This window comes from Photinus pyralis, unplaced genomic scaffold, assembly GCF_008802855.1.
Source record: "Photinus pyralis isolate 1611_PpyrPB1 unplaced genomic scaffold, Ppyr1.3 Ppyr1.4_unclustered_Scaffold8078, whole genome shotgun sequence".
In the NCBI taxonomy this organism is placed as follows: Eukaryota; Metazoa; Arthropoda; class Insecta; order Coleoptera; family Lampyridae; genus Photinus; species Photinus pyralis.
In genome coordinates, this window is record NW_022172306.1 from 57,936 (window position 1) to 130,024 (window position 72,089).

Here is a 72,089-nt window from a genome sequence, read left to right on the forward strand (position 1 = left end):
AATTGGATATCGCTGTCGATTCTAAGCGATTATACAAAAATACCGCTGCATCACCCCAAATGGATTTATCAAGATGTGCATCAAAATCGTTCAGAAACTCCATTCTGCTCAGGATTTCTTGGAGCTGTGTATTCTATTTGTATTCCTTGAATTTTACAAAAGTTTTTAAATTCATTCGAGGTATATTCTCCTACGTTATCGCATCTCAATCTGCTTATTTTAATTGCAAATTTTGAATGAACTACTGCTACAAATTCTTTGAATTTTTCCAAAACTTCTGACTTATTTTTCATTAAATATACGTGCGCAAAGTGTGTATAATTATCTATGAAACTGACATAATACCTCATATTGTCTCTCGTTGATGGATTTATTGGTCCTGCCACATCAGAAGATATAACTTCCAACACCCTCTTTGCTTTTTGTACATCCGGAAGATGTTTAAATGGTGTCCTCGTCTGTTTGCCCTTGAGACATATTTCACAAATACTGTGTACTGAATATCGACAGGAATGTCCCATTCGCCTATGCATTGTCATTTGATTATCTGAAATATTTGCACTATAATGTCTAGGTTTAAATACAACAACATAAAGATTTGCTTTCAAGACACCTTCCATGCAAACATTGTTACTATTTTTATGACAAATTTTAACCTTACCACCTTCAAAAATTATTTTGAACCCTTCCTTCTCAATTTTTTTTACCGACAATAAATTGTACTGAAAATCGTCACTTTGTAACACGTCTTTTAATTTGAATTTCTTTCCCTGCATATTTTCCACACGTAAAGTTCCACTTCTATAAACTTTCACTACCGAACCTCTTTTTGCGACATTTACTTGATAATTAACAGTTTTTACTTCACTTAAGTACTTACTGGTTGCTTTACTTATTAGATGATTAGTAGCACCTGAGTCCACAATAAAAGTAATTAACTCACTAATGTTAGAATCAGCTGAGAGCATTACAGAATTGCAGCCATTCATAACATCATTATCCTCATGTTCTTTACTATCCTCTGCTTCTGTAACAAATGCAGTTTCTTCTGTTTCCTGTTGTACCTGCATTTCTCCTCTGTCGTCAGCTATGTTCACACTCTTGCAGTCACTCCGTTTATGCCCTGACTTTCCGCATTTGTAACATCTAAATCTAAATGCTGGTGTCTGGTTGCCTTTTCCTCTACGTCTCTTATAATGATAATGAGAACTATTCGATGACCTTCCTCGAAATTTACTGGAAAATGCAACTGAACCTTCCGATTTATTTCCGTTACCTTCTTGTCTTAATTCTTCCTGCAGGAGCTTACTCTTCACAAAGTCTATGTTTATATCCTTCGGACTGGTACTAAATATCACATCTATGGAAGTTGTTATTGCTTGATAACTGTCCGGCATAGCTGCCAAGAGTTGAGACACTATTTCCTCATCATTCATGCTTCCTCCACTTTCCTTCAATTCTGCAACAGTTTTTTCAAATTCTTTGATGAAATCACTCAAAGTGCCACCATTAAACTTCAAATTACGTAACTTCCTTTGTAGATCAACTTGTATGGATAATCCTCTCTTTGTGTATGTTGCCTTTAGAGCTTGGAACATTTCTTTTGCCGTTCTCTTATGCTTTACAGTTTCCAACACATTATCTGCCAACCACTGTACAATAATATTTCGCGCTTTCACATCCTTTTTCTTGAACATCACCAGGTCATTTTCATTGGTTGGGAAATCTTCTTCAAGAACTTCTAGCACTTCATTTTTTTCCAATACCAATTTTACTCTAAATTCCCAGTTTGAGAATCCGGTGCCATCAAATTGCTTCACTCCATTACTTCCAACTTGCAAAGGCATGGCCGTCATTTTTCCGTGTTTGCAACAACTTTTATTTCACTTCCAAAAACTCTTCCCGACTTCCCAGTTACGACACAGTCTTCTTTTTCATAAAGCTGGGCGCATAACCTTTTGTTGTATCAGTTTTAATTATGAAATAAAGTAATAATACTTGAGCAAAACACTAAATTTATTTTATTAGAATAATTGATGATTGACATTTAGTAACTACAACAACTTACATAGATACGTAGAGTTCCCTAACAACAAATCTTACTATGTATTCCCCTTCCGAGAAAAGGGAGGTAAAAATTTATCCAAAAGGCAATGGAATATCTTTAAAATTGCCTTTGGATTGTCTTGTAGGTCTACTGAAGTCCTTTTGATAATACATAGTCTTTCTCCTTGGTAAAAAGGATGGGGGAATCCCAGTTTAATTTACGGGTCGTCCGGCATTAATAATTTTTGTGCTAAACAGACAATCCCTTAAATTAGGTCAATGAAATTAATACTTACATTCTTATGGAACGCCGTTTTAACATTTAATGTGCAACAATACTATAATCTTAAAGTTTTGCCTGAATTTTTATTATCTTAATGATAAAATGAATTTAAATAATTAATTTTATCTCAATGATAATTTCAAATCATTTTTTTTATCTTGTTGATAATTTTAATTCCATTCCGCCATTTAAAATTACTTATCTGAGATAATTGTAAATGGCTATTTCAGACATTTAATATTATCTGAGATAAAATTAAATGGCGTCATGCGCTACCTTTCTCTCTTTTTCCCTATAAAACAGCGTATTTCCATTTCGTTATGACTTGCAAAGGTGGCCATTTAAAATTATCTAAGATAATCGTAAATGGCGGAAGAATTAATTTATCTTGTTGATAATTTCAATTTTGCTATTTAAAATTATCAACAAGATAAAAGAAATGATTTAAAATTATTATTATGATAAAAATAATTATTTTATTTTATCAAATATGAATTATTTTTATCAACAAGAAAATGGATATGATTACTTTTTGCTAAACATGGGTAATTCTTTCTTCCCGCATCTCTTATTTTCCATTTCGTAAAAATGTTTTCAGTAACTGCAGATTTTGACCAGTATGTAGCTGTTACAGAAATTTTATGAGTTTGTGAAGATAATTCATGATAAGTTGAGCAGGAAACGAAATTGCTTTTGGCACGTGCCAGGAAGCAATAATTACACTCCGTTTATCTATTTATAATACGCCTAGATTTCGGCAGTACGCATTTTCAAATCCTTCTCGAACGTAATAAAATATCCCTAACACATATTAAATTTGTGCTCATTGATTTGTAAACATCAACGGGTCCATAATATCAAAAGGTTTCTTCCGAGGCTTTTAATCACGGCATCTATTAAGCTTAGTTACTAAAGATGCCGCTTTCTCTCTAAAAATGATGGTCGAATAAACGTAAGCAGAAACCCTGTCTGTCTTTAAAGAAATTTCTGAGTTCTTAATTAAATATTTTAATTATGTGGAATTAAAGCGAACTTTGCGAAGCTTCTTTGAGAGATCAGGAAGCGCTAATGAAATTCTTTGTTAATTCACATTTTGTTAGTATTCTATGTATTTATTTTTAAGATTTTAATTAAAGAATATTGTATTATTTAAAGACAAAGGATGCTTTTTCTTAGACAGTTTCGTTTAATGTAGCAAAAAAAAGATCGTTTCTCATATTTCATTTGCAGTGTAGCGCAGTATTTTATACATTTTCTCAGTATTGGCGTAAGTGCAATTAGTTAAATTCAAACCATAATTTTGGCTTTCAGTCTTTTTGAAGTGCTGTATGTCTCGATTTAGGTTTGATTGTCCCATTTTTTCGTAAAGGTTGGCCTTGTCAAAATTGGCAATACATAAATTAGGTCTGCCATCGTCAGATTAAAGTAAAATATTAATATTTTCCATTTTAATAACTTTTTGGGATCAAAAACTCAAAACGACTATTTAATCTCAGTTTTTGGGGACAGCTGCAGAGCTTTATTTGCTTCTAAGGGATTAAATTTTTATTTATTCCCTTGGGATTTAAATATAGTCAAAGAGTATGTGGATTTATATACATTTATATTTCTACACATGGAAAGTAGTGATCAAGTTGTCCATCTACGAAAAAGGCAGAAATCAAGTCATAAATCAATCAATCAATCAAAAATATATTTATACTTAGGAGCTACTATCAAGGCCGAACCGATGTAAAATATTTACAAAATGGTGGCACTTTCGGAAATACCGGAAGTACATTCGAATCACCTGTGATTCTGTCTTTGACTTCGAAACTTCTGAAATTTGAATCTCCATAATTCCGTCCAATTGGTTCGTCGAATGCACCTTTGCTTTGGGTGACTGAGTGCGCTCTTAGTGTGTTAGGAGTAGTTGGTATCATTGGGATTAGAGAAATATGACTTTCGCTTTCGTCGTGAAATGAGAGGTTCTGGTGTTTGCGAGAGATGTTGGAAAATTCCAGACCCATCACACTAAAATTGTTTAAATTAATTATCTAAGCGTATTTACGCAAATAGAGATGGGCTGTATCCTATTGAGGTATATTTATTTTCTAGGCTTTCTTTTTTGTTTCTTTTTTAATTATGCCATGTTTTAATTTAATTACCTATCTGTGTTTTCCCTATACCGCAATCGGAAACCCATTTATTAATGGGTTTGAATTAATTGAATTTGGGTCTGATTTTGAACGAGCATCAATCAGTCCTATCAATGCTAAAAATAATTACACCAAAACTCTCCACTTCGAGTACTTCTTGTGCCTGATTTGACTAAACTATTATTTTTATTTACTAATACCATTGTATTTATAAACGAAAGATACAATGCTAATACGTGACACAAAATCGAGCTCAAGATGAAGCTTTTGCATCTAGAAAATGTAATCTTTAACCATGGCGAAATAAGCTCACCGTTTCCCACATTTTCCACATTTCCCGAAAACAGGTCCTGTATTATCAGTTGAAATAAATCCTTGCGACGGTATAATTGTTGAGATTAGACATTTTTCCCACGCACTTTAAGGAACGTATTTTCGAGGAAAAATTTAGAAAATTATTTCACAACAATAAGCATTTTTTCATTATTCCACCCAGCTAATGTTGTTTTTCACGGTTGACGAAGTTGGTTTAAACTCAAACTTTGTAAAGCACATCATCCATTTTGAACGTACGAAGGTCTTGTCATTAACTTATACTAAGTTTGGCAGAAAATGTGTTTATACCAGGTGACAGTTCACAAAAACTTGATGTATGATTGTCTGCTAGGGACTAAATACGTACACGCGCTGCCGCTTTCAGTCAATTATGAGGCATCCCCTGAGATGGGGGTTGTTTAACAGTCCTTGTGCCTCATTTCCATATCCATTCATCTTATTTTCATGTTTTTGCCATCAACTAAAGACGAGTGGCATGCCAAACCGCGCTTTCGCTTTTTTGCTTTATGTATATTTTTCAAATGAACGCAATTCTCTCATCTTCTGGAGGTCAGGATTCTCCCTTTTGACATTTCATGCCTAAACGAATGACTGATTACTTGTCATACTTTTACTGGCATTTATTTCGTTCTTTCGTTAAAAGCTGGCGCGGTCGATTTTTAACATTTATCCGATTTATACTTCCTCTTCTTCTATCCTCGGGTGGTTATTTCTCGCTCTGTCGCTCATATGGAATACATAAAATGAATTCCCTTTTGTGAAATTTCTCGCACCGAATAGACATCAATAATGTCACTTAAGCGTTTGTGCGACTCGGTAATGAACTGTAGGATGTTTGGAATTTGCATTTACAAAGTTATATTCGTGTTTAGACACATTCTTAAAATATTCGCTTAAATGACAACGTTTCCAGTCACGAATGCAATACTAACTCGTTACAAAAATCCAGATTCGCAAAGTTAAGCAACCTCGCCGATCTCTTTAAATGGAAATCAACGATTCTACGATATCTGAATACGAAATCGGATAGGCCGACTCTTAGGGCTACTTATCTAAATCAGTTCGAAATTGATGTATCCGCCTTTAATCGAATTTATTTTAAATCGTTGTTCGAAGTGAGTCGAGTGGAAACTTGCGCGATTTGCACCAAATTAAATTATTCTTCTCTTTTCAAATTTCCTATAAATAAATTTACTAGAGTCGAAGGTTTCGTCTCTTAAAAGTATAGACGCCGAATCCTTTTACGTTTAAAAAGCTGAATTAGCATTTTGTACTAAGCCGATTTTAGTCAACCATCGATATTTTTGAAACGAATACTTGAAACAAACTAGAGGACACAACAGTCCTTAATTCGGTCTTACAGGCTTTAGTTGGATTAAAGTCGATAAAATTAGACATTTCATTTTTATGGAAGCTTTTGAACATTTAACTCAAAATTTGTTGATGGATGCAAATTAGGTCCAACGGTTCTTATATCTTCAACAACAAAATGTACGAGACGAGGCAAATATTTCGAGGGAACTTTAAAGATCGTAAAAAAAATTGAAGAGACGAAAGTGACGAAAGCTACATTACACAAACCTTAGAAAGATCATGGAGATACTCCGAAAAAAAAAACTTAACAGAGCACAAAAAAATACTGTGTAAGCAATGCTAACGTCTGGCACTAACCAATATCGCATTTCTGAAGGTGAAAGACAAACATACTGTATGTTACTTGCCAGCAGAGCTGGACAGAATACTTTCAAAAAGTATTTGAATACTAAATAGTAAATACTTTACACAAATCAAAGGTATTTGAATACTAAATACTTTTACGTTCAGCACAAGCGAATACTAGATACAGATACATTGAAAAGTATTCAAATACTTAAAAAAATAAGTATTCAAATACTTTAGAATCTATTCGAATACTTTCAAAAGTATTCTAATACTTGTCACTCAAATACATTAAAAATTTAAAATAGTATACTAGATAAAAGTCTTAATACTACTTAAAAAATCAAGTTATACTTTGTATGGGGTTAGCTTTTTTTATATTTCTATTGTTATATACAAATTTAAGGGGAATAAAAGCGTATTATTATTATTATATTATTATATAGGAGGTACCTACCAGGACCTTTCTTATACCAGTTATATCCTTAAGAATACGTGTACCAGTTTTCAAAGCGATCGTACGTCGTGCACATGATACGTACGCCTTTCTGAAATTAATCCTAGCGATTTTGGAACAGATCCATTTTTGACCATCCGTTTGTCCGTGTGCATGATAGTTTGTTTAGAAACGTGCGATCGCTTTGAAAATTGGTACACATGGTCTTAAGGATATAAGAAAGGTCCCTATTGTTTTTAAGTTACGTAGACTCTCGAGTCAAAAAGTTTCACTCCAGGATCGTTCGGTATTCAGTTGTATCGGATTTTTATATTTGATTTTGTGACAATGGAAACTTTCCCTAAACATTTCTAAATTGTTCTCAAATATTTGAATAACTTAAAAGTACTGCCTTTTTTTGAGGCCGGAAAAAAAATGTCTGTGATCGACCCGGAAAAAACATTTTCTTATAGAATTTGGCCCGTAGAATCCATAATTTAAAACAGTTTGAAGATTGGGCTACTAGAAGTTACAGCCCTTTGAATTTTTTTTCGAAATTTGTTTTTTGTCCATAACTTTATATTGAGAGGTCTAATCGAAAAAGTACGAATTGTTTTGGATTCTACGCACCAAAATTAATAAGAAAAAGTGTTTTCCCGAGAAATTTTGGATGCAGTCGATTTTTGGTAAAAAAGGAAGGTTATACACTGCCTTTTTTTGAGCCCCGAAAAAAAAATTGTCTCGGATCGACCCGGAAAAAAATTTTTCTTATAGAATGTGGCCTGTAGAATCCATAATTTCAAACAGTTCCAAGATTGGGCTACTAGTTCAAAAGTTACATCCCTTTGAATTTTCTTTCGAAATTGGTTTCTAGTCTATACCGTGCAAGAAATGCAATAACACTCCCTTAAGTGGACTAAAATGTGTATCATGCGCTTCATTAATACATCCAGGATGTGCGAAGTACTTAAAGAATTTAGTGGTTTTGAGTGAAACGACAGTAAACTGTTGTGCAAATAACGTAAACGTTGATAAGGTGGTATGCAAAGACAAGGGCGTCGACGCCATTTACGATAATCCACAGGTATGTGAAGGAAATCTTACGGAAGTTGAATACTTAAAAGCGATAATTAAACAAAAAGACTTTTCAATCAAGTGCTTAAACGACACGGTTGCTTCCCTAAAGGAACAACTAAAATTAATACAATTTTTTCAAAATAACACATTACCCGTAACAAGACGGGACTCAAACGACATTTCAAATTCCTGTGAACTCTCATTGCAACGTCGTATCTAATCAAACGGACGCAACTAATCAAATAAGTATTCAACAACCAAAAACCAAATCTCAAAGCTTGTTGCATTTTCATGTATGTCGATTGCATCCCAGTACCACGGAGGAAAACCTCACTCAATTCCTAAGCAAAAACGACATTAACGGAGTAACCATTACAAAATTAAATTCGAAGTTCCCGGACATATATTCCTCATTTAGATTGTCGGTGAATGAGAATCTAAAGGACGTGATATTGAACTCAAACCTATGGCCGTCGGGAGTCCTTATAAATCGTTTTTTCTGGAGTATCCCAAAGGTAACGGATCAGGGTTAAAGCACTCTTTCTTTCATCAAAATGTTCGTTGTGTAACAAAAAAGCTGCTACAATTACAAGTAATTCTAGATGAGCTTGCTCCAACTTTCCTTATTTTGACTGAACACTGGGTGTCACAGCAACAGATCAGTAGTGTTCATTTGGATAATTACAAATTGATAACGACTTACTGCCGTGCGGAAGGAGGTCATGGGGGTGTTTGCATCTTTGCCTCCCACAATGCTCCAACTTTACCAAGTGCTCGACCGGATTTGGAAAGGTACTCAGTCACGAAGTGTATTGAAGTTTGCGCTCTGGAATACAAATGTGAGGGGAACTGTTGTGTTCTACTTGGTCTGTATCGTCCTCCTAAGGCATGCATCAGAACTGTATTACAACAACTAACTGCAATTTTGGAAATAATTACTACCGAAAATAAATTTATCATCTTTGCCAGAGATCTGAATATTAATCTGTTGGGCGACAGTCATGAAAAGTACCTGTTTATTGACGTTTTGTCAAGTTTTCAAATTGATAGCATTTTGCTAGAACCGACAAGGGTAACTGTCAATACTGCCACTTGCCTTGATAATATTTACCTTAGTAAGGGATTGTACAAAAATGTAGTCAGTGCCGTTATTAAAAATTATGCAATATCCGATCACGCGTCACAGTTTGTTAAAATTAAAGTAAAATTGGAGAGCATTACTAACAACTACTTTTATAAGAGATTACTATCGTCAAATAACATTACTGGGCTTAATAATTCTCTATCCGAAGTGGACTGGAGCTTCATTTCCAACAAACATTGTGTAAATGAAGCGGTAGAAAGCTTTTACGACGTATTCACACCACTTTTTGAATACCATTTTCCAATTAAGAAAATCCACAGTAAAAATCATCCTAAGAGCCAGTGGCTCACCCCCGATTTAATCACATTAAAATCAAGAGTGTCTTTATATTACGAATTAAGTCAGAGGAATTTGGATTTTAAGGACACTTAGAAATTTGAACAAAACATATCAACAAAAGTTAATCGAAGCTAAAAGACAAATGAATGATTCACTTGTCTCAAACTCATTAAACAAAGGTAGGTCAATATGGAACATACTGAACAACCTTCAGAACAAAGATAACGTAAAAAAGTTTCCAAATAACAACAACGTGAAAAATTTATGTAATAATTTCAACGAGTACTTTGTCAATGTTTGTTCCAATACAGAGATGGCAAATAATGCCACTGATACAAGTTAGAATCGGTCACGCAATCTTTCTTCATCAGTGAAGTAACTGAAAGGGAAATTGTTAGAACTGTTGGGAACCTAAAAAACAGCACTTCTACCTCTGATGACAATATGTCAAATTTCCTTCTAAAAAATTGTATAAACTCTATTATTATACCTATCACGTATATTTGCAAGCTATCACTAACGTCAGGGGTATTTCCCAACAAGTTAAAGTTGGCTACCATAGTGCCGCTTTACAAAAATGGTGATGTGAATGCATTATCTAACTATAGACCGATAAGCCTACTCTCAGCCTTGGCAAAACTAATAGAACAGTTAATGTGCTCTCGCTTAATTAAATACCTGGACAAATTTAACATCATAAGCCCGTCGCAACACGGTTTTAGGAAAGGACGCTCCGTTGACACAGCTCTCAGTATATTTACACAAGATGTGTTGGATGCCTTGGACAGGAGGGAAGTAGCTCTAGGGTTGTTTGTGGACCTGTCCAAGGCTTTTGACAGCGTAAACCATATACTGTTGCTTAGAAAACTATACTTATACGGTGTAAGGGGCGTAGCTCACGAATGGTTTTCGTCATACTTGCGAGGGAGGCGCCAAAAAATTGTTCATTGCGAGTCGGGACCCACTCAGATGAATTACATATTCTCAACGGAGTACCACAGGGTTCAATTTAGGACCCTGTGTTATTCCTAGTCTTTGCCAACGATTTACCACAGCACGTACACAGCATTGGAGCAGTGAATACAACAATCGTTTCATACGCTGACGATATGAAGTTTTTAATCAGTGGCCCCTGCCTGCACGAGGTTGTTGAAAACACCAAAGCTGTGTATAACACTGTGCTACACTGGGCGAATCTTAACCTTCTTTCAGTAAACAAGGACAAAACCGCGTGCATAATCTTTAGAACTAACAAGTCTAGAATAAATGGGTCGTCCCATTTAAACATCAATATAAATGAGACCACAAAGTTGTCAGAATCAGACACAATGAAATTACTAGGAGTGCACATAGATCAGAACTTCAAGTGGAACAATCATTGCGACCAACTCTGTACACGCTTATCAAAATTATGCTACGCATTGCGTATCACGTCAATGCACTGTAGTAAGGATATTCTCCTAAGCATGTATTACGGTAACTTTTACTCCGTAATGTAATACGGTATCATGTTCTGGGGGGCTGCTTCAGCCAACATGCTTCTTAGGATTTTTGTCATACAAAAAAGAGCAATACGCATCATATTTAAATGTAATTTACCTAAAAACGAAATTGAGTTGTAAAGATATTTTTAAAGAAAACAAATTACTAACTCTGTATGCAGTATACATATATACGTTGCTATGTTTTGTCTTCCAAAATTCAAATTTTGACATGAGTCGTGGTGGTGTCCGTGACCACGAACATAACACTCGTCATAAAAACTTGCTACTGCTAACGCACCACAATTTAACTCTTTATGAACGAGGCGTGTTCTACTCGGGTGGCAAATTATTTAATTCTTTGCCTTCCCAAATAAAAAATCTTAGCTTCCCAGTTTTTAAACAAAGAGTTAAAAACTTACTAATAGATATAACCCCCTACAACGTAAAGGAGTACTATCAATACTGTCGCTCATATTCACAGTAAGTCTATAATACATTGTTACGGTTTTCGTCCTTACTTTTTTCTTTGTGTTTGTTTCTTTAGACGTGAGTAATAGTGAGCAATAGTCATATTTACATACGATTGTATTGTATTGCATGTATTTATTTCTACTCCTCGAATAAATATCTTATCTTATCTTATCTTTGAATTTTCTTTTGAAATTGGTTTCTAGTCTATAAATTTTGATTGAGAAGTCTGATCGAAAAAGTACGAATTGTTTTGGATTCTACTCACCAAAATGAATTAGAAAAAGTGTTTTCGCGAGAAATTTTGGTGTAGTCGATTTTTGGTAAAAAAGAAAGGTTATACACAATAAGACTTTTACAACTCCCGATTCTTTCAACATGGTAACCTCTCTCAATGTTGATCCCATAATCTCTAGTGCAGCCGCAATTTCCTGACGATGCTGATATCATTTCTTCTCACCTAGATGAAAGTATAGAAGTCGGACAACGGTTTTGGATGCCTAACGCAGTTAACAGAATAATAAAAGGAAATTGAAGTGGCGCCTGTCGCCTTACGTAAAAAAATTTACATGAAAAATAACTGAACCAACCAAAGAATTCCTGTTGGGAGCTCACATCCTGGTCTGACTAATTTTTCTTGGTGCTCAGATAAGGGATTTCGTAACGCCAAATTAAACGGACTATGTTTCAAAAAATCTAATGTAATGAACAATCGATGACTTATTCAAATCTACACCGCAAACGGTGTTTTTAATAAAACGAATTAGATTAAAAGCATCTTTCTGGGAATTTTATTCCGAATTCTTGTTTGCGAAAGAAATACCTGTAATTACTAATCCCATATGAATAATTAATACGTTTAATTCGCGGCCGGTAGCTATTTTGACAACCTGAATTGGTTAATGGATTTGCTTATGATCCAGTTCTGAATTATACACACCTCATTATATTCTTCACTTCGCAACCGAACCAATGGTTTGCGTTTTTTTAGTCATTTTCATAAATGTAGTATCTTGTAGCGAGGAAATCTGTTTTTTTTTACTATAACTGAAGCAAGTAATTACAAAACATTTATTTTGGTAGACAGTCAGCTAAATCCAATCATAGATTGAGCTCTCAAGAACGTAGCCTATAGGGTAGGATGAGGTGAGCACATACTCATAATAAACTTTTTGGGCCCTCTCCTGCGTTTATTTAAAAAACCATATGACACTGTATCTTTATTTGTAACGGTTTACTTACAGGCTCGTTTACAGGGGTTGAAAGTTTAATCTCTACGACACTGGTAAAAATTTTACTATAACAAATATTGTTTTTGTATTGAAATAATTATACCTATTAATAAACTTTATAGCTCAACAGCAAAGCCAATTATGGAGCAACATCACTTTTAATCTGACCTAGTAGGTATGTGCTAGTTAACGCATGTACACTAAACTTAAGAACATCAATAACATAAAAAAATCCATTCATAACCGAAAGTTAACAACATATAATTATGTAATGGCACGATTACAACAAAATCACTATTTTAAGTGAGTAGAAAGAAATTAATTAAATCAACAACTAGCAAAATCATCTCCAGCAGTTTGAGTAACCAACATTTTACGATCCAAGATCCATAAGTACCTTTGAAATAGGAATTGTTTTATAACGCCTATTCTATCATTAAATATAGTCTGGGAAATAAAGACTGATGAAAATGGACCATTTCCTGCATAGCAAGGAGTAGTTCAAATTTTGCATATCATGGAGGATCATCTGGTGGTTAAGAATCCATGTTTTCGACCTCTCACCCCTTGTGTTTCCTTCGTACCACCCCTAAAACGCCCGAAATTGGTTGGTATTTCTTTTTCAATCATATCTTTTTAAAGGTTCACTTTAGAAAAAAATATTGTGATTAGAAATTGTAGACCATGAAATATTACACAAATTTGATATTCTTTTTTGTTAAATATTTATTTAAAAATATATTTTGAAAAATACTATAATTCCTATTGATGTATTTTATACTTGATCTCTATAATTATAAGGGTCGTACGAGAAAATACATCGAATATAATGTTATGGTGCTATTAATTTCCGTACCCTGCACTCCTACGACAGGGGATGATAGGGATTCCAACCCCTAAGTGATGGTAGGTACTTGATGAATCACTGTGTGATTATGGCGCTTTCGACGACAATTATCAGATATTAAAACTGGTCTTACTCCCTTACCTATCTCGAGAAGAACATTCTGTTCAGACGGCAGGCTTACAAAAGCCAATCTTGGCAGCAGCTCAGAGGAGACAGGATAGCTGGGCAGAAACTATTATCGAGAGATTAACTGGTGTGTGTTTAGTAGCAGCCGACGCAATATACATACCATGCCGCATGCCAAAATCAGTTTTATGCAACCACAGAAAGAAGTGCTAGTAGTCAGCGCATAAATCCAGTAGACAAAGCGTTGGACTTTCCCGTTATCTCAGTTTTTCTTTCAAGAATTGTTAGAGCGGCTTTCGTCCAGACACCAGAACGGTGAAAAATCGTCTATGAAGAAAATATGAGAATAGTTTGTAATCGCAGAAACATCTAAAAACAATTCAATTATTTGTCTAAAGAACACCTTTAGGTCTTGGTGATAACTGGTATGAAAAAAGATCCTGTGTAAGAACGCTTGCGAGTGGTTAAAGAAGCTGCATCGAGATCTCGTTTTTTTTTCTCGTGCTTACTTACAAGAGTAAGTGTGTATTTATATAAAAAATTCGAATCAAGAGCATTAATAGACGTTCTTCCTCATCCAGCTCATGAAGTAGTACTACTTGAAATGTCGACTGCACTACAACCCAATCCCGTGGTGATTGATGCGTCGAAAGAAGGTGAATTTAATCAATTTATATTCGATAAGGCAAATTTTGATGGGCGGAAGAATGTATGACCCCCACTGAACTATAATATAATTATGACACCATAAGTTTAAGATATTTTTTCATACGACGCGACGTTTAATTATAGAGATAAAGTACAAAATTTTGTTAAAATACATAGAAATTTCAGAGTTCCCCAAAATATAAGCAACTTTGAGAATTACACAAAAAAGAAGTGTATATCAAAATTTGGATTCTTATCCACTAGATGACTGTCAATGACATTCATCGGAACTACTTCTCAATTTGCAACTTCAAAGTGTCAATTCCCTGGACTACAATATCTATATTATCGATATTCAAGAAATTGTACAGCCTAAATATTCTGATGAGGGGAAAGTTCATAATATGATAGTTAGTATTATGTCTTATACGTACTTCTTTAAACTAGTCTAGGTACATTGAATTGCAACAAAGACAGAAAATATTGATCATCAAGCTGATAATTTACAAGTTTGCTCAAGAAAAGTATAGATATGCATTTAAAAAGTGTCATGAGAGTTTTAATTTAAGTAGTCTACCAGTCAATATTATAAATCCCATCATTTTCGAGCACTCAGAGGACAGCTGCTGTAATACAATGCGATCAAAAATGAGTTGCTGTCGGGCACCTTTGGAATTTTTAATTACATGGGAAAACTTCCAAAGGCCACTGGACAGCAACTTATTTTCGATCGCCCGTTACTAAGTTTGTGTTGGTAACACGGGATTGTAACACTAAGGAGATTGGGGTTGAGGATCATCAATAAGAGCGACTTTTTATGTTCGGGAGTACCCCTGCTCTATTTAAAATAATTCCACAGTTATTGTACATGGGTTAATATATCGCTAAAGAATTACGCAAGGATGGCCGGAGTAAACCGCAGGGGAGTGTTATGGACAATTTAAAAGATGTTCTTTAAACCAAAAATATAAACAATAGTGAAGCTAATAAAATCGGGACTTACCCTTCCTTTTCAGCTACTCATCGTTTAATTCACTAATCAATATTTCCCTAGCTTAAGGAGTGCTTTGGCTAATTCTATTTGTACAACATTCAATTTTGCATTTTTTCACTTGTTGACTTTTATTGATTTTGTTTGGGCCTATAAAGCCCTGTGTTATACTCCTTCCCCCTTTAAGAAACAAAAGCTTGCTTCAGTAAGCTTTTGTTTAAGTTAAAATCAAATGATCGTCTACAGGGTGTAGCACCCTAGGATCATAAACGATACCGACAAAAGTCTTAGAGCAAAAGTTTACGCAATTATCGCCGGCATGTGTCTAAAATATCTATGAACACCAGGGGCGTGCTGTATTCCAGTGGCTTATTAAACTTGCATTTTTTTTAAATGGGACACCCCATATTTTATTACTGATTTGGAGAGTACTTGAAAAGTACTTATTTTTTATGTTATACCCCAAGTTTAACGATTTTTGAAATTTAATTTGAGAGATACTAAATTGTGCAGGCGGCTAATTTTTGGAAAGAGGCACTTTATCGAAAAAATAAAATTTTGGATTCGCCAAATGTCATATTTTTTCAAAATTTCAAAACGATCCTCCAGATCTTCACGCGTCCATCATTTGTATAATAATTTTTTGGTCCAATATAGTATAGGTACGTCGCTGAAAAATAATAGCAACATTTCATATATTTTTAAGAACGTGTTTACCAATTTTCAAAGCGATCGAGCGTTTCTAATATAATATAATATATAATAATATAAACAATTATTGTCATTGCTCACATGGACAGACAGACAAACGGACAGATAAGCAGACAGCAATGTAAAATTATAAACGATCTCGAGGATCGTTAGTTCGTAACTAATTTAGCAGAGTGCATTCTTTTGATCTCGATATTTCCTCCCAACATGCGCCCTGGCTTTTTGTGTGTACAAATTATGTAACGTTCCCGTTTATTATACATTTAAATTAAAATTCCCGCTAGATATTGATATATAAACTCAAGGTAACCAACAACAAGAATTTTGATAAAGGTAACTGGTAAGATCAAGGGGTTATCGAATGGAGAGAGAATTGACGAAAATGAGCGTATACGTAAGAAAAATGGCTGTTATAAATGAATGAATCCCAGAATATTCCTGTAATCCTGTAAAGAAATTCAAAATTAATTAAATTAATTGTTACATTTACTGCATACATAAACTAAGTACATAAGTAATTATATCATGGTCATTCTTTTATAATTCTCAAAATTCCGTTTCAGATTTTAGATTCATGCCATATGTGATATTTCAAATTATATGAAATACCTTTTAATTAAAAAAATAAACCCAATTACATTTGGTAAGAAGAAATGTATAAGCAAACTCTTAATGACACCTAGTTTATTTTAGGGTTTATTTCCTATCTATTAAGTTGTTAAAACACCAATTTGGATCATAAGATATAATCTACCCCTAAATTTACCAAGATTAAGAGTTTGACCCATACCTATTTACCTCTGGAGCCGGAATCCACAGAATCTCATCCAACACCTTCGTTTGATAACCATCGGTGAGTCCTAAAAACAACAAAATAGAAATCAAGTTGGATTAAGGTCAGAGAGACTGTTCATCATTTAAACTCACCTCATTAACCATCCAACAACACCAATCATATTGTGAAGTAATCACTAAATGCGTAATCTGTAAGAGATCTCCGGTAAAACCCCACAACATCTACTCAAACATTCACCTTAAAATTTCTAATTTCCTTAAAAAGAAGTTTATACTTAAATAAGAAAAATCATACTGATTAACTAGTGATTATCTTAATGAGCATTAAAGAACTAATTATTTGTATCAGTGGTTTATTTCATGTAGTTCTAGGACTGGGTTTTTAGTAATCGTACCCTAATTTATCCAACGCAACCCTGGCGCCCTAGTAATCCTTATATGCTCTCCGGTTTTGAGCCGAGCCAAGGGGTATCGGTCCAACATTGTATGAACCATTCCCAAATTATGTTTAGGTATCCATATCACGACCGTATTTGCGTTACCTCTTCATGAACCTATCGAATTAGTATTTTCGCCAATACGAAAAGGTTATAATTAGTCCTTAGTTTATACGTTGCATTTCTTTTTACTAATTTCGAGAATTGTTCTTTTTTTAGAAAGAAATTGTTTTCAATAATGACTTGGGTACAATTTACTCTTTAATTTATACGTTCCATTTCTTTTTATTAATTCTGAGAATTGCCCTTTTTTAGTTAAAAATTGTTTAAACAAGGAAAATTAAGTTGGGTACAAATTAGTCTTTAATTCATAGTTTTTGATGCAACTAATAAAATTTCAATCCGGAAAAGTGGGGGTGCTAACTTGAAAATCGGTTTTCCGGCGGAACTAAGCGGATACAAATTCTAATTTTGTGGGTACAAAATTATAGGCATTTGGCAAAGTGGGGGTGCCAATTTTCTCGACCTCGATTGTAGTTGAGTAGACTATTGCCTTTTTTGTGAGGTTTTTTAAAATTATGTTGTTGATTAAATCGTATCCAGGGGATTTTTTTTATTGCTATAGCGTTTATATGTGTGTTGTTAATTCGTTTGGTGTCATCGAAGTCGTTTGGTATTGGTTGATGGGTTTCATTGTAACTGCACGTGGAAAATTTCGGTTATCTGAAATGATTGGAGTAAATGTTTGCTTCATTGATCAGTCTAACAGGCAACGATTAATGTGGTTTAAAATGATTTTTTTATGTTGGCATTACAATATTCCCCAAAAACCGAATTGACGACGTGCGACGTACTAAGGAAAATTCTACTTTATCATCACCATTTCTGGGCGTACCTTAGCCGACTTCGACACTTTATGATCAAATGCCCTACCCTTAAGTATCGATAATATTACCCCTTTTTAGCGCATTTCCACAAAAATAAAAATAAAAATGCGCTATTGTGGCCACTTTGTCCGTCCGTCCGTCCGTCCGTCCGTCCGCTAACTTTGCGACGCTACTAGTTTTTTATCTTAAGAACTATTGTTCTACTTTTTTCGCTATTTGGTTCGTTATGGTGTCGAGTCTTGTACCAAGGAAGGAATTTTTTCTGTACCGCTTACAAAAAAGTTATTGTAAAAAAAACAAAAAACCGTTTTTTACATGTTCCATAATTTTACACTTTTGCCGTTTATTAACGATCCTAGAGATCGTTTATAATTTTGCATTGCTATCTGTCGCCTGTCGGTTGGTCTCTCCGTCTGTTCCTTTGTCTGTCTGTCCATCTATCTGTCCGTGTGAACGATAACTTTGTTTAGAAATGTTCGATCGCTTTTACATCTCCGTTAGTAATGAACTGAATTGCATGAAATTCAATATGGGCATAGCTTTAGCCATATAATACGCAATGCCAAAAGTTGAATCGAATCGATTCAAAATTCACAGTGCCCTTTTCGCATCTCGCCCATTTATAAGCCGAATTGCAAACTTTTTTACTTATAAAAGTATTTGAATGAAATTTGATACATAGGCACTTGGAATAAAGGAAAATCAAACGCCAATTTAAAAATTTGGTTTTGCGCATGCGCAGTGCCAACTTTTTTATTTATGGAAGAATTTAAACGAAATTTGATACATAGGCACTTGGGATAAAGGTAAATCAAACGCCAATTTCAAAATTTGGTTTTGCGCATGCGCAGTGCCAACTTTTTTATTTATGGAAGAATTTAAACGAAATTTGATACATAAGCACTTCGAATAAAGGAAAATCAAACGCCAAATTCAAAATTTGGTTTTGCGCATGCGCAGTGCCAACTTTTTTATTTATGGAAGAATTTAAACGAAATTTGATACATAGGCACTTGGGATAAAGGAAAATCAAACGCCAATTTCAAATTTTGGTTTTGCGCATGCGCAGTGCCAACTTTTTTATTTATGGAAGAATTTAAACGAAATTTGATACATAGGCACTTGGGATAAAGGAAAATTAAACGCCAGTTTCAAAATTTGGCTTTGCGCATGCGCAGTGCCAACTTTTTTATTTATGGAAGAATTTAAATGAAATGTGATACATAGGCACTTAGAATAAAGGAAAATCTAGCGCTAGTTTCAAAATTTTATTTTGCGAATGCGCAGTGCCAACTTTTTTATCTATGGAACTATTTAAGTGAAATTTGATACTTAGGCGCTTGGAACAAAGGAAAATCTAACATTAGTTTTAAAATTTAGGTATGCGCATGTGCAGTTCCAACTTTCTTATTTAGAAAAGCATTGAAATGAAATTCTTCGCATAAACTGAAATTGAAGTAGCACGTCAACAATGGATTGCCCATGTGCAACGCTATCTTTTCATTTTTACGATTTTAACAGAAGTTGCATCTTACAAATGGGAAATGAATGCAAGTGGAAATGCGCTTTATGTAAATCGTTTACGATTACTTTTTAACTTGTTTACTGTTGCATCCTACAGTTTTTAGTTTTAAAACAGTTTCTTCTGCAATTACTTTCATGTTTACTTTTGGTTTCGGTCTTTCTACTTCCTTGAGTGAAATTGAGAGGATCCATGTTGGGGAAAGCTTTCTGCGACACTAGGTTTGTGTCCTGGCAACATAAAGAAACCCTTGTTTCCTTCTTTGCAAATACATTCGATTACTACGCCTACACAAATACCAATCGCAACACAAGAATCTATCTTGCTACAGGATTTCTTGCGTGTTTTCTTGTTGACATATGCATATATACGTTGGCCTGTCTTGCAATACTTGCCTTAGTCTTGTTTTACTTTCGCATACATTAATCATATAGGTAATGAAAATGTAAGGGTACAATAAACGCGATTTTTCCTTTTTTAAAGATCCTCCAAACGATTTTGTTACCCTAATCCCACATCGAGATGATATTAATCATGCGAAATGCAAACGATTTACGCAAACAAATAGAAAAAGTTTGTAACCGGAATCTTGGGAAAAAATGAGTTCCTATTTCGGATCTAGACAATCGTGTGATTTCTTGTATTTTCCAGCAGCGGATGTAAACGATGACTAAGTGCGAAGGTGTAGAATTTGTTATATAGGATGAAAAAGTCTCGATTCGTAGGCATCCGAAAACAATCACGCCAGTCCGTAATTAGTGTTTGTTAGTGATGGTCGGTGACGATTGACTCAAAATGGAGCGCCAGCTCTTGATGGTACGTACAGCATAGGCCATAGGCCTTTTGGTAAAATACATTTCCGGAGGCACCAGTAGATCATTGCTTATAAATAGTCGATTACCTTCTACGGGTATAATTAGCATTGTTTGAATTTGAAATATGTGTTTGTTTACATTTACGTAATGTTCTACATTTTATTCAGTTTTTAAGCGCATTTTGTTCTACTAATCCAAGGCTGATACTTGAACTGTCATTTTTCGAAAAACCTCAGCCGATTAATTAGCGACGCCGTCACCTTTTACGCCAAATTATTACCAACACAATAGCTGACCATAAACTTAAAAATGTCAAGATCACTTTAGCGGTTCAAAGGTCGCGTTGTAGTCGACTTTTGTCTACCTGTAACCTTAAATTAATTAGTGTCGCCTTGCAGCGGCCAAGGGACCGAAACGGAGTGCGGAAATTGAATTATTTATAATCCCTGCTTTGGTCCGACGACTTTCTCTTCATGGCGAAGAAAACGCGAAACTGATGGATTTATCACGATACAACCTGAGCGACACCGCATGAATATATTGACAGGTCTGTGTTGCAAATTGGCTTATTTTATTACACGTTTGGAATACATATTAATGTATAACATTATTCATAACAACTGGTCATTAGCAGTTTAATTGCCAATCAACTGTAAGGTCTAATTTTGGCCCGAAACCTTTTCACTGAAAAACTTTGCACGCTAAGCCCGTCATTTAAATCTTCCTCCACGGTCCGATGATCTTCTCTTATACGAATGAAGTTTTGCCACTGTCCTTCCAGCCATACTGCTATGGGTGCAGAAGAACGAAGATCTGTTGGTCTAGCACCGTGTTGTTTCTTCATCCATTCTGCTAGTGGATCATTGCAATCAATCTTCAATATTACCATGCGTTTTGAATTACCAGTTTGATCATTTTGCATACATGTCGGACTCCCATAGTTGTTCTATCGACAGCAGATAATCTAAAGCCTAACTAAACCGAAAGTTGCAAATAAATACAGTCTTTGCTATTATTAAATTGGCATTTAAGAGAACTATGCATCTCATCCAAGACTTCATATTCTGCATGGGCGTTGTCGACTGATCTTAATTGAATGAGAGCACACCTTTCTAGTGTATCTACGTTTCTGATTCTAGCGGCTTATTATTTCTGTGCATAATCAAATCTAAATTGCGCACGTCAATTAGTGCGTTTTTTTAAATTTTTTTATTTGTATAAAGTAGTGGTCGATTAATTTTAGGATTTAAGTAATTTTAATATTCCTAAAGGAATCGGCCCGTGACAATTATTTGCATGAAGCAGATTTCGTATTGTACTTGTTGATAAGAATCGAACCCCAACAAAGGATTTTGGTTATTTTGCTTCATTGATTGGGAATTTTGCATTTAATTTCAGTGATACCATTCTTTTGTTTGGATTAAAATTTTGTTTAGTATTCAGAGGTGTCTGTATATTTGGAACAGGAGAATGCAGTAGTAATTTATTCCGTGGTAAAGATGAATTTTATATACCTAAGGGTGAAATTTAGCATTGACACGGGTTCACGAGATAGGTATTGCATTTTTTAATTTCTTTTTATAAGCCAAACCGATATTTTAATCAACTAACTTGGAAAGGCACATGGAATTTGATCGCTTTCAGTCAAACCAGCGCATTAGATTTTGAATCTCAGTTTTTCAGGGGAGATAAAGGGCCAAACTTCCGCAAGGTAACGGATGTAACAACATTGAGCTAGCCGTGGTTCAAATAAAGATTAATTCTCATTAACGTATCACCGGGGGATCTGTGGGTCACGTTTAACGGAAATCAGATGACCCTTTCTCTACAATGGGGATATGGAATACTCCCCATTAAACGGAAATCGAATCAGCCTTTATCTAAAATCATTCAATCTTACACACGGTTATCTCGTACACTCGGACCTTTTAAGTTTAGGACGTGGGACACAATTTGAAAGGATATTTTATAGCCTTGTTATTCAAATTTCCACGCAAAAGTGAGACGCAGACGAGTTCGGCACAAACCTAGGAATAGTAATGGTTTGATGGAGTAAGTCAGACCTTTAATCGGCCTAGGATTGTGCCGAACTCATCATCAGCGCGCTCGGCTCATTCGGTATTCAACGTGATAGTTTTAAAACATAGGCAGAGTAAAGGTCTGATTTACCCCTTCAGACCTTTTACTCTGCCTATGTTTTAAAACTATCACTTTTGCGGGCTAAATCAGACCTTTACTCTGTCTAGATTTAAAAACTGTCATTTTTACATACGTTCAGCGCCTTCGGGATTAAAATAGTAGTGTCATTACGTTTCCCACGCAAAAGTGATAGTTTTGAAACCAGCTTTGGCTTGCTCGGCACAAACCTAGGCAGTGTAAAGGTCTTATGGGGTAATTCAGAGCTCTACTCTGCCTAGGTGTGTTTGTTGGTTTCCAAACTGCAACTTTTGCCTATGTTCAGATCATTGGGGGTTAAAATAGCTGTGTTATTACATTTCCACGCAAAAGTGATAGTTTATAACCAGTGCCGAGCGAGTCTAATGGTGTAATCAGACCTTTATTCTGCCTAGGTTTGAAAACTGTCAGTTTTGCATACGTTCAGCCCATTCGAGATTAAAATAGCTGTGTTATTACATTTCCCACGTAAAAGTGATAGTTTTAAAACATAGGCAGAGTAAAGGTCTGAAGGGGTGTCAGACTTTTACTCTGCCTAGGTTTCACAATTTCCACTTTTGCATACGTTCGGCTCATTCGAGTCGCAGGCGAGTTCGGTCCAAAAGGCAGAGTAAAGGTGTGATTGGGGTAAATCAGACCTTTACTCTGCCTAGGCTTCAAAACTGTCACTTTTGCATATGTTCAGCTCATTCGGGATCAAAATAGATGTTTAGTTATTTATTACATTTCCACGCATAAGTGATAGTTACAAATCCAGACAGAGGAAAGGTCTGATGAGGTATTCCAGACCTCTACTCTGCCTAGGTTTGTATAAAACTGAGTTTTGTGCGTAAGAAAAGGCAAAAACGAAAGAAATATATTACGCACACAACAGGCGCCAGGAACAACTCTTCTTTGGACCAAAAAAAAACGGCATAACAACAGAATTCAAGAGAAATACACATATCAGTACCGACTGAGTCAACTTCAGCAGATGTGTCTTAGGTTCCGGAACTTACCTAAATTAAACAATTTAAAAGCGGTAAAATTAAAACGAAAACTACGCTACAAACAATTTTATAGGAAAAACAAACACTGAAATACAAATTCAAACGAAACAAACCTTCAGATTTACTTAATAAATTGAAATATTCTCATATACAGGGTGTCCCGTCATTATTTTTGGTTTTTAGACCGATGGAAAAATAGTTGCCCAATATTCTCTAAGGATAAAAAAGACTTTCGAACGCCCTATTAAATCTGGTAACATTGAACTTACTTGAATTGTTATAGATAATTTCCATATATGTACCACTTAAAAATCTTCCTGAAGGTCTTTAAAATTTCTGATACGTACTCCAGAAAAGTTGATGAAAAATCTCTGAAAGAGATTCTTTAAATAATCAATTTTTCATCGTTTTATAAACATTTTGAAAACCTTTGAAAAAAAGGGCTTACAGTTTTAAATCTTTAAAATGTGTATAAAAATCTGCTCCTGAATAATGTTAGAATTGCTATAATTAAGATCTTTTTGTTGTATAAGCTGTACACTAAGAAACCTTTTATATTTTAATCTGGCTAAGAACAACAGCCAAACGGAATATTCGCATAAATTGATTTAATGAAATAATTGACTTTCAAATAAAGTAAATAGGTGCACATTGCGATTGATGTGTCATATGTAGGTGAATAACTTTCTCCATGCCCACCAATCTTCTGGATTTGATTGAACTGGGAGTGTCCTCTTCTCCTTTATTTTTCGATTTTGATTTCATAACATTGATTTTACCGGGATGTAGATTATAGTTGTAGCGACGTGTAACTGGTCCAGATCTTGGTTTTTGAACGATCTTGTCGCTGCGGGGGGTAGAAAAAACATTTCTTCATTCAAATTAGTTTGCGGCGTATTACGTTGCAAACGCGTGTTCCAACATCCTGCTCTAATTCCCACACTTTGTGATTATAACGAGCTGAAAAGTTTTTCAATAGCATCCAAAAAAAAACAAATCGGTATAAATGGAAATTAAGTTACTGTATTTGAAATTGCCATTTATCATTATTAATGTCCATTTGATTAGGTTAACTCTAAAAAAAGGTTTAATTATAGCAGCGAATGGGGCACCTACGTATTATTATGTAAAGCATGTAGTGACCGGAAGCGTTACCCGGAACCTATAGGTTTGGGCGTGTCAAGGTTTCGATCGTTAACAATAAAACGTAAACATATTGTCAATTTGGTGCACGAGTACGTCACTAGACTGGGGTTGCGCAAGGGTCAGTCTTCGGGCCCAATCTATTCCGTCAAAGGGCATTTCAAACCGTGAGAATGATAGATCAAGATAGCGCACGTACGTAATGTAAAAAGGAGTGGAAGCTGTACGTTAATATTTAGAGTAGATGATGCTCTTCACTTTCATGCTGTTATTGCGTGCGTAAAAAGACCTTGAAACCATTTCATTTCTGTACCAGGCACTTCTCACTATTGCCATTCTTGTTACAGATTCTCTGGACGGCATTATCGGTGGCCTTAGGTTTAGAACTACGTGGAGAATACATCCGAGGAGTGCCATGCATAAAGAAACACGAGCAGTTGTTCTGTCCGACGGCCGGAAGTTCCTATCCATTGTAAACATGCGGGATCCTAACTTTCCCCGTACTGACCGCTGCATTTTTCAGGGGACGAATCGAGCTATTTATAGACGAAAATAAAGCGCTAATGCGACGCATGTACGGCGATTTCACGCTAAGTCCAGAATTCGAAGGTCCCGGCCCCGGTGGAGGTAGAAAGGCGAAAAGGTCTGCTAAACCCGGCGTGCCCGATTTGCATTCGACCCCCGGAGTCGATCCCGCTAAGGACGGGGACAGTGTCCACTTCCAAAATCTAGCGCGAGCTACTAGGCAAAATTTTAGAAATAACCAAAGTTCAGAGAATGGAAGGTGAGTTGGGTCCCCCTTCGAGCGCTTGGCGAACATTAATTTTGTTGCAGAATGGATGCCTGTGAGAGCAAGGTCGAGATCGTGACCCCGTACTGGGCATCGAATTCTGCCGGAAAAATTCGTGCAATCGTCAACACCCAGCACTTTGAACAGGCCATCCATCAAGAGGTTTGTTCGTAAGTCGCTACCCCGTTAGGTATGCAAATTTGCGTTTCTAATTGGTCGTTTTGCAGAAAAGTGAGAACGAAGAGGTGCACGAACGACTGTGGATGCGAGCAAAAGTATAAATGGCACCGACTATTAGCGTACGATCCAGATAACGACTGCAAGGGCATCTTTATGGATTGGTTCCTATTTCCATCGTGTTGCGTTTGCCGATGTAGTCCACTGTAACAGAAATGTGGTGCTGTATGTGATCTTATCATCAATAAGTTACCAAAACTGGAACTGTGCCAAAACTTATTCTCATTTCCATATACCTACTCATTGTTAATCATTAAGTTTTCTTTCGTATCTTCTAGAGCTGACGCCGCCCTTTAATTGTGCTATGTTACCCTCAGATTAGAGTTGATTATGACTGACGAGGAAAATTATGTAAAGTATTCTTATTAAAATATGTTTTTTTTTTTTATTTAGGAATGTGTGTATATTATAGGTTCATGTAATTTATCTGCCATTACTTGTACGTAATTTGGTAGTTTTGCAATAAAATCAATTTAATATATTACTTTTGATGTAAGGTGTGGACAGTTAAGACCAATTCTTAGTGAGAATCCGGTAATTTTTCACCTCGAACAAAAATATCTGTTCGACTCCAGGTCTGCTCCTGTGTAAAATTACACCCTTACCGTTTACGTGCGATGAGGACGCCTGGATGTTGATATTCCAGACAATGGTCTGCTTGACCTGGCCTTAGGGTCGCATTGTGGTGTTTTACAGTACTATGTCTTGAAGGAGTTATTTGTGCCTGACGTTCAACGAATTCATTTTTTTTTAAAGAATAATAGTACCCATGTATGCCAGTTTCCGGCTTTTGACTAATAGTTTTTACCCAAAATCGTCATGAAACCATGAAACCTTCATTTTCATGCCTACATTATGTGAGGAAAATTTAGTTTCCATGACAGCGGCAGGTCAGATTACTTTTCCTGCCACCTGTCACTTTACCGGCCGCACCTGTCACATTTCTAAATGTCTATAATGACTCAAAAGTTCTACAGGGTGTAAACGGAACAAGGGAACGCGATTTTTTCGGAAAATTGTTAGTGTCTTTCTAGTAAGCTACATAAATTAAATAATTAATGTAAATCAGAAAAACAATATTTTAATTTTCGGAGATATACATATTTTTGTCTTTTTTTAAATAGTACACCCTGTATATTTTCATACTATTTGGTAGGAAAAAATTTTTGCTTTAAAAAAGTTTCATAAGTTATACCTTCTTAAAATAAGTTTACTGCAAATTAAAGCTGGCTATGAAAACAAAATTTAATATTTGTATTAGTTTATTATTGTAACTTTGTGAAAAAGTATATTGAATTGATAACTTAGATTAGTATTTGTTGTAAAAACAAGGTTTTAAAAAAGCATTAAAAGCTTACAAAAACTTACACAAAATCCATAGTCTCCATCCTGGCGATTTTGCAAGAAGAGTTCACTTTTGCAATAATTTAATTCAGGAATATCGCACAAATCCACATTTTCTAAATAAAATTTTATGGACAGATGAAAGTCATTTATTTCTAATTTTCAAGTACGTTTTTCAACTAATGTGTGGCGTGGAATTGTTAATAACATTCTTCTGAGTCCATATTTTTATGAGAACTTCCCAAAGGTATTTGATTGATGAAAGTGAACTAAGGAATCTTGATGATATACCGTTAGCAGATCGGCGCGAAATTATATTTCAACAAGATGGTGCACCTGCGCACAAGTCAATAGATGTAACCAAGGCCGTAGCCAGGGGGGGGGGGATCACAGGGGATCAAACCCCACCCGAAATATCGACGTTGCCCGTAGTCTAGAGTCGAGTAGATAAGCCGATAAGCGGATAACTAGGCGATTAAATTTAGTATTATAATAAAATATTCTTTAACCCCCCCCCCCAAATTTTTTTTCTAGCTACGGCCTTGGATGTAACAAACTATTTAAATCAAGAATTTCCAAATGTGTGGATTGGAACGAGAGGACCTATAATGTCGCCTGCAAAATGCAAGGTCTTCCTATCTATCGCCTTTAGATTTCTTTCGGTGGGGTGCCATCAAAAACAAAGTTTATGTTACGCACACTACTACACTTGAAAAATTAAAACATAGAATAAGACAAACTGTGAACGAGGTAAATAACAAAATTAATAATACTGTAAATCAACATTTGTTAAAAAGGCTCAAGTTTTGTGTACGAGAACACGGTGAAAATTTTTAACAATTTTTTTATAGTGTTATCAATTACATTTGTAAATTAAAATGTTACATAACTCAATAATGTTGTTTTCATATCAAGCTTTAATTTCGAGTAAAACTATTTTAATATTTTCTTTAATATCTCGAATTCTATTAAGTTTAGAATGTATAATGTGTATGTTGGACTGTTGAAAGGAATGAAGCTATCAAAAGGCTCCAACCAATTTAAAAGAAGATTCCGAAGAAGCATAGGAACTCGACGCATTCGAGAAAGTTTGAAAAAGGATCCTCTGGAAAAAAAGATCCAAAAGCATTGAATAAAAAATTGATGATATTAACACTATTAATGATGACTAGGCTGTCGAAGAATTGAAGAAATCGTAGCATGTAAAGAACTTGAGTCGTTAGTAGGTCGGTGGCCCTACTTGAAACTCCCAGGTGACCCTTTCATTGCTCTAGCCATGTTATATCATAAAGAACTTCCTGGATCAAAAGACCTCTCAAAGATTAACCGAAACTAAAGGTTTTTGAGTTATTTTCTCTTCAAAATTTCGTTACTGAAAAATAAATAATTGCCCGACATCAATGCAAGAATTGCTTTTTGCAACAATTTTCATTATTATGCTCATTTGTAGGTATAATAACAGATCTTGAAATTGAAGCTCATTTTTTATTGGACTATGCACAAATTTGGAAACCAGCAAGATTTAAATAAAAATCACGCCATTTGCAATTTCCTCTATTTAATTTAATAAAACGTTTTTATTTTCTCGACGTCATCGTGACCAAGATAAAGAATGCGAATGTTCAGTATAAAAGTCGTCTGGAACATTAGATAAGCCCGCTAGGTAAGTACGTCAGAAGTGGACAGCTGTACCTGTTATCTTCGGCGACGAAGTTGCAATAGGTTTAAATATGATCAGTTTAAATGCAGCTGTAGAAGTAATAGTGTGTGTCGTATTCAGTTTGTGATTTTATCCCAAAACGAAGAAGAAGCAGAGGTAGGTAATTTTCTTGTTACTCACATAATATGGTAACCCTTACGGCTTACACCATTGAATATCGTTAATTCAATGCATAGACCCAAAGTACGACAACTACTAATTAAAACGTTCGTTAGATACAGAATAATTCGATTTATTTCCGTATAAATTTGACAATTTTCGGCCTTTTTCAATACACAAATTGTTGGAAATCATATTTGCCAGTCTTAACACCTATTTATTACTCTTATTGTTAATTCCTTTGTACAAAATTGATGATCGGGTTCGTGAAATGAAATATTATATTTGCCCAAAGTTTAGTTTTATTGTGTAACTAACAGAACATTTCCTTTTCAAGTTTAAAATATTAATCAAGGACATAGTCATTAGGATAAGCAGGCTTTTAACAAATCTCTTAGGTCGGAATGGAGAAATACTAGGGGAAAGGTCTATCGGGAGAGGTATTCGGGACACTCCCGAGTCAAGAGTTCAAATTTTGGGTAAACCTAGACAATAATAGTATAAAGCTAATTTTTGGTACACATCATAATTGAGGGCTAAATAGTTATATACCTATTAACGGTCGTGGAAAGTCCTCATTCCGCAACCACCTTTTTTGGCCCCCCAAACCCTCTGTCCTTAATATTTTGGTGATTTTTTGGAACTTAACGGAAAACTGAAGCTGATAAAATTCCCCTTCTAATGACGTATTGCGAGCCCACATAGTACCACGTGGTACACACCAGTGGCGTATCTTTTGTGCCCCAAATTTAATTGAAATTTCTTGAAGGACACGTCGAATTTACTGATTTATTTACCAAGAACTATAAGCTTGGCGAAAAATATCGTTACAAATTTTTTTTGGTAGGTGATAAACTTGCAAATCTATTGATGTATAGAACGACTCCCCATAACCAGAGACCAGAAACCTGGTAATTTATTTTTATTTAGTTGCAAAACAACATCTTCAACCTCTTCCTCAAGAGTAGAATGTCCTAGGAGGAACCCATAATATTGTGCGAAATTAAAAAGATGGTTTATTATAAGACCAAAACGCTTCTAAACAATATTCTGTATTATGCTTTTACAATTTAAAAGTGCAGTATCTATAAAGAGCAATTGTTTTAAACGTGTTAGTCTTAAAATAACCTCCATTTTAATTACCCTGAATACTAAGTTTTTCCTAGAACACTTCCTGTACTGAAGTAAATATTCGCATTATTAGTGTAGGTGTATATTTCAAATGAATGTGGTTTTTAGCTAGACATACAGACAACAAAACTACATGGCATTTGAACAGATTTAAACAATTAAATATATGTAGACAATCAAAGGTGAAACTTACTGATAAAAGATTTATTTTGGAGCTCGTCCATTGATTTTTCCTCATGGCTGTACAAACCAGTTGTAGAGTATGCTAAAAAATAAGAACTATATCAAAAACAGTTTTAACGGGATGTGTGTATAGGTACCAGCTGACAACTTACACAGTGCCTCAAAAGGATTCCAATGCAAAAACTTTATGAACAATTAATTGGTTCCCCAAATTATTTTGTGCAATATTAGTATTCTCTTAATTTTCCATTTTTGCTCTTGGACTGGAATAAAATTGAAAACTCACACCTTTGATTGGTGGACAACAATTTTCTGTAAATTAAAACTATTACAGTTATTGCTTTAAAGTAATTAGCTGTTCAGAATTTTGCATTGAAATCAGTACGATGGGTTGTCTAAGTCATCAACTGATATCCAGTATACGCATAAAGGCATTTTGAAATTGTGACTCACCATATAACAAAAAAAATTATTATTGAATGCTTCTTTCTCTTCATGGACCATGCTCCATTCTGTTGAAACCAGTCTTTTGATTGAGAAGTGTGATCGAAAAAGTACGAATTGTTTTGGATTCTACGCACCAAAATTAATAAGAAAAAGTATTTTCCCGAGAAATTTTGGTGCAGTCGATTTTTGGTAAAAAAGGAAGGTTATACACTGCCTTTTTCTGAGCCCCGAAAAAAAAAATTGTCTCAGATCGACCCGGAAAAAAATTTTCTTATAGAATGTGGCCTGTAGAATCCATAATTTCAAACAGTTCCAAGATTGGGCTACTAGTTTAAAAGTTACAGCCCTTTGAATTTTTTTTCGAAATTGGTTTCTAGTCTATAACTTTTGATTGAGAAGTCTGATCGAAAAAGTACGAATTGTTTTGGATTCTACGCACCCAAATTAATAAGAAAAAGTGTTTTCCCGAGAAAATTTGGTGTAGTCGATTTTTGGTAAAAAAGGAAGGTTATACACTGCCTTTTTTTGAGGCCCGCAAAAAAAATTGTCTCAGCTCGACCCGGAAAAAGAATTTTCTTATAGAATGTGGCCTGTAGGATCCATAATTTCAAACAGTTCCAAGATTGGGCTACTAGTTCAAAAGTTACAGCCCTTTGAATTTTTTTTCGAAATTGGTTTCTAGTCTATAACTTTTGATTGGGAAGTCTGATCGAAAAAGTACGAATTGTTTTGGATTCTACGCACCATAATTAATAAGAAAAAGTGTTTTCCCGAAAAATTTTGGTGCAGTCGATTTTTGGTAAAAAAGGAAGGTTATACACTGCCTTTTTTTGAACCCCGAAAAAAAAATGAAGTAACTGAACTAATATTAGACACATTAATACTCTTTACCAAATTAAATTGTTGAACGCTCGGTTGGACGTTATTAATTCGAAATTTTAGAACGAAAAATATCTTTATTCTTAGAGCGCAATTGAAGGGTTGCTTATGGATCATTTGTACATAATCGATTAACGAAATACAAATATTTGATGTTCTATAATAATTACAACCCTCGCAATCGAGGATTACTATGCATACAATTCTGAATTTTCTAATAAAATTCGTAATTTTAAAAAGAAAAGGGACATTAACGTTAGAGCGCAGTTGGAGGGTTGGTTATGGGTCATTTATACATAATTGACTAGGGAAATACAAATATTTGATGTTCTACAAAAATTACAACCCCCGCAATCGAGGAATACTATACATATAATTCTGAATTTTCTTATAAAATTCGTAATTTTAAAGGGAAAAGGGACTTTATCCTTAGATCGCAATTGGAGGGTTTCTCAGGAATCATTTATATATAATCGATTAGCGAAATACAAATATTTGATGTACATCAAAAATTACAACCCCCGCAATCGAGGAATACTATACATATAAGTGAATTTCCTTATAAAATTCGTAATTTTAAAACGAAAAGGAACTTTATCCTTAGATCGCAATTGGAGGGTTGTTTATGGACCACTTATACATAATCCATTAACGAAACAGACATATTTGATTTTCTACAAAAACTACAACCCCCGAAATCGAGGATTACTATACATATAAGTCTGGATTTTCTTATAAAATTCGTAATTTTAAAGGGAAAAGGAACTTTATCCTTAGATCGCAATTGGAGGGTTGTTTATGGACCACTTATACATAATCCATTAACGAAACAGACATATTTGATTTTCTACAAAAACTACAACCCCCGAAATCGAGGATTACTATACATATAAGTCTGGATTTTCTTATAAAATTCGTAATTTTAAAGGGAAAAGGAACTTTATCCTTAGATCGCAATTGGAGGGTTGTTTATGGACCACTTATACATAATCCATTAACGAAACAGACATATTTGATTTTCTACAAAAACTACAACCCCCGAAATCGAGGATTACTATACATATAAGTCTGGATTTTCTTATAAAATTCGTAATTTTAAAGGGAAAAGGAACTTTATCCTTAGATCGCAATTGGAGGGTTGTTTATGAACCATTTATACATAATCGATTAGCGAAATACAAATATTTGATGTACTACAAAAATTACAACCCCCGCAATCGAGGATTACTATACATATAGGTAAGTCTGACTTTTCTTATAAAATTCGTAATTTTTTAAGGGAAAAGGAACTTGTTGTTTATGGGTCATTTATACATAATCGATTAGCGAAATACAAATATTTGTTTTACTACAAAAATTACAACCCTCGCAATCGAGGATTAGGTACTATTCATATAAGTCTGAATTTTCTAATAAAATTGGTAATTTTAAAACGAATGGAGCTTTATCCTTAGAGTGTAATTAGAGGGTTGTTTATGGATCATTTATACATAATCGATTAACCAAACAGAAATATTTAATGTACTATCAAAATTACAACCCCCGCAATCGAGGATTACTATACATATGTCTGAATTTTCTTATAAAATTCGTAATTTTAAAGGGAAAAGGAACTTTAGCCTTAGAGCGCAATTGAAGGGTTGTTTATGGATCATTTATACATAATCGATTAACGAAATAAAAATATTTGATGTACTACAAAAATTACAACCCTCGCAATCGAGGGTTACTATACATATAAGTCTGAATTTGCTTTTAAAATTCGTAATTTTAAAACGAAAAGGAACTTTATCCTCAGAGCACAGTTGGAGGATTACTTATGGATCATTTATAGTTTACACTATGCCTATACTTATTGTCCCGTTACAGGACACCCCTACATAGAATGAGGTATTTCATCTATTAATGTAATCTTACATAAAAAATTTTCCTACTTTAAGTCAGATGTAACTATAGCACTTGTATTGTTTCAGGGTTTCCTTCTTGCAACTCATGGGAGCATCGCAGTGTGACATTCGGCGGTACTTTTGTTTGCCCTCCTGCTACGTTGATGTACACAGAGGTAGGTGGTAGATCTTAAGTTTACAAGTGCTTTTCTTACCTCTCCAAATCTTTGTGTAAGTTTACTAAAGTCATATCAAATCCATGTAAATTGATAATGTCGCAAATGAGTTCAGTTGCTAAGGGTTGAAAAAGAGCGTTCTCCATACTGGCAGTCGTCGCCATAATGAACAACAAAGTATTCGCATTGGAGATGTTAAAAATCAAACTGGTTTTTATATACGTTGGTTCTTTGGTCACTGTTGTATATTTTTAATATCATTTTGTATTTGCCGTTTTGGTACAGCCTCTAAAGTATAAAGGTATCTATACCTTCTAGTAATGGAAAACGCGTTGTATGTGGAAGCAAACTATGCTTCGGTTAATAATGTTTTACCACACGTCAACAAGACACACAAGTTTTTGAAAATGGTCTGACAATATAATAACTACTAAACTAAACTAAATAAAAAGGTAGCGCGAATGTGAGTAAACAAAACTGTTGTCTGCTTAGTGAAACCTTTGTCTTATCATTAAAAATTTCTACCGTCCGATCAACCACCGAGAAAATTTCTCATCTTATTTATCAAGATTCAATTTAATAAGAAAAGTGCAGTTTCCTGAAATTGTCAGCGAGTGTTCACAACCAGGTTACTAGTGGATTCTTAAAAAAAACTGTAAGTAAAATTTTTATTTTATTTATCGAACGTCTACGTGCGGGGTACTATGTCTAAACAATAAGTGTCTTTCTTGCAGAGATTCTGTTTTAATTGTCATTGACAATCAATTAATAATGCATTTATTCGAATCCTTTGTGCGACCCGGATAGTTTTCATGTCAAATTTGTTGTATTTATCTCAGATGAAAATTTGCAGGTAGATGCAAAACCGGTAGAATAAAACCTTCTTTCGAAACTTGATAGACCAATAAGTACAATATAAAAAACGGAATAAAGCTGTTTATTTACAAATATGTATTATTTGGCACTGCTAGTAAAAAAACAATTAATTAGACTAATTGCAAAATTATTATACATACATACACATATGAATCTAATTAATAAAATAAGGCATATTTTTACAAATTGAACCTCAAATTAGGGCAGTATACACATTTTGCAAGCGCAACTCTATATTTACTCATAGGTACCTACATTAATCAGCAAAATCGCTCTATTACAGTATAATAGCTCAGTCAGTACACTTAGTAAAGTAGAATAAATAAAGTCAACGGCTTAAATTACTTATAATTATTTCTAACTTCAATGACGACCGGTCCGGATGAATTGTTTAACCTCCGATCGTAAGAGTAAATTTGTTTGACGCCCGGATCACGATATCGGCTCTTGGTAATCGACTTGGTCTCTGTCGACTCGATGGTTTGGAAGCTACTCCCGTCTCTTGACGGTACCGTTTTCTTGCTGAAGCTCTGGACGGTATTTGTAATTGTGGGTCTTAGTGGGTCGTCATTACGCGTACTGGTGTGGTACGTCTCGGAGTAGTCATTGCTCGAGTTACTGCCCCGTCTTATAATAGCCCTGGTTGTCGGCGTGAGTGACGGTGCGAAGCTCTCCTTGAAATTCTTAACTACGTGCGTGTCTCGAAGTCGCGTGGGCGGCTCGTAGATGTCGCCGTTGTGCTGGCGTGTGGTCGTGCCGTTATGCCTCCAAGATTCGTGCTTTTCTTCTTCGTGCAGAGTTTTGTATAGTTCGGGGGCGCGTTGCTTCAAGTCGTTTAGGAACGTTCTCTTATTGTCACTAACTCCGTTTTTTACAAAACGGGATGTGCTCTTGTACTCGATGCCGTCTTCGGTTAGATCGCGCTGGCTACGGCTGATACTCGATATCAGTCCGGGACTTTTCAAACCGGAAGGTGAGGAGAGCTGCATTTTGTGCGAGGAACGGTACGGCGACTCCAAGTCGACGTTAAAGCTTTTGCTACGCGAGAGATTTGATTTGTAGGTTCGTACGGGTTTCGCGGGTGCTCCATTTGATAGGGGCTTATTTGGGGAGGAAACTGTGTTGATGAACGAGACGTTGATTGTGCTGTTGGATCGGTCGTTTTTTTCTAAACGTGTGGGCGGTTCGTGTCTTGACAAATGTCGGGGCAAGGTTTGGGAATTTCGATTTTCCGGGGTTGATGAATAGCCTAGGCGACTTGTTGACTTGCTGAATCGACCAAGAGTACTGTGTGACCTAGAATAATGATGTTGCATTAATATTTAACATTTCCGCATTTACTAATGTTTTAAAATTTTAAAATTGGGCCAAAGATTATAATATCTTCCAAATAAATATTCCAATTGCACATTTGGAAACGCGCACTTGCACTTTGAGTGCAATTTTATAGTAGGGAAATCCATGCTCCATTATTTAATCGGTATCAGATATCACAGAAAGGCTGTCTACAGGTTGTCAAAATTAGAGGGTTGAATTTTCCAATAAATTGTATGACTGTGCGGGTTGTAAAATTCCATAAGTGATTGATGGAATTAATGACCGTCTTTTATTCGTCATTTAATTTCTATAGCGCGTTGTCCTCTTAACAGCTTTAGGAAATCACGACTCCAGAAAGTCGCAGATGATAAGGGGTAATCTTGTTTCAATAGGGTTTTATTGCAAAAATTTATGACCCAAAAGTACACATTTTAAAGATACAATTCAGCACAATTACCGTAGGTTTTTTAAAACAACCTAGTTTTTTTACAGCGATCCTGATTGGCTTTTAAAGAAAAATGGTTAGTCATATTGGAAAGGCGTTAATTATTTAATAACGAATAAGGGAGATTAATCTGTAAGACAAATTTTAAGGCATTCGCGTTTGAGCTACCGATGCGACCAGTGCGTGCTCCATGGTAACCCGAGCCAGCAGCGTTTAGTCAAGAAGTAAATTTTATCTCTGGGCAATTTTCTGCGGGTAGTTATTCCGGGGAAGTTTTGAAAGGCATTCGGTCTAAGACTACCAAAAGAGAACCAGAGTTTTCCTAAAATCTTACAATTAAAAAATGGCGAAAACAATTGGAAGCAAAAATGGTTTAGCCGAAAGAATATTTCGCGTCGGAAAGTAATTGTTATCTGAATTTAAGCGTAAAGAAATTATTTGTGCTAATAAAACTAGAAAGGGATTTTAAAGGGAATTTGCGTGTTTAGTCGTGGAATCGCTTTCAATCGATAAACATTGGAAGTTAACGTCCAAAAAACTTCATCCTTGGGCTTCGACTCCCTGACAAACTCGCAGAAAAGCTATCCAGTCGAAATTTGATTTTACAGTGTATCATTCTATCAGTTCACATAGCAAAATAGTCGAGGAACTTAGAAATAAGGCGGTTACACAATAAGAAAAAAAAGGTTTATTTACATAGATCACCATACTCATATGTGGCCTAATAATAAAATTCAAAATTTCTCTTGTCACATTTTTTAGCTTGATCCAAGTGGCAATTGCGATCGCCGTTTTTTGGACATGCCAAAAGTTCATGCAGCTTTTAAAGAATAACATTTTCTCCGTCTGTATATCGTATGGATCTTGCTCAAATTTTTGATATGCATTTATTAGCCATACGAAAACGAAAAATAACGGGCCAGATTTAAACAAACAATTTTGGATCGCCGCAACGGCATCGAACTTTTTTCATTAAATTATTCGAAAGACTTTCATTTTCTGTGTACAACCTACAAAAATTCTGCTAGGTTATATTACAAAAAACGGCAAAGCCGTTATTTTGATTTCGTTAAAATTTTAGCATTAGGCATAAAGATTGTAATTAATTTTGGTGTCCAATCTCTGTTGAACTCGAAATGGGGTTGTATAATAATTATTAGAAAGTGAACACAGAACCTTCCCCATACACTTGGAATAATCTTTAATTGTAATGCGACATGTTTCGGCTAACAAGCCATCATCAGGCCTAAAATGTTATAGCATTGAGCAAGTTTAAAGATCGGGAGCTTCCCTTCAGGACTCTCGATCTTTAAACTTGCTCAATTCTTCGTCCCCGTCAGGGTCGATTAATTTTTAACTTGTATTATTAATATTTCGAAGCCGTTCGGATATTAAAACATCTTGTAAGTTTTATCACTCTTGTGAGACAAATTTGTAATCATACAACATTTTAGGCCTGATGATGGCTTGTTAGCCGAAACATGTCGCATTACAATTAAAGATTAATCCAAGTGTATGGGGAAGGTTTTGTGTTCACTTTCTAATAATTATAAAGACTGTAAGTAAGAATGTCAAAAACGTTTTTTTTTTAAATATATGGTTTGAGCTAGGAAGCTGTTCTGTCAAGTGGTTTTGTTAGACCTTGAAAGAATAAATTGCTCACATGCATTGCAACTGTGGAAGGTGTGTGCGTTGTTTATTTTATGGGGTTTTGTTTCTTAATGGGTTTCGGAAATTTTTCGAGCTAAGATATCTGGCGTTTATATCGTATTTCATCTTCTTAATTAACGCTATTTAGTTCCACTTGAAAATGCAGCACGAGATCATTCTTTGGATCATAAGAAGTAAGAATCATCAAACCTACGTCAAAAAATTACCTTTTGACTACAGGTCGCAACCTTGTGAGCTCATAAGAGCGCCTTCTGCCATTCAGTAATAGATAACAACACAATCAAACTAATAAAAGGGGTAGTGAATAGCGCGGCACTTAATATATTGCGAAAGCAATTCTAACGTTTAACCCTAGACAATCGAATATTAAACCGTAACTAATACTCAATCAGAATCAATAATTCAACTTACGTTAACTAACCAGAAGCAAAATTTTGACTCGACCACGGATTTATCCTACGATCGATGATTATATATATATATATAAAAGCATTAACGTGGCGTTATGCAAGAACAAACTGCTTTACGATGCACAAGCAACTAACTTTCTATACAACAGCAATGCAATCTAATTAATTTAGAATGTAAATCAGGTAGTATGAACAATTTTTTCGGAGTAAATAAAATAACGTAGGTAACTAAAAATTGCAGATATTGGCTTCGGGCAAAGTCGGTAACTTCAAAAACTAATTTACAAAGCAACGGTAACTAATATCAGTAAACAAATTAATATAAAGTATATGAAGCGTTGTTAAGCTAGTACAAATGAATATTTGGAGTAATCGTAGGTAATGTAGAATGTAGATCATAATCCAAAAGACAAAAGCACTTGAGGTAAGAAACCACGGTTTTCAGAATTTAGAATTAGTACCTTGGGGTAAATGCAAAAGGGGTTCCGTGAATGCATTCGCCATTCCAAATGCGTATCCAAAGAGAACTGTGCTCCAACTCTCCCAAGAAGTTTAATGTCATCCCTTCTTAGCCTGGTCAAAGTACACAAAATATCCGTAAAATGCAGCAAAAAGTAAAACCCTTTTGGAAATTCAAACTTAGGTAGTTAAAAGGATTGTGCTTAATATGAGAAAATCTTTACCAATTTATGTAAGCAATTTTTCGGAAGAACTTTGGTCGAAAATTTTGTTATTTGTTTTTTCACTCTAATTGTTTAAATAATGAAAATACAGAAAAATGTTCAAATCAAAAATTATAGCCAATGCATTTATCTATAAAATTTGTCTGAAGTTTTCTGATATCTTTTGAAATATACCAAATTTTCCTAAGAGTATTTTTAAACATAATCAATTTTCAAGTTTTTAATTTTAAGATAGTAAATAAACAATGACACGTAGAAACGTAGAGTTTTCATTTATTAATCATATAGAAATCAATCAGTATCATTCGTCTTCCGAGCTCAAATATAACTCAATATCATTTTCATCTTCACTGAAGTTATCCGCAAAATGTGAACCTTGAGTGTCTTGATTATCACCATTTGTAGTTGTTTGATCGTCGAAGTCATCATTATCTTCATCTTCGTCAATATCTACGCTGTTTTTCTTCTAAATTAGTACAATTTCCCGTTTGACAGTGACCACATGCAGGTGAACAAGGGAGCTTAGCTTTTCTACAGCCGCAAGCCTTTTTACAACCAGTTTTGCAGTTACAAAAGATCATATTTAAAATTTCAAGGGCTTGCTTCATTTTTATAGGCATTAAAATATCTTGTTTTTGCCAACCCCAGGATTCAGGAGAAATTTTAGAAGATAACCATTGTTGAATCTGATAATACACTCTAAAAACATGTTGTCTTGCAGCGTCCGATGTAGGTGAAAGAGTGGCCAAATTTACTGCTTTTTTTTAACAACATTATGTATCAACTAAGTTCATTTAGACTTTGAACTTTTGTTGGAGCTTTATATATATGTAAAAGGTATTTAACACCATTTTCAAAAATGAGATTTTTGTCGGCATTTTCTCGATAAAAATAATGAATAGGATCTCCCAACGTTTCGTTATTATTTTTTCAGTGCATCACAACCTTCAAATTATTAACTTTTAAATCAAGCCTTTAATAAACGGGACGTTCGCGCGCACCCACGAATCGACTTCTGCTGAAATCAATTATATCTCGTACACTTTTCAAGTTACAGAAAAACTTTTCAGGCAAATTTTGTAGATAAATGCATCAGCTACAAATTTTAATTGAAACTTTTTTCCGTATATTTAATATTTAAACAATTAGAGTGAAAAAACAAAAACAAAATTTTTCACTCCACAATTTTCCGGAAAATTGCATACCTATCTTCGTAAAGAATTTTTCATAATAAGCACAACTCTTTTGAATACTCAAATTTGAAATTTCAGGAGGTTTTTATTTTTTGTGAAGCTATATGTGTACTTTCACCACGCTAGCTACAAGAAAAACAATATGGCATTAGAGTGCAATTGGAGGGTCGCTTAGGGATCATTTATACATAATCAATTAACGAAATACAAATATTTGATGTACTACAAAAATTACAACCCCCGCAATCGAGGACTATTATACATATAAGTGGAATTTTCTAATAAAATTGGTAATTTTAAAACGAAAAGGAACTTTGTCCTTAAAGTACAATTGGAGGGTTACTTAGGGATCATTTATATAAAATCGATTAACGAAATACAAATATTTGATGTATATACCGAGGTATATACTACAAAAATTACATAAGACTAGAAACCAAATTCGAAAGAAAATTCAAAGGGCTGTAACTTTTGAACTAGTAGCCCAATCTTGGAACTGTTTGAAATTATGGATTCTACAGGCCCCATTCTATAAGAAATTTTTTTTTCCGGGTTGATCTGAGACAATTTTTTTTTCGGGCCAAAAAAAAAGGCAGTACAGGCCTTCCTTTTTTATCAAAAATCGACTGCCCCAAAATTTCTCGGGAAAACACTTTCTCTTATTAATTTTGGTGCGTAGAATCCAAAACAATTCGTACTTTTTCGATTAGACTTCTCAATCAAAAGTTATGGACTAGAAACAAATTTCGAAAGAAAATTCAAAGGGCTGTAACTTTTGAACTAGTAGCCCAATCTTGGAACTGTTTGAAATTATGGATTCTACAGGCCACATTCTATAAGAAAATTTTTTTCCGGGTCGATCTGAGACAATTTTTTTTTCGGGCCTCAAAAAAAGGCAGTGTATAACCTTCCTTTTTTACCAAAAATCGACTGCACCAAAATTTCTCGGGAAAACACTTTTTCTTACTAATTTTGGTGCGTAGAATCCAAAACAATTCGTACTTTTTCGATCAGACTTCTCAATCAAAAGCTATAGACTATTTACAACCCCCGCAATCGAGGACTACTATACATATATGTATAAGTCTAAATTTTCTAATAAAATTCGTAATTTTAAAACGAAGAGGAACTTTGTCCTTAGAGTGCAATTGAAGGGTTGTTTAGCGATCATTTTTGGGACTCTGTGAATTTTGCTGATTGATTATAAATTAATAAGGGTGGCCCGGGAACGGAAGAGTATTATGCAGACCCAGTGATTTTTTTGTTCCTGAATCCCAAATGTTGGTATAATTTGAGTGATTTGGCCAATTTCAAAACATTGAGCATAGTAATTGGACGTGTAGTAAAGTTTAGGTAAATCCAATTTGGGAAATTCTTGTAGACTAAGATTAGGTAGTAAGCTTTTGGGGTGAATGTACTCTGTTTCTACACAAAGTTCAAAATATAAAAATGCATCATTGAATTTAATAAACAATGGGAGGACTGACGTGCCTTGTATCTCATCAGGGTTTTCGAACTCTAGATTTTTGAGGCAACTGACGATGATCTTCAGCGCTTTAGATAAGATCACCTCCTATTTAATCTACTCTAAGCCGCTTAGTAGTTTCATAACGCAAAAACTGCGTAGTCCTTGACGATGGCGATCATCTATACATGGTAATAGAGCATTAAAAACATGTTTGCTTCGCGCTTCATTTACAAATTAATTTGGCGTGAGAAGGTTTAGGAGAATTACGAAATCGATCGACTAATTACTATACCAACCCTCATCTGCGAAAGGAATTTTTCATTGATATTCAAAACCGACGATGGTTATTGCACTTATCCTCTACGCGAAGTTCGACTAGTTATTCTCGTTTAATAATTCAAGGTTAATAGGAATCATGACTCAGACGCGATTTTTTTAAATAAAGGAAAAAAGAAGATAAATACCTATATTCTTCCGGTTGCTGTATGTACTGCTTTCTTGTCGAGCGCGCCGGTCTTACCCCATCGTACTTATTCTCACGCCCGTAAATGCTGCCGCCGAAAGGATCCTCTCCCAGGTAGTATCGGTGAACTGGCCCAGGCGAATTTTCGCGTCGGCCGTTTTCCATGTGGTGGCCGTTTTGCGATTCGTGTATGTTATCGATAACGTGGCCCTGCTTATACGACGGCGAAGGTGACCTTTTCGTTCGCTGCTGCTGCTGGCGAGCTTTGCGTTCCGCACTTGCCGATCTGATCTTTCCGACTAACTTGCGAATAGACTGACCTAAACATTGAAATGATATTTATTTACAAGATAGTTGTAGGTATTCAAGTGGGAGTGTTCTTGCATGCTAATTAATTGAGCATGAGGCCTATTAGTAGATTTGACCTTGCCCGAAGTTATTGGAAAAGAATTTTTCGCGATTTCAAATTCGGCGCAATTTCTCATGAAAATTCAGTGACTTAAATTCCTTAAGATTATCTTGCAATTGAACAACCGTTTGTAATTAGGCGAATTAAAGGAATCTCAGCAAAAGACCTATTTTGGGAAGTACTTATTTTTGAAAATAAGGCACTTATTCTGTTTACCTTGACAGCCTAGCACAGATTCATTCATTCATTTCTCCTTTTTACACCAAATAGGCGTACCTAAGAACTCAAACAATTCATTGTTATTTTAAAATAATTAATTCGCTACTCTTTTCATTCCTTAGGACTGAGACCACACCACCAAAATATGCCACATCGAAGACAAAAACTATTTCTCTGATTATTCCAATACAAAGATTTTAAAACAATATTCAAGAACGTACAGTAATCTCAGTATGACAGCAAAATGATCTAAATTTGATGCTATAGATCAAATAGATCCCTAGCCTTCATTTGCCTTCAAAATAGATTCAACGTGATCCTGAATCATAGTTTTTTAACCCTTACAAGGTATTAGGGCACTAAATACATAATGATCGAATGAGTTAAGGAAAGAGCGTGTTCAAGCTCTAGATTCAAAACATGATCTGGTTCAATTGGATTCGATATTACACGAACCTCTGACACAGACGGATCAGGTGGATCCGATTAAAAACTGTGGTCTTGAACTGTAGATTCTTCACGACCAAAAATTGAGCTATCCCCTGTTAGAACCAAATGAAACCATAACTTTTTTGCCGTTTGCACGTCGAGCATATTCTGGATTTGCCTCAATCAAATCCTTAGAGCGCAAATGGCAGGTTCCCTATGGATCATTTATACATAATCGATTAACAAAATACAAATATTTGATGTACTTCAAAAATTACAACCCCCGCAATCGAGGACTACTATACATATAAGTCTAAATTTTCTAATAAAATTCGTAATTTTAAAACGAAAAGGAACTTTACCTTAGAGTGCAATTGGAGGGTTGCTTATGGACATTTATACATAATCGAATTAACGAAATACAAATATTTGATGTACTTCAAAAATTACAACCCCCGCAATCGAGGACTACTATACATATGAGTCTGAATTTTCTAATAAAATTCGTAATTTTAAAACGAAAGGAACTTTACCTTAGAGTGCAATTGGAGGGTTGCTTATGGATATTTATACATAATCGAATTAACGAAATACAAATATTTGATGTACTTCAAAAATTACAACCCCCGCAATCGAGATACTATACATATAAGTCTAAATTTTCTAATAAAATTCGTAATTTTAAAACGAAAAGGAACCTTAGACTTAGAGTGCAATTGGAGGGTTGCTTCGGGATCATTTGTGTATAATCGATTAACGAAATACAAATATTTGATGTACTTCAAAAATTACAACCCCCGCAATCGAGGACTACTATACATATAAGTCTAAATTTTCTAATAAAATTCGTAATTTTAAAACGAAAAAGAACTTTAGCCTTTGAGTGCAATTAGAGGGTTGCTTAGGGATCATTTATGTATAATCGATTAACGAAATACAAATATTTGATGTACTACAAAAATTACAACCCCCGAAATCGATGACTACTATACATATAAGTCTAAATTTTCTAATAAAATTCATAAAATTCGTAATTTTAAAACGAAAGGGAACTTTAGCCTTAGAGTGCAATTGGAGGGTTGCTTAGAGATCATTTATGTATAATCGATTAACGAATTACAAATATTTGATGTACTACAAAAATTACAACCCCCGAAATCGATGACTACTATACATATAAGTCTAAACTTTCTAATAAAATTCGTAATTTTAAAACGAAAAGGAACTTTAGCCTTAGAGTGCAATTGGAGGGTTGCTTAGGGATCATTTATGCATAATCGATTAACGAAATACAAATATTTGATGTACTTCAAAAATTACAACTCCCTCATTCGGGGACTACTATGTTGAGTTCAACTGAAAGTTTCAAGACGAGTTCGTATAATGGAGGTATACGGAAGATTTGACATCCGAGTATTCGTACGTGAGATTTTTTATCGCGGAAGTTTAAGTTAATTGCCGATTCAATCGTGAATATAGTGCGCCTCTCTTGTTTTACGTGAGCTAACATTTTCGTTTTGTTGCATTATTGGACCAGCATGATCGCGTTTTAATTTTACCACTAAAGCATTGTGTTGAAAGGTGCAGAACGTTTCATTTCATTTATACTTAGAGTGGTTAGTTACTATAAAAACAAGTTTACTAACCAAATTTGTCTACCTCTCCTGTTCATGCGGGGTGGTAATAGTATCCTAATTTAAACGCTAACCGATAAAAAGTTTAAAGACGATTAATTAGTGTTTTGTTAGCTGGTAAACCCCTATACAAGTGGAAACGATATTATTTTTACCAATATATTCAAACAAGCCAATTTACATGAGTATTTATTGGAGAGTGATCAAACCATAGTTACAGGTTTTGATTTTCAGATTATAAGAGAAATAAAGTACCAACTTTCCACAAGATAACAGACATTAAAAGTTTATTTATTACTGAACTAGCCGTGGATTTAATTATTTCATTAGAAAAAGACTAATTATTACAGTAAAATTTTTACCAGTGCCGGACCGATTAAAATTTATGTTATGCAACCCCTAACGAAGCCGTTACAAGGTGCTACAAATTCTTTCCTCTGCCGAAAGCACTTTTCAGCAAGGATTTGCTATAGGTCCTAGTAAGTGCAATCCATTGGACCACTATGTTAAGCTTCTACATAAGTTAACACGAGCGTCTTTTTTTCAATGATCCGTTTTTCCGTGTAATCTGCCTCCTTTTATAAATGATTGTAAATCACATTATGTATTGATATATAATGGGCCTTTTTTTCCTTCCGATTAGCATGTAAGATGCTCCCAAAATCGAAAAAGAATCAAATCTCACCTATAATATTTCCGCTCTTAACCTTAGCCGGAGGTAGATCAACGGCGAACCTAGTTTTCTGATGCGCCTTTTTATTTGGGGTCGCTGCTCTCGGGGGACTGACCGGCGAATAATCAGGGGGCGGCTCTTCGAGAGGCTCATCTAAAATTTCGTTTCTCGAAGGTGTTCTACTGCCGTTACGCGCCCATCCCTCGTCCTCCGTACGTATCGCGGGTCGCTGCGGCCTGTCCTGTGTCCGTTTCCTTTGTGGCGGCGTCGGTGTGACTTCGCGACTGGGCGAACTCCTGTAATCCCTCGGCGGGGTGATTTGGTATCGGTCTTCAACGATGTAAGTGGGTGACGAAGGGCGTATAATCACCGGCGATTTGCGCTGCTCTCTTTCAGACCATTCGGATACACCTGCAAGGTGGTGGTTGAGACGCACGAATGAGTAATAGTGGGTTTACCTTGAAAGTAGCGCGATTGGCGATGGTGGTAGCCATTTTCGTGGACCGGGCTCACTTGGGGTTCCTCCACTCGGCTCACATACTCAGATTGAACTGTGGGTTGCGACTTAATGGTTACGTTGAAGAAGCTGGTTCTGGGTGCAACGGGTTCTTCTTTCTCCTCGTCAATGTCATCGAGCGAATCGCGCGATGATCGGGATTCGCTACCGAAGTGATGCTCGAGCCATTTGGACGTCTCCAATTTGCGCGTTTCCTCCTCTTGGTCGAAGTCGAGAGGCTTCTTGGTCAGTGCGTCCTTTCGATCCAGTGGCGACGCTGAGGGAATCAACCCGCCTTCAACACCTAGACTACACGGTTAGTGTAAAATCGCGAGAGCAATACTGACCTTTTATCCTCTGAACTTGACGAACGCCTCCATTTTGCTGTCGCCGCCTGACTCGGGCGCTGAGCGAGTCCCAGTCCGTTTCGTCAAGTCCATCGCCGCGCCGTTCCACTTCCGTAGTCTCAGCCTTAAACCGCATTTCGTGCCCAATTTTAACACCATCGGCTACATAGTCCACATCCTCCTGATCCCGCACCTTGTAAAGCCTCTCGTGCTTCTCGCGATGCTGATTTTGATCGGGCTCGCCCTCGGGTAACTCGTCGTCCTTTACCTCTTCGTGTTCGGTCGTCCTCTGAACTTCCGTTACGATTCTTCCGTCCGGAAGCACCGAACTCAGTTCTTTCGTTTCCTCTGTGTCCGTTACTTTGTTGGAACGATGGGTTTCGTTTACGAGTCGGGGTCCCGTTGAGATCAACGCATGACCTGCCTCCTTCGTCTTCAATACCTCACGAAGATCGGCCTTTCCGCTATTCACTGCCGCCAGAAACGCCTACAAACAGAAAAGAATTATGATTATTATTTGTGTGCGGACCGATTTGATCTTAAACAATGCCACTTAAAAAAAAGCTAATTACAGGCTAGTCACGGTGATTTGAAACGATTTAGAATTTGAATGACTATTATGTAATCATTGTTATCCACACTGTGAAGGGTGGGCGTTCTCCATACGTCGATGAAGTATCGCAACAAGTTGCTCGGGCACTGTCATTATCTTCCATTGTACTTGCCCATGTTTAGAGACGGCGATTTGCATTCAAAGTCAAAACGGTACATCGTTTCAAGTACAAAATCCTCATTTGAAAGTCAAAATTGCAACATTGCATTTTGCTTTTTAGCTGGTGAGATCTAGTAAAACGGACAAAAGTCTTTCTCACTTAGGAGTTTAAATTGCTTACTCTTCACGTTAAATACTATGCGCTGTTGCGTAACTAACCATGTATTAAAGTTGTCGGAAACACTTGAGCGTGCTTGTTAAAGGAATTTCATTAATTGAGCCAAGAACATGAATAGATCCCCAAAATTCAAAAGCCCTCACTTCTCGACGAATTTACACTATCATGTTTTTGGGGTAAAATTTAAACGTCTTATGTAATGTCAAACACTGGCATCACTGATCGATTACGCTTATGACTATTACGGTACTATCATTAGCACTACCATTTTGGTTTGTACAATGAAACCTGAACATGTTGGTGTAGGTTCCTATAGATATACAGTGATATTCGAAGTAGACATAGGGATTGCGTGTATTGTTTCTCCCTATGTCTACTTTTAAATGACAAAATCTCTTCCGAGGGACGTCTAATTTTATGCAACCAAAATAACTTCTTAAATCAAATGAAGATCTGGCTATCATATTAATTAAGTTGAATATTATTGCTTTGGCTTGTTGATATTGTCAATTAGTATAGTGCAAATTCCAAAGCAGAATTGCGAATTCAATTATTAAGGTGCGGTAAACTTTTTCTGAAAGAGTGAAATTTTAAAAGGAGCATAACATTTATCAGGCAGTTCGCATTCAGCATTTACAATTACAAAGTTCAGAGTAGCAGTGCAGAATGCGTGCGCATGAGTTATTTGGGTTGCATAAAATTAGGCGTCATTGTCATTTAAAAGACAATACGCGCAAATCCCTATGTCTACATCATAATGAATATCACTGTAGATGAACAGATCCGTTTGACCGGTTTGCATGAGACTTGATTTTAGTGTTTCCTGTTTACTTAATCAATCAATCAATCTTTATTTGTCCGTATACCATAAATAGGTTTTTACACGTCAGAAAATATAGTAAATATTAAATTAGTACAATGCATATATATAAAAAGAATAATAAAAACAGTTTAAAATTTCAAATAAATAAAAGCTAGACAGACCAAACGTATAATCCTATAGTATCAAATTTCCTACTCGTAATATTAGGTGTTTCTTTAATTCCCAGAAGATAATAGGGCACTATTGGTCTAAACAGTTTAATAACTTCACTTTGAACAATCCTTCTTCATTCTATCGCTTCTAATAATTCAAGGATTAGAGAAATTATGCCTATAGTGTATATCTTTGTAGAAAGGTGATTAGTGAATGTGTCCTCGGACAACAACAGGGTAAACAATATCGTTAACTAATGTTTACTGTCCAGGAGTAATGAGCTCTGATTTAGTTATAATTGATTAGAACAGAATATTTACAACATGATAATAAATATGCTTATTATTTAAGGGACCGCTGCATTTTAGCATCGCGTTTAACAAATTATAAACCTTTGTTTGTATACAGGGTACCCACTATCTATGGAATATAGTATAAATTTCGGTAAACGATAACTGTATATACATTTTTTCTACATAAAAGTTGTTTAACTTTTTATTTTCTATAATCAGGCAGCATTCAGTGGTTTTCATGTCAGAAAACAAATGAGTAACGAAAAACAATTGAATTTTTTTAAATAGCAATGTACTCTTTCATTAGGCTCATTTGATAGACATTTTTTTTGGTACCCTTATATTGCTACAACAATTATTGATAATTTCGTTTTGTCTTCAAGGTTTAATAAGAAACGTACCTAGACGTTCATCTGTTTTATCTTGATGTAAGATATCCAGACTAATTAATTAATGAAGGGTTTTTACATTTTTTTGAACAAATTTCTTGTATAAAAGTTCTAACTTATTACTTTATTGAAAAGAGAAAAAAAATCTCTATCAAATGAGCGTACTGAAAGGGTGCTTTGCTATTTAAAAAATTCAATTGTTTTGTACAGAGATGTTTTATTTAGTATATTTCATACATAAGGGGCATCTGCCAGCTTTGAGGACCACCCGGTACATGAACACACGGTATCGAAATGGGATATAAATTCGGGCCCTTCGTGACGAGAAACTGTAACTGTACTTACATAGTTCTTTACTAGAAGAAGGCCGCCCATAAGAAAAACCTGATGCTCTAACTAACTTGCCGTTTGTAACCGTTCCCGTGGGGATATTTTAATTATCTTAGCAGCATCCGAAAGCTCCCCTTGATTGGAACAGGGAAAATTAATATTGTAAGATTGTAGCCCCCTTAATTAATTATTATCCGATTTTAGTTTCTCACTGTTAAGCGAAAAAGAGCATTCAAATTGCAAGACTGTGCGGCTTATTTCATTGTCGCAGATCTTTTCTATTCTATGTAACAAGTTAAGTGGATATAAATACCGGCAGCTAATCAGATGTGTTGCAGCAAACCTCGTCCGATTAGACTGTATCTAGTGTCAAATGAAGTGCGCTTAATTGGCATGAGTTTCAAAATTAGTCACAGATTCTTAGGAGGTCAGAGAGTCCTGTAATTAATTAAAGATGTTTCAATGTTATCACACGAGTACGCCTGCCGTCTCGAAATTCCGATGTTCCCTTTCCGTATTTTGCGATTCAGTATAAGGTAATGATTTAGAGACAGTCTGAAGCGGACAAATTTGAGGGAGGTACTGGGTATTTCGTAGGTTTTGTCTTTGCGACACCTATTACGACGAACATTCTCTGACTTTTGGAAGTTAGTCGCCATCCTGTTACAAATTGCGAAGGGGTTGATTCATTTTAGCAAGCCAAAAGCTAGGTATGCTAGCAGTTATATCGGTCACAACAAATTATATATGTTCCGCTTCTCAACTACCAGGTAGGTATTATATACGGGGTGCCCTGTATGTATGGAATTTAGTATATATTTCGGACTGTATTATACATTTTTTTTCTATATGAAAGTCGTTTAACATTTCATTTTCCATAATATGGCAGTATTCGGTTGTTTTTATTTTAAAAAACAAATGAATAACGAAAAACAATTGAATTTTCTTGCATAAGAGTAACTAATATGTTCTGTCTCTATCAAAATCCATTGTTTTTCGTTACTCATTTGTTTTCTGAAATTATTATGAGAAATAAAATGTTAAACAACTTTTATATAGAAAAATGTTGTATACAGTCGTATCCTGTAGGTATACTGATCCATATTCATAGTTTTGAACCAAACAGTTTGCGAGTGCGCATATAGCAATAAAGCGGCCACAAAGCAGTACTAAAAATACTGATATAGAAATGAATACGATTCTGATAAAGGTTGTATTATAAAAATGAACCTGATTGGTTTTTTTTGTAAACGTTTAAACTATTGAGGATGACAAATTTGGTTTGATTTAACTTCAGGTTTTCTTAGGGAGAGCTTATTTATTTAAATACACTTTGACATTTAAATACTGAAAACTCTTATCAATAGGAATCTAGAAGGATAGACATCAATGAATAACGAATAATGTAAAGTACAATATTTTATTATTTTTTGGGTAGCGGTACCCAGAAATTCCAGAAATGCCACCTCCGTCTCCTGTGCTACCGTTAATGTTTTGAATTACTTTTATTTTAGATTATTTTCTAAACTATAGGATAAGAGGCTGGGCGAGACAACACAATGTCATTTGAAATTTGGTTTAAAAGTGAAGCCTTTTGAGTAATTTCCTGGATGAACCGTGAACCGGAAATGCAAAAAAATCCTACAAAAATATTTTTGATTCTGTAACGAGAGCATCTTTATTTTGTTGCGATTTTTCCCCGCTGAATTACGCGAGAGTAGACATTTTTGAGTTGTAAAAGAGTCAATGTTCTGAGAACATTCCACCAAACAAATATTGTTCATGTTTTAAGCTTCGAGTTTTATTTTGATGATTGGCATAAAGATAATGTACGTCAGTTCCCACAGTTTTTTTGTTCTGCTAATTTCCTTTAATCCTGAGTCGCGTCAGGAAGTCTAAGTCTGGTTTTGAATTACACTCTGCCAATTAGCCTTCTTTAGTTACTTTTGCAACTCGACTAATTGGTAATAAAGCTCTGTAAGAAAATGCTGCTTTAGCAAAGTTGAGAGATTTTTTAGTCATAAAAATTAAATTCACAATTTCAGTATATGTGCCAAATTTATTGGTTTAATAACTACTGATTTTTGCTTATAAAAATGTGTTTAAAGAAAAATTTAAGTATACATTCAATTATCTCGGTATCCATCAAATTGAAAAATTTAAATTAATGTTGAAGGAAATTTTGTACTTCAAAGGAAAGTGAATATGGAATTTACTTAAAGTTTGAGTCGATTTTCAATATACCTACATATAATCAATTGGCCATTCAGTGTTTATTTGGTAAGCAGCAAAGAGATCAAGAAATCTTGTAGTTCCATTTCAGATTGCAGGTTTTAAGATTTCACCTAAAGGAAGTAAAAGATTTTGGAAAGAGTTGGACGAGAGTAATTCAATTATTTTATTTTTAGTAAAAATCAGGTATTGAATAAACGAAAGGATAATTTCAAACCGCTTTTATGAAATAGAAACGGCTTATTTCAATCCAATATTCTATTCTATTCTATTCTATCAGGGGAGCCTTTACAGGCAGCACTTAGGCTCATCAACGGCCCATTGTGCTAACCCCCTCTCTAAACAACCAAAGCTTAGAGCCCGTTCCCTTCAATGAAGGATAAGACCCTATTTAGCCTTAGTTTCCTCACCTCCCTCGGTAACCAAGTAACTGTCACCGAGGAGTTTATGTCTGTCCCTGATCAGAGCGTCACAGTAACAGACTACATGCTCGGTAGTTTCCTCTACCTCACCACAAAACCTGCACGCAGGGTCTTCCACAAGCCCAATATTGTGCAGGTGATAGTTGACCATCCAGTGTCCCGTGAAGACACCGACGATCTTCCTAATCTGACTTCTGTTTAGGTTTAGAAGCTTAGAAGACTCAGATTTGCCAAGAGGCCCTGTTAAAAAGGTCTTGGACTGTCTGAGTCCAGCTGCCTGTTGCCATTGAGCCTGGAATTGACTGGTCGCCCAGTTCTTAATCCTGACCCTGACAACTGAGGGAGCAATTCCAAGGGTGGGCTCAGGCCCGACAAGGACCCCACTACTGCCTTCGCGAGCCAACTCGTCCGCCCTTTCGTTGCCCCCTATTCCAGAGTGCCCCGGCACCCATATCAAGCTTACCCTATTAGACTCACCTAATCTATCTAGGATTCGCCTACAGTCAAGCATCGTATTCGAGCGGACCCTGTCAGCTGACAGAGCCTTTAACGCCGCCTGACTATCACTACATATGTATATATGCTGGTTACGATAACCTCTACGGAGGTTTTCTTGCGCACAGGTCGTGATGGCTAGCACCTCTGCCTGAAACACAGTACTGTGCTGGCCAAGGGAGAGGCTGATGCCTACTCTCGGCCGGTCACCGTGTATACCCATGCCCGTTCCCTTTTCCGTTAGGGACCCATCGGTAAACCACACGAGCCCCTCAGGTTCGAGGAACGGACGATCTGGGTTCAGCCACTGCTCCCTGTTCGGGAGAATGACTTTATACCTCTTCGGTTCAAGTAGGGTAGCTCGAATCACGTCCCTTCTTGCGAGGAAGGGGTCGGACCTAAGAGTTTCCTCCCAGATCCGCCCGTGTCCGAGACTGCCTCTATCCTTCCACTCACCCCAATCATTTAGTCTTATGGAAGCCCTCCGGGCCTCGGCCTCTACCGATAAGTGTAGAGGTTCAAGTCCCAGAAGAGCCTCCACAGCCAACGTTGGCGTGGTTTTCATGGCTCCAGTGATTCCCAAACAAGCGAGTCGCTGTACCTTACTCAGCTGCTTCTTGTATGTTACCCTGCGCGTTGCAGGCCACCATACAAGTGCGCCGTACAATATTATCGGCCTTATCACCGAAGTGTAAAGCCAATATACTAGTCGAGGATTTAATCCCCATGTGCAGCCGAAAGCTCTCCTGCATGCCCATAGACATGCAGTGGCCTTCTTGCTAATTCGCTCAATGTGCCCTTTCCAGGACAGACGGGAGTCTATAGTGACCCCCAAATATTTAACTGACCTGGTCAGACACAATTGGCGTCCTCGAAGGATGAGACCATCAAGGTCCACATTCCGTCTCCTCGTAAATGGAACAATTTCGGTCTTTTCCGGGTTGACAGAGAGACCGTGGCTACTGCACCATCTATCCACCTGTCCAAGAGCCCTCTGCATGAGCTCTTTTACGGTGCTCGGAAACTTCCCCACAATGACAATTGCGAGGTCGTCTGCGTATCCCTGTGTATACGCTCCATCCTCGTTTAGTGTACGAAGGAGCCCGTCTATCACCAGGCACCACAGTAGTGGAGACAGTACTCCACCCTGCGGACATCCTCTAGTGACCGGAGTACGGTTGTGTAGCTAGGTTAATATGTGTTGTCACAATACTCTCAGTGGACTGTGACGGAGACATACCAGTTGCTTCCTTATAAATGTCTCTCTGTAAGTATTTAATTATCCTCTTACAACGTTCCTTTATTTCTCGTTAACTGAAAACGGGGGTTGATAATGTCGATAATTCCGTTTATATCTTCACTATAACTCTTTGCGACTTTCAATCCATGAAATCGCAAAACGTTAAATAATCCAATGTCATTTGCACCTCACTACGATCCCAACATCTTTCTAGCTTCTTCATAGTTTTTAGTTACGGGTGCCGATGATCCCACTTTGAATTTTTTTGGAACAGGCTTTGAAGTGTGTTTACATTTCTTGGTTTTAAGAAGGGCTCTACTTAGAACTGAGAGGGGATTTCTAAATTATCCGTGACATCTAAGGAGGCTGTTGCACTCTACTTGAATTTCATCGAATCTGTAAGGTGGAGCACTTACTGATGTAGGAGTTAAGGGTGGGGTACTCTATGATTACGGTAACCTGTATATTGTTACTACTGGGTTCAAATTGTGTGCATTTAGATGCTCCATCTCTTTGCATTTATAGCACTTAACCTTGTCGTCGGACAAAGAAATCCTATTTTCTTCGTCTTCAATTACTCAATTACGATGGAGGATGGAAAATCGAACTCGTCCTCGGATTCATATGCTATGAATATTTGTCGTCGAAAGCTGTATACATGAAAATAACCCTCCACGACATTGGCGATAGTAACTTCAAATGGTTTTTCTTCAGTTCTTGTTCTATTACGGTAATGCCTCCTCCGTTTTCAATAAACTGTTGAACTAATTCCTTTGTTGTAAAATAAATGCAAATTCTGTTAACGAAACGAAGGATAATTGGAGACTACATTCGAGGAGTGTCATTGAGGTAACACCCCTTCGATCCTGTGTGCTTGAGTACCTAATGGTAAATTTGAGGTGTAGTTAGCTTCGAATTCACCTGTATTGCATATACTTTATTTATGGGGCTCAAATTACTTTCGACTTTTTTAACGTCAGAACTAGCACATCTAACTCTAGGTTACGTTCTTGGACTACACACAAAGATAATATGTAGAATATTTTACAATCAACCAATCACCTATCGAAATCATAATTGTGAGACCAGTTTTTAAAAAATAAATCGCATGAATGAAATTATGCATTCCCACACCAAAAAACTGATTTACGATTTACCTCACATCGGAATGGGAAAGAACACCTCCATAAATCACCTCAAAAAAGTCTGTCATCACGCCGGGTTCACACTTCAATTAATTATTTATCGTAAATAATAATTATGTAAGACACCTGATTTGCAAACATTAGAAAATAACCTACTGGCCTAGAGATCTATAAGTGGGTTAAGAAAATGGGCCTTTTTTGTCTCTCCCAGTAACCTTTACACTTTGTGCCGCGCTTTGATTCATAATTCGTAGTTTCCCATGAAAACCAACAATATAGCATTTCACGTGGAAATTTATGAACGATTCATGCATTCCTGCCATACCTGTCGGTTGCATGTTATTTCCGGAAACGTATCACTTTCATATGACTGGTATTAATTAATGAACCTTGCTGTTTATGAATGAGAAGTTCATGTCAAGGTTTAGGACACATACTTCGATTTATTTTCGAATATTGTCACCGAACGAATATGGACCTAGGAAATTCACAAGTATATTGTTATTAATTGCAATTAAATGTGGGAAATTTTGCATTAAATATTAGGTATTAATGTCGATCGTTCTCATACATTGCAGAATTCTGCGTCCATCTTGTAGAAAGCCATTGGCATACTTAGCTCAACAGGAATTTCTTAATAAAAGGTGGTTTTACAATCCGGTATTTCCATTTTCAATGTTGGATCTTAGTCCACAAACTGACCTTCAATTTGATTACCTCGTGAAGTGGACAAAAGGTCGAGAGATATCATCGAATCTTTTGCATTCTTTTTGCGATCAATAATTAAATGCTTCAATAGAATTTTAATTTCTGGCTTGCAAGTAATCTGACATTTGCAAGCAACTCAGGGGCCTGAAGAACTTCCAAGCACCCTCCCGCTTTAAATTTACGTGACCGATCATTTTTTCCCACGAAGTGAAAGCTCCTTTTCTCTAAATTTTGATAATTTCATATTTAGTCATAAAGATATTGAAATAGATTAAAGGATAAATAAGACTTTGGCAGTATGTCATCGTGGTGTGAAATTTTTCCTCTTTCTTGAGGGGGTGGGAGTTCTAGAACTCTACTACTACAGCTACTGAAATGGTTACTAGAAGTCGACTCCTCAAAAATATTAGAATTATTCGATGAATAATGAATCGAGGTAAGCCCAAACAAATCACACCAAAAAAATGCCAACTAAAACTAAAAATCGATGGATTTTGTTCACAAAATATAGGTACCTTGTTGGTCAAATTTAAGGCTCCTCGGAAGTTCACTTTGAAGGGAGAGATTATTTTAATTGTCAAGGCCTTGTCGTAGATACAGTCTAAATTCGCACTTATTTTCAGATCACGAAACAAAATTTTGTGTTAAATGATTGATTGTAATTATAATAGAAACATACCATTCACTTACACAAGCTTCCACTTTTAGGGTACCTTGTCCTAAATTGAAATTGCGTCACCATTGTTAATATACTATAACTTTCAATTGCTGTCTGTGTCTATAACTACTAACCGGATACTGAATAGATTTGTTTTCCAGAAATCCATGGTGTAATAGCATCCATTCGTTTTACTGAGTTTGGAACTAACAGCACCCTAATTCGATACTCATTACTTCTTTATTTTTAGTAATTGTATCTTCATGGTCTGCTACACGTTATCAGACCAACCCTTGTAAGAGTAGTAAAAGGAATTGAAGATTAGTTAATGAAAAGCTAATTTAATGCCTAAATTAAAAATGTCTTCCTCGCTAGCAGAACTAGCACACCCCTAATAGTGGTACAACAAACAGTAGTTAGTGATTAATTTAGTTCTAATTGGGCGCTAGCTTTTTTTTTAATTGGAGTTATACAGGGTGAGTTTTTTTTTTCATTTTAATAATTTGGGATCTCGGAAACCATAAGACATACAGATTCGGTTAAATGAGGAAAGAATTGTCGTTTTAAGAGCTTATTATTTAAGATAAGCTTTTGCTTTTTGAAAAACTCCACAGCTATGAGCGAAAAACAGAAAAAAATGCACTTTTTAAAAAAGTCACAGGCCATTTAAATGTAAGTTTGCGTTATAACTGGAAAATTATAAAAGAAGAATGTAAGTTAATAAATGTAACTTATTAAGCGGAAAAAAATCTACTAAAGTTACAGCACTTTGAATTTTCTTTCGAAATTGGTTTCTAGTCTATAACTTTTTATTGAGAAGTCTGATCGAAAAAGTACGAATTGTTTTGGATTCTACGCACCAAAATTAATAAGAAAAAGTGTTTACCCGAGAAATTTTGGTGCAGTCGATTTTTGGTAAAAAAGGAAGGTTGTACACTGCCTTTTTGTTGGCCCGAAAAAAAAATTGTCTCAGATCGACCCGGAAAAAAAATTCTTATAGAATGTAGCCTGTAGAATCCATAATTTCAAACAGTTCCAAGATTGGGCTACTAGTTCAAAAGTTACAGCCCTTTGAATTTTCTTTCGAAATTGGTTTCTAGTCTATAACTTTTGATTGAGAAGTCTGATCGAAAAAGTACGAATTGTTTTGGATTCTACGCACCAAAATTAATAAGAAAAAGTGTTTTCCCGAGAAATTTTGGTGTAGTCGATTTTTGGTAAAAAAGGAAGGTTATACACTGCCTTTTTTTGAGCCCCGAAAAAAAATTGTCTCAGATCGACCCGGAAAAAAATTTTTTCTTATAGAATGTGGCCTGTAGAATCCATAATTTCAAACAGTTCCAAGATTGGGCTACTAGTTCAAAAGTTACAGCCCTTTGAATTTTTTTTCGAAATTGGTTTCTAGCAGGATCCATATCCATATCCCTACAATTAGGTAGGTACTTTAGATGTAATATTCAGGACCTCTCGGATCGTACAAATCTGTTCTAAATGAGCACATAGCATTATTTATTTGGCGCCCAACAGCAATAGTTTGATATTTTTTCCTACCCAAATTAGTTCATAAATAACTCTTTCGCACATTTTAATCAAACTACCAATAGAGCATATCACGATGGGAGGATGTAGTTTTTTTAACCTTTCAATAACTTAAAATCATGGGGTTGTACCCCAAATGAAACCAGCCCGTATCTGCGAAAAAGGTTAAATCTAAGAGTTTGTTTATCTTCTTTTAGGTTACCCTTAAACCAACTCCAATAATTAAGTTTCACATTTACTTTTGCAAGTTCAACGGTCACAAGTAGTACAACATTGTTGTGTTTTAGTTTAACCTACAGTATACAGGGTCATTCTTGACGAGCGTCAGTTAGAAAGATATGGAAAACCTTTGAAAATGAAGATAAACTGATCTGTTCTTTAAGGGTTTTGGCATATGATGAATCGAACTAAAATATTTTCAAGATGGCGTCACTTTCGGAAATACCGGAAGTAGCCATCAACTTTGTTATTTTAAATAGGGACCCCCTATTTTTTCTACATTTTCAGATCCTTCGTCGAATTTTGAGTACAACGATACCCGATAGTTACCCTTTGCTCCAAGGGCTTCGCCGATATTCAAGTTTTTATGTCCAAAATTGATTTTGCAGGGGTAATTTTAAAAATTTATTATTCGCAAACGGTGAGAGATATTGCAAAACAGTTTTCACTGATTTATTAAACAAAGATCGAAAAAGTGTTGTAGTCTCACTTTTTTAGACTGTTACGCATACCATAAGAAAATTCGATCTTTCTTTAATAAATCAGTGAAAACTGTGTTGCAATATCTCTCACCGTTTTCGAATAATAAATTTTTAAAATTACCCCTGCAAATTCAATTTTTGACATAAAAACTTGAATATCGGCGAAGCCCTTGGAGCAAAGGGTAAACTATTCGACGTAGAAACCGAAAATGTAGAAAAAATAGAGGGTTCCTATTTAAAATAACAAAGTTCATGGCTACCTCCGGTATTTCCGGAAGTGGCGCCATCTTGAAAATATTTTAGTTCAATTCATCATGTACCAAATTCCTTAAAAAACTTATCAGTTTATCTTCATTTTCAAAGGTTTTCCATATCTTTCTAACTGACGCTCGTCAAGAATGACCCTGTATACAATGCTTAATCGACCACTGTTGCCAAGTATCTTTGTTACTGGTACAATTCTTTGATTTTCATTCACGGTAATAATTTTCAGACACCTCCATAAATACTACCAAGGAATTCTTGGATGCTTTGTGAAGATTCTTATAGCAATTGGTAATATGTTTTTGCATTAGTATAAAATTTGTCACTCTGTGTCTTAAAAATGAACCCGCCTTATTGACTAAACCGTTTATAATTGAATATTTGCTTCTAATTTGTTGTTCATCCTTATTTATGCTGAGCACAACCAATCCTTTTAAATTAGATTGAAAGGGCAAACTTTTGGTAACGCCTTTAGCATGTTTGTACACCGCATATGCCAAAGACATTAATAATCTACAATTAGATAGACGCTGTTGTTCTAAAAATATGGGCTTATTTGAAAATCTCATTGGAGTACAAGATTCAGATCGTGTAGCTAATAGTGACAGCCCTGAAAAAGATATTTATTATTATATACCTATTATGAAATCTACTGCAGCCTAGTGGAGATTCGGCAACCTTCACTTAAAAGCGTTTTTAAAAGAGTTGAAAGTGAACAGAAATTAGAAATTTAACAGCTATAATAATTTTGAAGTTATTTTAATACGTTTATACATTTAATTTAAGTATATTTAATTTACACCATCTAAAATCGCGACACCCACATTACAAATCTGATGCAATAATTTGTTGTTATAATTAGGGGAGTATATTACCTAAATTACATGACGGCGTCGTTGATAAAGCAATAATTCGTTTCCATTCAAGTGTGTTTATAGATATATCCTATATCAAAAGGCTTAATCCACTTTGAAGTCGTAAAACGATTCTAAATTAAACAATTATATACTGATTTTCTAAAACTATAAAGCTGTAAAATTGTCACCCGATATAAATTACCGTATTTTTCAACGTGTCCAAACGGTGCCAAACGAGGTTTTGTGTCTTTACATAAATATAGGCTGCAAATAGCACTACTAATTGGTTACATTTTTGAAAGTTATCCAATAAAAGTTCGGCCAAAATTTCGTTCTGATATACTGACTTGAACTCGAGTGCATATAATATACTACCTTTTGCATGATGCGACTTCGTACGTGCATAAACATTATCTTCAGTTTTTCCGGCCGTTTTCGTGGAAATTTCGGAGTACACCAGAAGCCATGAACTTCACCTTCCGTAGTTTCGACTGTAAAACGCAAAATTCCTGTAGGAGTTTTGGGAAGTCTTCTCTTAGTACCTACACCTCCATGAAAAGAGCAGAAAATCACAGCCTCTAAAACATATATGCTCTGAAAGCTCCGAGCATACCAGAATGACAATAGGCGTGCGGAATTACAAAACGAAGGGTAGTTCACATTCATACTTAGTAATAAAATTGCTTGCCCCAACGGGAACCAACAAGTTGGGGTTTCAAGAACTTGCAATGGGATTCATAGGGTGCAATCAATGCAAATTCCAAATACAAAAGTTTACCGTAATAAGGGCCGATCTTTCCATCTGTCGATAGATACATTTATTTGGCAAATAAGGGCCTTGACAATGATTTGATCAACAATGGTATCGATGAGAATAAAGTTATTGAGAAATGGAAGAAATAGGCCTTAATCAAAATTTTGGCTCAAAAATCCTACCGAAAAACTCTAAAGAGGGTAATAAAGAAAATGTTGACCTCAACAATAGATGATACTGGGTCTCTTTCAATGTCAATACGATTGGATAGATAAATAAATAAATAAATAATAAACCAATGACAGGGTAACTTTACGTCTATTAGAATAGTCCACATATACAGGGTGGTTATTAAAGATGGAACGGAAGCTCTCACTCTCAAACCGTTTGAGATATAGAAAATAAAATTAAAAAGCTTCCATTTGAAATTATTTCACATATACTGAGGTAAAAAAGAATGTTTTTTTTTATACAGAGTGTTTAGTGCGACAGCCATCTTGAATTTTTTAAATAACAACATAGGTCATGTATACGTCATTAGTAAGCTTATTTTTTTCTCTTTCTTACTACCTTAACCATGAATAGTGTTAAATTAGAAAATAACGGAGAAAAAACTCTGTTGAATGGTCCATATTTCACAAAATTTAATTTAATGGTATCAAAATTTAAAGTGCCAAACGTACGGCAAAGTTTTTTTTTTAATTTGTTCGCATTATTTTCTAATTTAACATCATAAATGATTAAGGTAGTAAAAATGAGAAAAAAAATAAGCTTTCTAATGACGTAGGTATCACATGACCTACGTTACCATTAAAAAAAATTCAAGATGGCGATCGCACACAAACACCCTGTATAAAAAAACATTCGTTGTGACCTCAAAATGTGTGAAATAAATTCAAATGCAAGCGTTTTAATTTTCATGTCTATATCCCAAACGGTTTGAGAGTGAGAGCTTCCGTTCCATCTTTAATACCACCTGTATATTAACAAGCACGCCTTTGCTATTAATTTTTTATCTTAAGGGTTGATTGCACTCCGAGAATCCCATTGCAAGTCCATTAGACCCCAACTTTTGTTTCTGTGGGGTAAGCAATTTTATTACCTTAATGTTCTCTTCTGATGAATTTTTTAATACTTTAAGGGTTGATTGCAGTAAATCCCATTGCAAGTCGATTAGATCCAACTTTTTGTTTTGAGTTGGAGTAAGCAATTTTATTACTAAGTTTGAATGCTCTTCTGTTTCCCACCTTTGCTATAAATTTTTAACACTTTAAGGGTTGATTACAACTTGTGAATCCCATTGGAAGCCTATTAGACCCCACCTTTTTGTTTTGCGTTGGGGTAAGCAACTTTTAGTACTAAGTGTGAATGCGCTCTTCTGATTCACGCCTTTGTTATAAATTTTTTTATACTTTAAGGGTTAATTGCACCCCGTGAATCCAATTGCAAGTCGATTAGACCCCAACTTTTTGTTTCGTGTTGGAGTAAGCAATTTTATTACTAAGTATCAATGTGCTCTTCTGATGCACTTCTTTGCTATGAATTTTTTAATACTTTAAGGGTTGATTGCACAACCTACTAAGTGAATTCCACTTTAAGGGTTGATTACAACTTGTGAATCCCATTGGAAGCCTATTAGACCCCACCTTTTTGTTTTGCGTTGGGGTAAGCAACTTTTAGTACTAAGTGTGAATGCGCTCTTCTGATTCACGCCTTTGTTATAAATTTTTTTATACTTTAAGGGTTAATTGCACCCCGTGAATCCAATTGCAAGTCGATTAGACCCCAACTTTTTGTTTCGTGTTGGAGTAAGCAATTTATTACTAAGTATCAATGTGCTCTTCTGATGCACTTCTTTGATATGAATTTTTTAATACTTTAAGGGTTAATTGCACCCCGTGAATGCCATTGCAAGTCGATTAGACTCCAACTTTTTGTTTCGCGTTGGAGTAAGCAATTTTATTACTAAGTATGAATGTGATCTTTTGATACACTTCTTTGCTATGAATTTTTTAATACTTTAAGGGCTGATTGCACCCCGTGAATGCCATCAAGTCGATTAGACACCAAATTTTTGTTATGCGTTAGAGTAAGCAATTTTATTACTAAGTATGAATGCTCTCTTCTGGTGCACGCCTTTGCTATGAATTTTCTAATACTTTAAGGGTTGATTGTACTCCGTGAATGTCATTGTAAGTCGATTAGACCCCATGCTTTTGTTTCGCGTTGGAATAAGCAATTTTATTACTATAGTCTATATGGCTTTAGTTTTGTAATTCCGCACTGTGATTTTCTGCTCTTTCACCGAGGTTCTTAGACCTCCCTTACAATGTCAAAGGAACCTACATACCAAATTTCACTTTCTCATGGCTTTGGCTGTGCGTTGTCTCTCAGTCTGTAACTCCTATCAAAGGTCAAGTGCAAGTTATTACTTATTTGTGGGTAAATCACAGATATGAATGATGTAAACGTTGTCCAAAATGTTGTAGTAACATTTAAGGGCTCTTAATAAATTCACTGAATAAAGTCCTTGCATACAATATTGACGCAATTGTTACATACTGCAAGGAATTTATTTGGCCAATAAATTATGTATTAGGAGCTCGATATCTCGGCATTTACTTAAAAATCAATCGTATGCTTTCTATTTGACGGGAAGACCCTGCCACCTTCTCAATTTGGTTTTAGGAGAGGGCACTCAACATGTCACCAGCTCCAACGCGTCAGCGAAATTATCTCAACTGGATTTGAAAATAAGTGTTACACCACAATGGTCCTTCTCGACGTAGCACAAGCCTTTGATAAGGTTTGGATCGAAGGTCTGAAGAAAAAGATACTGGATCTGAGCATTCCTAGCTACATGTAAACAATAATCTTCTCCTTCCTTGAACATTGAACATTTGCAGTTAAAGTAAATTCTTACACATCACAAATCAAAGCAATTCACGCTGGCGTTCCACAAGGAAGCATCTTGGGGCCACTTCTCTTTAATATCTTTACAGCAGACATACCAACAGTAACAGCATCCCTAGCCATATTTGCCGACGATACTGCCATCATTACACAGAGACCAATATTGGAAGAAGCAGTTCACGAATTACAGGATGCCGTAAACAAAATTATTAAGTGATACAACTGGATCATCAGAATCAACCCAGCAAAATGTCAAGGTAAGATATTCGTTCTGAGATGAATTATTGTCCCACCCAACATCGAATCGAAATAAGCGGAGTTATCATACCATGGAACCCAAAAGACATAGTGCCGTCAAATATCTTGGAGTTCATTTAGATACACGTCTCACCTGGAGTTACCATATAAACCAAAAACTCTCCCAAGGCAACAATCGAAAGACAGCTTTATCCGTTAATAAATCGAAAATCCTCACTCAAACCCGAATGCACTACGTTGCTATACCAGACCTTATTACGACCATTAATACTCTACGCTAGTCCGATTTGGCTCAACACTTCCAAAACCAACATTCAGAAATTGCAGCGATTTCAAAACAAAATCCCTAGAATTGCTGTAAACGCCCCTTGGTACATACGCAACAATCAGCTCCACTACGAATTAGGCGTTTTATCTATTCAAGACTTCACGTTAAAATGTGCAAAGAAGTTCGTTAAAAATGCAAGTGCGTGCGACGGTGCAGTGTTTTTCAATCTTTGCCAAAAAAACTTATTCATTAGATTAAAACGAAAAATGCCGCAACATCTTATAGCTTCCGAAGACGATAGTGATTAAGCCAATCCTTTAAATGTTATACATTCAATTTTTATAAATTCGCATGATCCGTCAGAGACATTAGAATAAGTCTTGTCATTATTCTCGTCATTTTCTGTCTTTACTGTCATAAATGTCATGTATCACACTTGTATGTTGATCTGACAATACACGATTTAATTAAAAAAAAAAAAGAAAACAATGAAATCAAATTACCAAAAGAAATTCTGGTTTAATCAATTAATCTCCAAAACAAATTTGTTTCCAGAATTGAATAACGTATCCCCACAAATACAAAATACTTCCTAAATATTCAAAATTATTTAGAGTGTCAAGTATCGAGCGAGTGTCGATTGACGAAAGTATAGTGTCTAGTGTGTATTGTCCAGTGTCCGGTGTCCGATGTCCTAATGTCTATTGTCCAATGTCAGGTCCATTGTCTATTGTCCAATGTCTATTGTCTAATGTTGAATGTCTATTGTCTAATGACATTAACATGAAGTTATCCCCACCCGACGTTTCTAGATTTCGTACTAACATTAATTGTGCACTAATTATGTCAAAATAACCGGCCAGCCATGCCTTTGAACATTTGTACTACAGGATTAAAAAAAGTACACAGGAGTAGTTTGTATTTTGATTTGTAATAATAAATGATTAGCAAGGAACATTATAACGTGAAAACAACGTTTACGATCAAATTCTGATATCCAGCTACTCAGGTCGGTGCGCAATGGTCGTAGGCAAGGATAATTTATCTGTAATAAACAATAACATTCCGACAAAGAATTAACTTCCTTAGTAAAATCAGTTTTTATTCAGAATTGAAAATGGTTTTCCTTGGCACGTACCTAGTGTACCTACATGTAAATAAATAATTAAATTGGAATGTGATTAAAAGATTAAAAATTAGAACAACCGCTATAAAATCAATATGGCCATATTCGTACAGATAGCGTCGTATATAAAAATAAGTACTTGGTTTGAATACAATTGGTACCAATGGACAAGTAGCCTAATTTAACCTCAATTAATAATTACTTCTAGAACATTAGAAAAAATCAATATAGCTGCCAACTTCTATACAACTAGTTGTTCTTGTCCATGGTTTGAAAAGAAATTACAAACTTGTCTGAAATGAAACCAATTCCAAAACTACATACCAAGGGGACTGATTTGATTGGTTTTTCATTAAAGGTAGGTTTTCTTCGCACACTAGTATTGATAGGTGAGTTGGTAGAACACCCACAGAAGTTGAAATTTTCGGAAGGTTTTTCCAAATCCAAATGAATCTGGCGCTCGCTAACACCAAACGAAAAAAACGTAGAACATCAAACGTGCTGTTTTTATCGAACTCCCCGCAACGTCAATTCGTAATTCTGAATCCAACACCAATTTTACCAGAAAATAAATCGAGTAAAAAATAAAAGGCTAAAATTGTATGCATGAACAAAACGAACGCTCAACAAAAAACTTACGATTTGGTAACAAATCCCTTTTTCAATAATCCTCGTCGGATTCAAATTTCAACGAAATTTCGGTAAGCAATTATACGTGCTTCTTTCAATGGCAATTATATTTGCGTTTAAATTAATAGTAATTTCTAGAACGTAATTACTTCTTAACGTCATCTTGACACGTTCAAAGCTATCAAGGAAGTGTCCTCTTATCGTTCGGAAATTTTGAGTCTCTTCAAGGATTTGTTGACTTCAAATAATTTAAATAAAATAGAAAATGTATTGCACTGTTAAACTCAATTCATTTTACACTGTTAAATTAATTTGTTACAATATGTTGTGTGTTTTCCCGATTTGTCCGTGATGTTTTGTTTAATGAGTCCATTTTTTATCTGTTTTTGTAGTACTAAAAATGTAAAAAAAAATAGAAAAATAACTTGTTCAGTAATTGAAAGTTTTTAGTCAAGTTTAAATGCGATTTTCTATAATGTTCTTGTTTCAGTTGTTGCCGAAATTATAAAAAACTTTTGATCAAATTGTAGATCAATAGTAGTTTGCTATAACTGTAACAATACTGCTATTTATTTGACAGCGAAAATAATAATTAGTTAACTTCTTTGTAAAGCTGAATCCTGAGCTGAATAATATCCAAGTCAATAGTGCTCATACACTTAATAATAAAAAAAGTCTCGAAACGCGTAGGTACCACTCCAAAATTATAAACCGTCTCAAGTACGTATCATAGAATGTGAAACAGAATAACTGATACCTGAAGAGAAAAGTTACATTTGGTAAAAATTTATCCCCTATACCTAAGAGCATTTCATGTTTGCCCGAATTATAAATAGATCTTCAAAAATCTTAGATTATTTCATGATACATTTTTCCCTAATGGGAATCCTAGATAGTTACTCAGAAAATGATTGAATAAAATTCCAACCGATACACTTCCTAATCGATTAAACTCGTTTAAAATTTTCCTCGACATTTTACAGGACGCTAAAACGTTAATCTTACATATCGACCATATTATAAATAACATTACTTTAATGGCAAATTCTAATCAAAAATCTTTGATAAATTCCCAACATGCCAACATACCGAGCGCGTACTTAAGATTACATGTTATATCAAAGTTTTTCTATTAGATGCAAAATAACTTGACGGATTAAACTATAGGTAAGTAAGATCCTGTTATTTAATTTTTAAATTGTTATTCCAGTCTCCTGGATGCAGTGACATGCCAGCTAGTTACTATAAAAACAGGTAAATCTACAAATCTAGTCTTTGATGGAAACTGATAGCGGCGCCACTCGTTACCTATAACGAGTTTTCTGTAAAATTTTTCTAGTCGCCAAACTTTTATCTTGGTTAGACGTTAAGGCTACGCAGCTTATAAATGCTTCACACATTTTACCAAAAATTAATTTCCTTTCGAACGTATAAAGCTCACCCCGAAAGCTATTATACGTGTACCTAACTGTACAGTACCAAGCTTATAATCGATAAATAAAGCGAAGTAGTTTAATTAATCAATAATTTTTCGATACCAGACCTTATCGGATAAGAAAAACGGTCAGATAAAGGACTATGTGCATCACATCGTGTCCCGGGGCACGGACTGTCTGCCCGTTAATAAGCATGTGCATACGCGCCCAGACAACTTCAGCATTTGATACATTTTACGGTCCCGTCCTCGGGGCTTTTCCTTCATTCGTAAAACTGGAATATCGTATTAAGTAGTTCTGATCCAGATGGCAGTGCGATGTAGTGGTTTAAATTGGTTTAGTCAATCTCTATACAGTTCTGATAATTAAAAAAAAAAAACGTTTGCCTACTACTGCTGATTATACCATTATCCTTCAGGTTTTGTAGATTCCCTCACTCTTGGTAAGTAGGTATCTCATGTGTAGCCTACTTGCTTAGTGTATAATAGTTATTTATGTATTAAGGGCATAATAGTGATGTTTATATTCTCGAGGGCGACGAGTTAAAAAGCTCGAGGGCCTATGGCCCGAGAGCTTTTTAGTCGCCCGAGAGTATAAACATCTGTTTATGCCCGTGGTACATACACAATTTTATGTTTTACAAATAGTTTTCTTCGTCAAAATTCGTTTACAAAATAATTCATTATGTTTGATCGAGTATGCGTGGTTCGAATTTGTTAATGTGATTGAAACCATCCAAACGTCATACGTAATTTTAAATAATTCAATTCATCGTGAATGAGCAAGAAGTTCCAGAAACTATACGAAATAAGGACAATCTTGTGATTTAGTAGGTATTGACAATTAATAATTGACGTTTCTAATTTTCAATGACCTGCAAATATTTGTTTGTTTTGTCATTAAGTATAAATGAGTTACTATGGTAATACTTAATGCCCTAGGGCATAAAGTGTTACTATGGTAATACTTAATGCCCTAGGGCATAAAGTGGTACTTTATGCCCGCGTATCACAGATATAAAATGTGCTATGATAGGTTAGTAAGACATAAAATAAATTAATATGAATTAATTTGCGGTTTTCCTCGTTACTTCTTTCTATGCATAGGCGAAGTATGGGCATTGAATTTATAAATTCAACGGTATGGGAGATATACACACTCGGGTTGGCAAATTTACCACGATCGAAAATCTTTTCCCTGAGGTTCCTTCTTCTTACAAAGGGTGGTTCTCATAATCGTGATTACAATCCTGGACACCGCTGCTTGCATGCCGTATCTTTCTCCTTGGCTGAAATGCGCGATGTACCTATTAATTGCAATTTCCTTGTTTTGATAGATTCAACTACAGCTTTCTCTTCATTCAGCTAGCTTAGAACTCTTCGTGTCTTTTTTCTGTCCACCCTATTCTTAACATTGAACTTGGATTTTGTCCATACCTTTCATTTTCCATGCGACCATTCCATGTACAGGATGCTACATACATTAATAAATATGTAAAAAAATGGGTAGTAGAAGGCATCAAAATAAGCACGTTTTCCAACGTGTTTCGTTTGGGGGCACCTCTTAAAAAAGTGGTGAAATTTTCTTCTTTAATTTGTTTCTCAATAACGATAAGAGTCACAAGGACTGGTGGCACATCTGTGGCATGCCCTTTACGATTCTGCAGAAATGTTTTCAAAATTCCTATTAGAGAAGGGCACCGACAAAATTTAGTATCTGGGGATTCTTGAGCATGAAAACTATAACGAATCTGAAATTACCTTTCGGGAATAAAAAAAATTCCACTGCAATTCTTGACCGGATAACTTAAATTCGAAGTATCATAATATCGACTTAAATCGTTCATCCGTCATCCGACCTAACTTGGGAGTGGGTATACTTCATTCCTCATTTTTCTACGTGGGATTGTGTTTCTTTGTTTCAAAGCCAACTTGGATGAATATAAATATTGCAATTTACGAGGCAATTTATATTTGTGAGTTTTCACCATATCTCTTTCCACTGTTCTCCCTTTCTCATTTTATTTGATATAATATCGTATAATAATTATGTCGTTTCATTTAAAATTTTCAAGAAAACCTGAAAAGTTTATCCGGGTGTCAAACCGCGCACTCATTACATTTACTAAAATTCTGATTACACGAAGAGATATCTTTCCAATAAGATCAATTATATGAAAATCGGTTAACCTAAACCGAAGTTACATTCAACTTCTTATAGAGAGATGTTCACCTTCTCCTACCCTTCACATTTGATGAACTAGAGCAATATTTGCTGCATCAAAATTCATACAAAATTGCGATGCATCTATTTTTTATGCATATTTGTTTTTAATAATAATAATAGCCATTTAATGCCCAATTATAGGACATAAAAAAAATAATCGTATAGACAAAAATAAACAACAAACAAAACAATATTTTAGAAATAAATAAGAAATTAATAGTATTTAACTAATAGCTACAATGACTACTAAATTATTGTTATGTATATTTCAAGAAACAAATTATTTTTCTGCCATGCGCCCTCGCTCGCAAACCTAGGAACCTGAAAATAATTTCCATCGATTTCTCTTGGCCTCTTTGGTTAACAAAATTTTTTCCCCCAGCTGTGTGATTAACGGTTTCATAGATATGGCCTTATACTAGGTACCAATTCTGTCCGCCCGTCTAACATATATTGCATCACTATACTTAAGTTAACTAACTTCTTTGGGAAAAACGTCAAACCAAGAATATACACCTAAGTATTAGATTTGAAGACAGTGAGCGGGTGAGCCCCAAAACGTTTACGTATACATAAGTTAAAGTATCACCGCAAAAAGTACCACAAATCTGATTAAAAACACATCACGAGGGTAGAACTTAAAACAGAACGAAAATGAGAAATCTCGTGCTTGCGGAAAAGAATTTCTGCTAGAACAAAAGTAAATAACGGGTAGGGCTGGTCTGTGTAAACTTATTGCACTGAAAAAGGACATGGACAACTTATTATAGAAATTCTAGTTATCACCTTGCGGATTTACTAATGAAGTGTTTACGAAATAAATAATATCGACTGTGTAAGGTCATGCAATTTTAATTGAAAATTGAAACACTTCACTTACTTTGTTTGCTTACCTGTATAATTAAGAAACTACTATGAGATTTATACAGTTATTTATGATATGTGATATACCTATATTATTACTTTTTTTAGCATAAATTATACATTTATGCCGTTATCCACTTACTTAGTAAATTTACGTAATAAATCTATAAAGGGATAATTAAGAAACTCAATAATAAAGGTGGTGATTATGTGACCATTACGTTCAGTTATGCACGTTTTCCGATTTTAGTGTACTAAAAAGACAGAAATAATGATATGTGCCCCGTCTATGATGGTGCTAATTACATTTGTCCAGAATACAATGTATTTGTGCCGTTCAAATTTTCATTGAGTAGTTGCGGTCTTTATTTTTTGTACGAATTCTTCACGGCTATAAATATAAATACGGGGTTTCAGGCCTGCATCTACGCGTGCCTCCGGTAATTGCTTAAATTCTTTACATTGCCATCACCTCGAAGGATATCACCGAATTTTCGAAGCAGCATTTAATCAGGGGTTATAAAACTATAAACGTCAGACGTCTGGGTGTTGTAAGAAACTGTGACCAAAAATTACAATATGCAATGAGATTATGGGGCATCATCTATTTCTGTTATGCTTGTAAGTATTTTAAATAAATTAGCATGCCTTTTCCATTGGAGGTTTATAAATTCGTCTGAGATCTATTTATGCTTTACCTTTCTAGGTAGCCCGATTTCTCAAAAATGAGAACAGAATTCCTTCCTGCATAATATGGTTTCCTTAACATAGCGAAGAAGAAGAAAAAGCGGAGTGTAGGTTATAGCAATAATAAAAATTAAACAGGTACACTAAGATGATCGACGAGATAATAGAAACAGCTGCAGTGACGAAAGAAAGAAAACAAATAGACAATGATTGAATCGCAAGTAAGGTATATGCTGGCATTTTACCGTACTAAAGTGTACAATGAGAAGGTCGGAATATTAGCTTTCATGAGATATTGGACATACCTTATAAAAATAAAATTAAACATGCACGAGGGGAGAAGGCTGTTAACTGTAAGTCTTTGGTGAGTACAGCGACGTCTTTTATACAAGTAAAAAAGGCCCAAACAGCGACTAAAATTAAGAACAAACCCCCTGTTCCAAATAAGAAACGAAAGGAAATTGAAAATGGACCTTGGGATTGTAAAAACTGATTATCTATGTGCATCTGAATGTTCCAGAAGAGCGCATGGGGCCGACCGAAACTTGGAACTAGATGCCTTTGATTATCAAAATAATCACAGAATTCAATGAACCACTAGAGGCTTGTTACACAATGCGTAATCTTTCGGGTTGGATAATACAAAACCCGAGGTGTTAATGAGGTGAAGAATGCTCCTGTAGAAATCACGGTAAGCAAATGATAAAAAGTTCCTTAAAATGACTGATCATCTATCAAACAAAGATTACCTTCCTTCTAGGGTATGATAACAATCATGTAGATTACCGTATCTTCGCATTCTTTGTAAAGACGAAAGGTAAGACGTCGAAGGCGAAAATTCGGAATCTTGTATCTCCGATATTTACTTTTACATACCGCATACCCGTACATTATACAACATGTGATTCCGAGGCCTAACCATAACCTACCAAACTCTCTTGGACCACTCCGTAAAGGTGAAATCAGAGTAGGGCGATTTCAACGATTCGAGAGTTTTGTTCTTAAAACACCTAAGGAGTTATCCACCAGATTCCAGATTTGACCAGTTTCGTGGTCCGAACAAGAATTGGAGTTGGAAATTACTTTGCAATTTTCAAAAGATAATTTTGGATTCGCTATTCCTATGTCGAAAAACCAACAGTTACCAAATTCTAAGATCAAATTTTTTTCGCGGACTCGTTTAGGAGAGCACCGGAAAATCAAAGAAGAAAAGCAAATTTTGGGGGCGCAACTTGGAAACTATACATTTTGGACCTTAGATTTGTTCGGAATGTCGAATATTCGTCATGCAATACCAGTATATGATGGCTCCTCAATTATCCGAATTTCTGATTATTCGAATGAAGTCCGGTCCCAATTGATGCTGATACTTGGAGTCCTATACTGTATTTTCGTATTTATGTATAAAATATAAATTGATGTGCTCTTCTTAGTTGTCTTGCAAGTATTCAGCAGGGCCATTTGTACCAATCGAAACGCCATTAATTCTCGGTCT

General features: G+C 35.4%; 2 protein-coding genes across 2 annotated transcripts; one reads left to right on the plus strand and one right to left on the minus strand.

Annotated features, from left to right (window-relative positions):
* Window positions 1–20,257: 20,257 nt before the first annotated feature.
* On the plus strand, window positions 20,258–26,176 carry LOC116182923 (protein spaetzle 3-like). The gene is made up of 5 exons (XM_031503485.1): window positions 20,258–20,362; window positions 25,016–25,140; window positions 25,192–25,452; window positions 25,503–25,628; window positions 25,686–26,176. Exons 1-5 carry the CDS (start codon window positions 20,342–20,344, stop codon window positions 25,843–25,845), a joined length of 693 nt encoding a protein of 230 aa, XP_031359345.1. The 5' UTR covers window positions 20,258–20,341; the 3' UTR covers window positions 25,846–26,176.
* Window positions 26,177–34,507: 8,331 nt separating this feature from the next.
* Window positions 34,508–46,778, minus strand: LOC116182922. Its single transcript, XM_031503484.1, has 5 exons — window positions 46,294–46,778; window positions 45,909–46,250; window positions 45,463–45,861; window positions 42,088–42,406; window positions 34,508–35,732 (listed from the first exon to the last, which is right to left on the minus strand). Exons 1-5 carry the CDS (start codon window positions 46,427–46,429, stop codon window positions 34,778–34,780), a joined length of 2,151 nt encoding a protein of 716 aa, XP_031359344.1. The 5' UTR covers window positions 46,430–46,778; the 3' UTR covers window positions 34,508–34,777.
* Between the last annotated feature and the right edge of the window lie 25,311 nt (window positions 46,779–72,089).

What these genes read in the sequence shown, in the direction of transcription:
- LOC116182923 (XM_031503485.1), top strand. Translation starts at nt 20,342, where the DNA reads ATGGAGCGCCAGCTCTTGATG. An exon ending in CAAAGTTCAGAGAATGGAAG is followed by an intron (nt 25,453 to 25,502) that starts GTGAGTTGGGTC and finishes ATTTTGTTGCAG; the next exon opens with AATGGATGCCTGTGAGAGCA. An exon ending in ATCCATCAAGAGGTTTGTTC is followed by an intron (nt 25,629 to 25,685) that starts GTAAGTCGCTAC and finishes GTCGTTTTGCAG; the next exon opens with AAAAGTGAGAACGAAGAGGT.
- LOC116182922 (XM_031503484.1), bottom strand. Translation starts at nt 46,429, where the DNA reads ATGCGGTTTAAGGCTGAGACTACGGAAGTGGAACGGCGCGGCGATGGA. An exon ending in TAAGAGCGGAAATATTATAG is followed by an intron (nt 42,407 to 45,462) that starts GTGAGATTTGAT and finishes TTCAATGTTTAG; the next exon opens with GTCAGTCTATTCGCAAGTTA. An exon ending in CAGCAACCGGAAGAATATAG is followed by an intron (nt 35,733 to 42,087) that starts GTATTTATCTTC and finishes TCATTATTCTAG; the next exon opens with GTCACACAGTACTCTTGGTC.